Raw genomic sequence first — 71,822 nt, 5'->3', positions numbered from 1 at the left:
ATAATATTTTGTTTTAAAAAACAATCACTCGTCCAACTTCACTGTTATAAGTAGCAAGGTTAAGGAAACCATTTTAAACTCTAAAACGTGACTGGACCTTTATTTTAAAAATTCATTCTGTATAAACCAAACTGTTTCTAGATACTGCTGAATGAGGCGAAATTGTTTAAAGAACAAATTGTTCCAGAATTTTGTAAAGCTACAGAAGATCATATATTGCCAAAGTCTGGCTCAAATCGAAGACCCATTGTTCAATCCAATCAAAGTTAGTAAGAAAGAAAGTGATTGTCTTCCATAAAACAGTCTTTTTCAATCAGTGGATATTGTATTAACCAAACGTATTAATTAAAGATTACTGTATTAATTAGCTGCCAGTCAGTAACAGATGATTGATTAAGAGCCTTAATTCAGTTACAATTAATGAATCAAAAATGATTTAGTAGGTATAGTGAAAGACTGAGTTTTATTTGCTGTAAAAATGTAAAAGCTTAATTGCTGTGTATGGAAAGAATGTGCAATGAGGATAAATGTACTGGCAAGAGAGACCTTCAAACTCTGATTAGCCTCAACTTTTGAAGCTGTATGAATAAGGGATTGTTATAGAATCAGATAAAGGGATAGTATGAAACAGTTTTATTGTATTCACATCTAAGATAATGAGAGAAGGTGGTGTCAGTAATTGGGGATCCAATTAAATTAATCCAGTGACCAAATTGACCAATTGTCATGTTACAACAGACCCAACTCTGACGTGAGGTAATGGTCACTTTGGGGATAAAAGCAGAACATCTGAAGGTCTTCCATGCTGGCCAAGTACTGAAGATTCCCGAGGCCGAGTTCCAAGGAAATTACTGTCAAAGGAGCCAGAGAGGGTAACGCTCCTGCAGACTGGTTACCCGCATGAAGTTGTAAAATTCAATGTCTAAAAAGTTTCTTTGAATAAACTTTTTAAATTTAATGTCAAGAGAATTCTGCCTTTGCCTTAATTGCCTTGTCTGAACCAAAGTGAATTTATTAAATGGTAAGTTGGAGGTGGCTGAAATCAATAAAGTTCCAGGTAACAAGTTCAGAAAACATAAATCTTCAATTTAAAAACTTGAATTTCTATAGCACATTTCACAACCACAGGATATCCCAAAGTGCTTTAAAGCAAATGAAGTACTTTTGAAGTGTAGTCACTGTTGGGCAGCACGGTAGCGCAAGTGGATAGCACTGTGGCTTTGCAGCGTCAGGGTCCCAGGTTCGATTACCCGCTGGGTCACTGTCTGTGCGGAGTCTGCACGTTCTCCCCGTGTCTGTGTGGGTTTCCTCCGGGTGCTCCGGTTTCCTCCCACAGTCCAAAGACGTGCAGGTTAGATGGATTGGCAATGATAAACTTCCCTTCGTGACCAAAAAGGTTAGGAGGGGTTACGGGAATAGGGTGGAGGTAAGGGCTTAAGTGGGTCAGTGTAGACTTGATGGGCCGAATGGGCACCTTCAGCTCTGTATGTTCTAATGTTGGAAAAGCAGCAACCAATTTACACACAGCAAGATCCCACACACAGCAATGTGATAATGAGCAGATGATGTGTTTTTAGTGATGTTGATTGAGGGATAAATATTGACCGGGACACCGGGGATAACTCCCCTGCTCTTCTTCAAAATAGTGGCTGTGGGAACTTTTACACCCACCTGAGAGGGGCAGACAGGGCCTCAGTTTCACATCTTATTTGAAAGAAGGCTGTTCTGACAGTGCAGCACTCCCTCAGTGCTGGGATGAGGAACAATGAAACTGAATTTAGCCCACACGTCCCTGGACTGGGATTTGAATCCACAACCATCTGACTCAGAGGTGAGAGAGCTGCCCACTGAGCCACAGCTGACACTAGAGACAATACAAAGTTAGAAATGGAAAGTTACCCACTAAAAACCCCACCCACCTTTTGCCTCCAGTGCCTAAATCTATTAATAAACACCCCAGCATAAATAACATGTTTGACTGACAAATGATGAAGTGTTGGTTTAGAGCCACTAGTTTCGAATTTCCATTTGAGCCTCGGGCACCTTTCTGTCTCTATAGCTCGTGTCAATGACAGCCAGGCGACGGAGCTGAGGCTGAATTTAGCTGAGAATAATTGGGGTCTGTGCCCAGTTGGGAAACTTCCATGCATGTCGCACTAATAGAAAGACAGGAAAGTGCTGGAGGTCTGACTGGGAAATGGGCCTCCAAACGATTATTAAATCGGTCACTCAGAGCTAAAGAGAAACCCGTCTCTTTAAATACATATACAGGAAAGAGGCTGCAATGAATCTGTCCCTTTTAGCCTGCACAAAAGCAGGAGGCTCAGATTCACAGGCTGCAGGAGGAGACCATTCAGCCCATCGTGCCCCTGCTATCTCATTGAAAGGATTCTCTGATTCATCCAACTGCTCTGCCCTTTCCCCACAGCCCTGCAAATTCTTCCCTTTCAAGCATTTACCCTTTGGAAAGATACAATTGAATCTGCTTTCAGGCAGATCAGAACAACTCGCTGTGTCAAAAAATAAAAAATAACATCTCCCCCTCTGGCTCCTTTGCCAATTACCTCAAAGGGACTCACTTTCTGTGAAAGAGCCTGTCAGCCCTCTCACCCACTTTTCCTAAAGTGCAGTAATCTAATCACGAAAAGTCCAGAAAAATCTAATATTTTTACTGATAAAAGTTTATTAATGAAACAAAACACGGTTAAAAAACACAAAATGACTTGAGGATCAAAGACAACCAGAGTAAAAGGATGTTCACAATGTTCTGGACCCAAATGGTTTCTCTTTAATTCATCTGTAGCCTGTTCCCTGCCCTCTTTCCAGGACATTTTTGTAATTTAATCTTACCCACCCTCTAACCAATCACTGACTTTCCCTTTTGTTCTACCTGACCTTCCCCCTCTTTCACCAGTGTGGTGAATGTATAATTACTGATAATTCACCAGTGCACTGTGTTATGTTATTCACCCTGTGGGCTCTACCTATGGGCCATTGTGTGGCTTCATCCACAGGAGATATGTTGGGGCACGTACGGGCTCCGCCCACTGCTCCACCCCCTTTACAGGAAGTATAAGAGCTGCTGACCTGCGGGGCCGCCTTCAGTGTTGTACCAGTCACAGGCAGGCTCAGTTCTAAGCTGATTAAAACCACAGTTTACTTCTCCACGTGTCTTCGAGTGAATTGATGGTCGCAACAAACCCAACACATTTCTCCCTCTCTTTAGTTCTGAAGTAGAGATACATTGGACGTGAAACTTCTGTTTCTCTCAGCACAGATGCTGCCAGACTTTTTTCCAATTCTGTCTGTATTTTAGATTTGCCTGAAATCAGGAAAATATTTATTGTGAAAGTTATAATAAATGTACTTTCAATTTTTGTGGATCGTTGCAGTGGAAATGTGCTCTCCCAGGCTCAAAGACCATCACCCACTGGAAGCAAAGTCATGAGACCGGTCAGTCCAGCAGAAAGAAACCCTCCAACCCTCCCATTTCACCAAGTGTCAGAATGAACATGATTCAGTCCTGGATGTGATTAACAGCAGCTAAAGGAGTAGAATCCAAACTCTGTCATCACTCGTGAACTCGCTGGTGTCTTAGCAGGTGGGATGACTGAGAGAAGCCCTTTCCACACACTGTGCAGGTGAATGGCCTCGTCCCCATGTGAACTCGCTGGTGTTCCCGCAGGTTGGAAGACCTTTTAAACTTTTTTGTGCACTGAGAGCAGCTGAACGGTCTCTCCTCGGTGTGAATGTGCTGGTGGTACATCAGTTCTCGAGAACTTTTGAAGCTGTTGCCACAGTCAGAGCATTTAAGGGGTCTTTCATTTGTGTGAGTGACTTTGTGTCTCCGCTGGCTGGATAAATGGGTGAATCCTTTCCCACACACGGTGCAGGTAAATGGTTTCTCTCCAGTGTGAACTCGCTGGTGTGCCAGCAGTTGGGAAGAATTACTGAATCCATTCCCACACGTGGAACAGGTAAATGGTCCTTCCCCGGTGTGAATTCGCTGGTGTGCCTGCAGATGGGGTAATTGAGTGAATCCCTTCCCACACTGAGAGCAGGTGAATGGCCTCTCCCCAGTGTGAACCCGCTGGTGTGTCCGCAGGTTGGATGAATCACTGAATCCTTTCCCACATACAGAGCAGGTAAATGGCCTCTCTCCAGTGTGACAGCGTCGATGAATTTCCAGCTCAGATGGTGACCTGAATCCCTTCCCACAGTCCCTACATTTCCACCGTTTCTCCATGGTGAGGGTGTGCTTGTGAGGCTCCAGTTTGACAAAAGTTGAAAGCTCGTCCACACACAGAACATATTTACGGTCGCTCTCCGCTGTGAGTGCTGCAATGTTGTTTTCAGGCTGTGAAACTGGTTAAAGTTCTTTCCACAGTCACTGCAGTGGAACACTCTCTTGGGTTTGTGTGTGTCTCTGTGCTTTTCCAGTCACGACGATGTTCAAAGTCTTTTCCCACAGGCTAAAAATTCTCTTTCCAGATTCACATCTCGATGATATTCAGGTCCTGATGAATGGAGAGACTCTGTTAAATCTTGATGTGAAGTCTGATTTGAGTTTCCCATCTGTAAATCCTCCCCTTGTAATATCCTGGAAAATGAGTTTACAAAAATCATCACTGTCAGTCGCAGATAGAAATTCAGACGAGACAATTCTCGTTTCTATGGAATATATTTTTCCTCCTTTTCCCTTAAAGTTGCAAATCTCCGTCTCGCACGCTCTCCCTCCTCCCTGGGCTGAAATCCAAACCCATCTCACCATCTGCACCATTTCTTCCCTCCACTCCCAGTTTTCACCTTCCCTCTCCCTGGATTCAGTTCTCCAGCTCCTGTCTGCAGACTGACAATAAAATCAATGAGTCTAATTGATAGGTTGGGGCCTCCAGCGGGTGTTTCTGAATCCTCCTCGCCCACCTCCCAGGGTTTCCTTCCTTCCCAGAGATCAGAATCCTCATTGATTTGAGCCCAAAGTGGAACCTCTGATTTATTGTACCCTTCCCCTCCCGGAACAATGGGAACAGGGGGCGGGTCTGGATGACTGAGACAGGCATCTGGTCCTCCAGCCAATCAGAGTAAATAGGGGCGGGGCCTATTCTCATTGTTTGATTCCCCCCCTGAATCCTCCACTCACTTAACCGAGATGGCGGCCGTTAACCTGGACCAAGTTCCGGGAGGGAGAAATTCCGAAGGAGCGAACCAGGTGAGCTGACAATTTTTAATAGGGCTTAGCCGACCACAAAGTGTTTCCAAACCTTTCCACCATCTCCTTAGTTTTCCTCGTCTTCTACAGGACGAACAGGGCCAACGCGCATCCTCCAAACAGTTCAACAGCTGCACTTGCTCGTCTCCCAGCCCAAAAGCCGTGATGCGCATATTCAAGTGACAGAGGAAACTGCGCATGTGCAGTGTCCCCCTCCCGCGCTTCATGCTAAGGGCTTGACCAATGGGAAAACTTGAGGGACCGGAAGGACTCGACCTTCAGGCAATCAGAGCCCGGGCTTGTGTGAATAAGGATTGAGCTTAACGCAGACTGAAACTTCCTCCTGTCTCCAACATCTGTGAGTAAAACATTTTATTTTCTCCCCCTTTCCATTTCTTTCTCATTCTGACCTACAATTGGTCACTTGCAGCAACTGAAGGGAAAGGAAGTGAATCCAGGGAGGGTGCAGACTCTGGAAAGCTTGGTCCAGGTCTCTCTCTCTCTCTCTTAAAGACATTGACATATTTTGCTCCCTCAGCTCGACACATTTATTTGTTTGGCTAAAAGGATGGTCTTTTTCCTAATGTTCACAATTAAAGGGCTGGTTTGAGATGGCTGACATTTAAGGGGACATTAAATTAATATTGAATGGAGAAATGTCTACTGTTATATGGTACAGATTAGATCTATAATTTATGGTTATGTAAAGTACATTTATTATTATTTCTAGTTGTATATTGTACGCAACTATGTTATATATTTCCAGTCATAGAGTCATGATGGCACAGAAGCCGTCCATGCCGACTCTCAAGCAATTCTGTAATTCTCAACGAGCCTTCCTGTAACACTGCAGTACCCATCCAATTTCCTTCACAAATTATTGATCATCTGTACTCGACTAACCTCATAGGCAACAAGTTCAATATTCTGATCGATCTACCCTGTCCACGTTTTAGTCCAGTAATACAGACATTCATCTGTGTGGCAGCCTGCATGCGTGTCCAGGACAGGAAGCAGTGAGCATGGATCTGTCAATCCGCCTGAATCAGCACCTTCAGGAGAATTGGGAGGGTGAATATTAGATACAGCAGAGTGAGAATGGAGGGAGAGTGTGTGGGACGGAGATTTACAGATTTGGGGGAATAAGAGAGGAAAGAATGTTCCAGAGAAACCAGAATTGTCTGTTCTGAATTTCTATCCTGTACTGACAGTGATGTCTTTTGTAAATTCCTTTTCCAGGATATTCGAAGAGGCGGAATTATAGACGGAAATCTCAAACCAAACATGATATCAAAATCTGATAGTCACTCGATTCCACGGGTCTGGAATATTACCTGTCTGTGAAACTAGAAGGAGAAATGTTTCTCTATTCTGTCTGTTTCAAAAGATTTTAATCATCAGTGTGACTGGAAAAGCACCGAGACACACACACACCCAAGTGAGAGTGTTCCAAAGCACTGACTGTGGAAAGAGCTTTAACCAGTTACAGCCTGAAAAAACATCACACCATTCACAGCGGGAGGAGGCTGTACACATGTTCTGTGTGAGAGTTCAACTGATTGTCTAACCTGGAGAGACACCAGAACATCCAGCACCTTAGAGAAACGGTGGAAATGAGGAGAGTGTGGGAAGGGATTCAGGTACCCATCTCATCTGGAAATTCGACACATTCACACTCGGAGTGAGACCATTCACCTGCTCTGTTGTGGGAAGGGCTTCAGTGGTTCACCCACCTGCAGAAACACCAGAGAGTCCACATCAGGGAGAGACCATTCACCTGCTCTGACTGTGGAATGGATTTAGTACTTCATTCCAAATGATGAAACACCAACAAGTTCACACCGTGGAGACACCGCTGAACTGCTCTGTCGGTGGTGGTATTGAAAATATGGAAAGATGTGTCATTTGAAACATGGAAGTCTGGCAATATCTGGTCTGAGAGAAACATGAGAGGATACAGGGAAAGATCCCATGAAGGGTTAACAGCAGCTGCAAAGAGCAGGATTATAAAATGCAGATTCCTTCTCCCAAACAGGCTTAGCAAACAAACAGGATTTTTGTATGAAGCTAAAAGCAATGGCTCACACCTTCATTGAAATTAATCATTTTAGTAAGCATCTGGAAAAGCATGGATGAGGGTTTCAATTGAGTTAGGTGATAAATGTAAACTTTTCAAGTTATAACCAAGTGGATTTTTAGCATTACGCTAAAAGCAATGATTCACACCTTCATTGAAGTAAAATCAACAGATAGAAAATAATGACTAGGGGGTCAAATATATAGGTGTGTAGCTCTGCTGAAATCAGGTAAATTAAAGAAAACTGGAGACAACATGTCTAAGAGAACACAAATTAGACCCAAATCAAAGTCAAAATTATGAGCTGGGGCCACAATTCAATAATAAAACTATAGCAATGACAGGAACCAAAATTCACACTCCTATTGAAATCAAAGCATTTTTGAATATCACAAAGGAACGTTGAACATCACAAAGGAAACAATATAATCAGGGATCTGTAGGCTGAGGCCATGCCCAAAATTAATACTTCGTCGTGTTAGAAAAATTCAGATTAAAGGTACCTTTTCCAATCCAAGAGAAATAAAAGTTACTTTACAATAAAGTCATAACTTAATAACTGTCAGAAAAATATATAAGCCTGAGAGAAGGGCAGAGAAGGAACGAGAGAAACAGAGAAGGAACAAGAGAAGCAAGCAGAGTCAGCTTACAGTCAGCTCGGTCATGGGAAAGGGACAAAGCAAAGTAGCCCAGCTAAAATAGCTAATACATCTAAGGAAGACCAGAATTTAAAGAGGAGGCAGAGTCAGCTCAGAGACAGCCAGCAGAGCCAGCTCTCATAGCTCAGTACATGGGAAAGATAGGACATAGCAACCGAGCAGAACAGTGAATACATCTAAAGAAGACCAGACTTTTAAAAAAGATCGATTGTCAAGTTGGGCCTGAAGGTCCCTTCAACCAACCAGAAGGATCCAGAAGCAAGATCTTTTTACCTTTCTGTAAAGACAGTGATTGCAGCTTTTAAAAGAAAAAATATAATAATAAAATAACTTAAAAGATTTAACCTGAAACAGTGGTTATTCCTAAGTCTACTTTACTTACTTAGCAATGCGGGACCCAGGATCGATGCTACTAAGTGATAAGTAGATGAAATCTTCTGTGAAGGGGTGGGTTATACCGGGGGATAACTTTAAAACATAGTTTCACCTGAAAAGCACCCACCGAAGCCTGCATAGGAGTCAGGGAGTGAGAATCTCTGTTCACCATTTAGAATGTTGGCCCTTTTTGGTATAGGAGGACTTCTAAGAATAGTGGTGAGTTTTCAACAACAGTGGGAAGGGATGTACTGAGTTACCCAACCTGCTGAGCCACGTCACAAACACTTAGGAGAGACCCTTTAAATGCTCTGACTGTGGGAGTGGCTTCAAATGGTTTTAGGTACTGATGGCCCACCAGCGCATTCACACTGGGGAGAGACTGTTCAGCTGCTCTCACTGCACAAAGACGTTTAGAACGTCATTCGCCCTGCAGAAACACCAGCGAGTTCACACTGGGGAGAGCCGCTCTCCTGCACTGTATTGGGAAGGGATTCAGTCAGTCAGGCCATCTGGGGAGACACCAGCGAGTTCACACCGGGGAGAGGCCATTTACCTGCTCTGACTGGGAAGCGATTCAGTGATTCATCCCAAATGATGAAACACCAACGGGTTCACACCGAGGAGAGACCATTAAACTGCTCGCACTGCAAAAAGAGGTTTAGAACAGTGATCTTCAAAGTCGGGGGTGCGACTCGCTAGGGGGTCGTGGGCGTGTGTTGGGAAGGTCGCGGAGCCGTCCGTCACGGCACTCCCGATTGCGCAAATTTGCGCGCAACAGCCGCATCAGCCAGCTTTTAACTATGCCAGCTGCGAGCGGCCTTTTTACCCTATAAAAAAGTGCGCCGCACTGTGCGATGATCAGGCACGCATGCGCAGTGCAGCAGCATTTCTTTTATATGGTAAAAGGGCCGCACACAGCTGTCATAGTTAAAAGCCGGCTGCTGCTCGCTCTGTCTGGTTCGGAAGTGCTTGGTTCTTCTGAATGAAGCTAAGGCCGAGTTTCCCCCCCGGCGACTAGCACCATCGGACCCACCAGCAGAGATCCAGCGCCATGGCCTCCACCTCGGAACTCGCCTGGATCTACAGCACCCTCATCCTGCACAACGACGAGGTCACCGTCACCGAAGACAAACTCAATGTCCTGATTAAAACAGCTGGTGTGACCATTGAGCCTTTCTGGCCTAGTCTGTTTGCCAAGGCATTGGCTAATATTGACGTCAATAGTTTGATCTGCAACGTTGGTGCTGGTAGCCGTGCCCCAGCTGCTGCAGCAGTTGATTCCACCGCTGCCCATGTTGCTGCTGAAGAGGAAAAGGACGAGAAGAAACAGGAAGAATCTGAAGAGTCTGACGATGACATGGGCTTTGGTCTCTTTGATTAAACGTGCCGTGCAACAACATTGTTACAATTTACAAAAAATAAATAAAAATTGAATATAAAAGCCGGCTGCTGCGGCTGAGGATCGAAAATTTGCACAATCGGAGACGCAGAAGATTTTTTTAAAAATTCTATATAATCTTCCTGCCTGAGGGAGGCAGAGAGCAGGTCACAGCCCCCGAACGTCGCCGTCATGTGCTTTGGGCGAGATTGTGATTCCTCCATTTTGTCAGCAGCAAACAATGTAAGAGAAAATGGTGGGTCGTGAAGGTCGGCTGACGTGGGTCGCGAAGGTCGGCCGGCGTGGGTCGCGAAGGTCGGCCGGCGTGGGTCGCGAAGGTCGGCCGGCGTGGGTCCCGAAGGTTGGCCAGTTAGTAAAAATGGGTCCCCGGAAAAAAAGTTTGAAAAACACTGGGCGGAAATCTCCGGAAACGGCGCGATGTCCGCCGACTGGCACCCAAAACGGCGCAAATCAGACGGGCATCGCGCCGCCGCAAAGGTGCGGAATGCTCCGCATCTTTGGGGGCCGAGCCCCAACATTGAGGGGCTAGGCCGGCGCCGGAGGAATTTCCGCCCCGCCAGCTGGCGGAAAAGGCCTTTGGTGCCCCACCAGCTGGTGCGGAAATGACATCTCCGGGCGGCGCATGCGCGGGAGCGTTAGCGGCCGCTGACAGCATTCCCGCGCATGCGCAGTGGAGGGAGTCTCTTCCGCCTCCGCCATGGTGGAGACCGTGGAGGAGGCGGAAGGGAAAGAGTGCCCCCACGGCACAGGCCCGCCCGCGGATCGGTGGGCCCCGATCGCGGGCCAGGCCACCGTGGGGGCACCCCCCGGTGCCAGATCGCCCCGCGCCCCCCCCAGGACCCCGGAGCCCACCCGCGCTGCCTTGTTCCGCCGGTAAGGTAGGTGATTTAATTTACGCCGGCGGGACAGGCATTTTAGCGGCGGGACTTTGGCCCATCCGGGCCGGAGAATCGAGCGGGGGGGGCCTGCCAACCGGCGCGGCGCTATTCCCGCCCCCGCCGAATCTCCGGTGCCTAAAATGGATTAAAAAATCCATTTTACATTTTGCAGCTCACCAAAGATGGAGATTTCTTTCTTTTTAAAAAAAAAATGTTTTATTCTCCTTTTTCACGTTTTCTCCCACATTTACACCCATCAACAATAAACAATAATCAACAAGATATGTCAATCCCCATAATAACAACGATCCCATCCGCCCACCAACCCCCAAACCTCAGCCCACATGTTTACATAAACAAATGACAAAAAGGAATCAGGGATTACCCGTAGTCACCCTTAATCTACACGGCTCTCCACCCCCCGCCCCCCCCCCCCCCCACCCAACGCCATCCAGCCTCTAAGAGAGTACCGTGCATGATACCCCACAGTTGTACCCCGCCCCCCCCAACGTCTCCAGCTCTTCCCATCCACTGGCTCTTGTAAAACTCCTCCTCCCAACCTCGGTTCCCTCCCCCAACCTCGGATCCCTCCCCCCAACTCTCCACCGCGGCGAGACCACTCGGACCCTGTTCTGCCAGGCTCCGATGGCCGCAGCCCCTCCCCCCACCTCACTCCCGTTCACTGGCCAGCGTGGAGGCCCCCGCCCGGGTCCCTTTCCCCCTTGCCCGGCCCTAGGAAAGCCGAAAGATCCCCTTTTAGCACACAAACCCCGCATATCCACCTACACCCCAAAGAGCCCTCCTTTCGAATGAAAGTCCCGTCCCTTCCCTTGTCCAAATCTATGCAACATTGGCTCCTTTAGCCTCTACCCCCGCGCGCAGTGATACAAAAAAACAAAAAAAAAGAAAATACAGTCATGAGATTACATCGGCACATGACCATTCCTCAATTTGTCAGTTCTGCCACAGTCCTTCTGCCCTCGCAAACTCCTCCGCTGCTTCCACCGTTCCAAAATAAAAGTCCCTGAGCTTGTAAGTCACTCTCAGCTTCGCTGGATATACAATACCACACTGCACCTTGCCAATGTACAGTGCCCTCTTCACCCGGTTGAAGGCAGCCCACCTCCTCGGCAGCTCCACCGTAAAGTCCTGGTATACACGTATACCAGCTCCAGCCCACTGCACCACCCGCTTCTGCTTGGCCCAGCTCAGGACCTTCTCCTTCACACTGTACCTACGGAAGCACAGAGTCACTGCCCTTGGCGGCTCACTCGCCTTTGGTACAGGCCTCCACGACTGATGAGCCCGATCCAGTTCATATTGGGAGGGGTCCTCCCCCTCCCCCAGTAGTTTTGCCAGCATCGTGGCAAAATACTCAGTCGGCTTCGGTCCTTCAACTCCTTCGGGCAGCCCCACGACCCTCAAATTCTGTCGCCTGGATCTGTTTTCCAGATCTTCCATTTTTCCTCGCAGATTCTTGTTCGTGTCCATCACCTTCCGCATCTCCTTCCCCATCGACGCAAGTTGATCACCGTGCTGCAATACCGTCTCCTCCACTTCCTTCAGCACCTCCCCTTGCTCTCGCACCTCCGCCACTGCGCTCGCCACCGCCGTCTTCACCGGGGAAACCGCCTCCTCCACCAGCACACTCAAAACCTCCTGCATCTCCTTCCTCACCATCTCCATACATTTCTCAATCTGCGCCAACTGCTTTTGGAATTCCGCAGCCATCACCTTAGTTAGTTCTTCAGCCGTAAGCACTGCGGCTTCCCCTGGTGCTCCAGCCTCCATCTTCTTTGTTGACCCCGCGGTGACCTTTCCCCTCTCAAAGATGGAAATTTCAGCACACATTTCTCCATCTTGTATTTTTTAATTTTTGTTTGCCCTTTAAATATCCTTGACCTCTGGACGTTTCATTACAGAACTCAGCTCGAAGACATCAAAACATGTATCCGGCCTTGCCTGTGTGCCCCATTCGTCAATTCAACTTTGCAGCAGCTCAGTCCCGGCTTTGGAAACATCTTCATCTTTCTGTGAGGCCCCGGCCCCATTGACTGTGACAGGGTTCATACTGTCTCCCTGAGATTGTTGATGTAAAGTCACATCAGACCCACACTGCCCGATTTCCAATCTAATTTATTTAAAGGTCCCAGAAGCCCAACTCCAAACCTTAAATGTTGTTCTGATCCTGTCAGTAACATTATTTTGGAACTCACTAGTATCACCACATAGGCAGTCATCAACATGCATCTTAAAGATGCCCAAGAGTTTCCTGCCTTCGTACCAATAAAGCACGGCAGCTTCTGCCTTCAGGTAGGGACAACCCGACTTGGACAAAACTGATCTAACTGAGAAGTGCCATACACCCTGAAACATCGTTCAAAACATGGACAAACGTATTAGAATCATAGAATCATAGAAGTTTACAGCATGGAAACAGGCCCTTCGGCCCAACCAGTCCATGCCGCCCAGTTTTTACCATTAAGCTAGTCCCAGTTGCCTGCACTTGGCCCATAACCCTCTATACCCATCTTACCCATGTAACCATCTAAATGCTTTTTGAAAGACACAATTGTACCCGCTTCTACTACTACCTCTGGCAGCCCATTCCAGACACTCACTACCCTCTGAGTGAAGAAATTGCCCCTCTGGGCCCTTCTGAATCTCTCCCCTCTCACCTTAAACCTATGCCCTCTAGTTTTAGACTCCCCTACCTTTGGGAAAAGATGTTGACTATCTACCTTATCTATGCCCCTCATTATTTTATAGACCTCTATAAGATCACCCCTAAGCCTCCTACGCTCCAGGGAAAAAAGTCCCAGTCTATCCAGCCTCTCCTTATAACTCAAACCATCAAGTCCCGGCAACATCCTAGTAAATCTTTTCTGCACTCTTTCTAGTTTAATAATATCCTTTCTATAATAGGGTGACCAGAACTGCACACAGTATTCCAAGTGTGGCTGTACCAATGTCTTGTACAACTTCAACAAGACGTCCCAACTCCTATATTCAATGTTCTGACCAATGAAACCAAGCATGCCAAATGCCTTCTTCACCACCCTGTCCACCTGCGACTCCACCTTCAAGGAGCTATGAACCTGTACTCCTAGATCTCTTTGTTCTATAACTCTCCCCAACGCCATACCATTAACTGAGTAGGTCCTGGCCTGATTCGATCTGCCAAAATGCATCACCTCACATTTATCTAAATTAAACTCCATCTGCCATTCGTCGGCCCACTGGCCTAATTGATCAAGATCCCGTTGCAATCCTAGATAACCTTCTTCACTATCCACTGTGCCACCAATCTTGGTGTCATCTGCAAACTTACTAACCATGCCTCCTAAATTCTCATCCAAATCATTAATATAAATCACAAATAACAGTGGACCCAGCACCGATCCCTGAGGCACACCACTGGTCACAGGCCTCCAGTTTGAAAAACAACCCTCTACAACCACCCTCTGCCTTCTGTCGTCCAGCCAATTTTGAATCCAATTGGCAACCTCACCCTGGATCCCGTGAGCTTTAACCTTCTGCAACAACCTACCATGCGGTACCTTGTCAAAGGTTTTGCTAAAGTCCATGTAGACAATGTCTACTGCACTGCCCTCATCTACCTTCTTGGTCACTCCCTCAAAAAACTCAATCAAATTTGTGAGACATGATTTTCCACGCACAAAGCCATGCTGACTGCCCCGAATCAGTCCTTGCCTCTCTAAATGCTTGTAGATCCTGTCTCTCAGAATACCTTCTAGCAACTTACCTACTACAGACGTTAGGCTCACCGGTCTGTAGTTCCCAGGCTTTTCCCTGCTGCCCTTCTTAAACAAGGGCACAACATTCGCCACTCTCCAATCTTCAGGCACCTCACCTGTGGCTGCCGATGATTCAAATATCTCGGTTAGGGGACCCGCAATTTCCTCCCTAGCCTCCCACAACATCCTGGGATACATTTCATCAGGTCCCGGGGATTTATCTACCTTGATGCGCTTTAAGACTTCCAGCACCTCCTCCTCTGTAATATGCACACTTCTCAAGACATCACTATTTATTTCCCTTAGTTTCCTAACATCCATGCCTTTCTCCACCGTGAATACCGATGAGAAATATTCATTCAGGATCTCACCCAACTCTTGTGGCTCTGCACATAGATGCCCTTGTTGATCCTTAAGAGGCCCTACTCTGTCCCTAGTTACTCTTTTCCCCTTTATGTATCTGTAGAATCTCTTTGGATTCTCCCTTGCATTATTTGCCAAAGCAATTTCATGTCCCCTTTTTGCCCTCCTGATTTCCCTCTTAACTCTATTTCGACAATCTCTATACTCTTCAAGGGATCTACTTGATCCCAGTTGCTTTTGTACGTCATATGCCTCCTTCTTCTTTTTGACCAGAGTCTCAATATCTCGAGTCATCCAGGGTTCCCTACTTCTACCAGCCTTGCCCTTCACTCTAAAGGGAATGTGCTTACCCTGCACCCTGGTTAACACATTTTTAAAAGCCTCCCATTTACCAGCCGTCCCTTTGTCTGCCAATAGTCTCCCCCAATCTACCTCTGCAAGTTCCTGTCTGATACCATCAAAATTGGCCTTGCCCCAATTAAGAATTTTAACTCTTGGGCCAGACCTATCATTCTCCATAGCTATCTTAAAACTAATGCAATTATGGTCACTTGTCCCAAAGTGATCCCTCACTAGCACTTCTATCACTTGCCCTTCCTTATTTCCCAAGACGAGGTCAAGTTTTGCCCCCTCTCTAGTCGGTCCATCCACATACTGAATGAGAAATTCCTCCTGAATACACTCAACAAATTTCCCTCCATCCAAGCCCCTAATGCTATGGCTGTCCCAGTCAATGTTGGGAAAGTTAAAGTCCCCTACTACTACCACCCTATTATTCCTGCAGCTATCTGTAATCTCCTTACATATTTGCTCCTCAATTTCCCGCTGACTATTTGGGGGCCTGTAGTACAGTCCTACCAAGGTGATCTCTCCCTTCTTATTTTTCAGTTCCACCCATATAGACTCAGTGGGCGAACCCTCGGATGTATCCCCTCTAAGTACTGCCGTGATGTTCTCCCTAATCAAAAACGCCACTCCCCCTCCTCTCTTACCTCCTGTTCTATCCTTTCTATAGCATCTGTACCCCGGAACATTGAGCTGCCAGTCCTGCCCCTCCCTTAGCCATGTTTCAGTCATAGCTATAATATCCCAGTCCCATGTGCCCGTCCATGCCCTGAGTTCATCCGCTTTGCCCGTCAGGCCCCTTGCATTGAAATAAATGCAGTTTAATGTAGACCTTCCTTGCTCTCTGCCCTGCTTTCTCTGGTCATGCTTTACACACTCTCCCTTCCTGCCTTTTGTTTCTGTCCCCACTGACTTCCTACATCGGTTCCCATCCCCCTGGCACATTAGTTTAAACCCTCCCCAACTGCACTAGCAAACACCCCCCCGAGAACATTGGTTCCGGTCCCACCCAGATGCAGACCGTCCGATTTGTACAGGTCCCACCTCCCCCAGAATCGGTCCCAATGTCCCAGGAATTTGAAACCCTCCCTCTTGCACCATCTCTCAAGCCACGTATTCATCCTAGCTATCCTGTCATTCCTACTCTGACTATCACGTGGCACTGGTAGCAATCCTGAGATTACTACCTTTGAGGTCCTACTTTTTAGTTTAACTCCTAACTCCCTAAATTCAGCTTGTAGGACCTCATCCCGTTTTTTACCTATATCGTTGGTGCCTAAATGCACCACGACAGCTGGCTGTTCACCCTCCCCCTCCAGAATGCCCTGCAGCCGCTCCGAGACATCCTTGACCCTTGCACCAGGGAGGCAACATACCAACCTGGATTCTCGTTTGCGTCCGCAGAAACGACTGTCTATTCCCCTTACAATTGAATCCCCTATCACTATAGCTCTGCCACTCTTTTTCCCGCCCTTCTGTGCAGCAGAGCCAGCCACGGTGCCATGAACCTGGCTGCTGCCACCTTCCCCTGGTGAGCCATCTCCCCCAACAGTTTCCAAAACGGTAAATCTGTTTTGGAGGGAGATGACCGCAGGGGATCCCTGCACTGCCTTCCTACTCTTCCTCTGTCTGTTGGTCACCCTTTCCCTATCTGCCTCAGTAATTTTAATCTGCGGTGTGACCAACTCACTGAATGTGCTTTCCACAACTTCCTCAGCATCGCGGATGCTCCAAAGTGAGTCCATCCGCAGCTCCAGAGCCGTCAAGCGGTCTAACAGGAGCTGCAGTTGGACACACTTCTTGCAGATGAAGGAGTCAGGGACACCAGAAGGGTCCCTGACTTGCCACATCTCACAAGAGGAGCATGACACGGGTCTGAGCTCTCCTGCCATGACTTAAACCTGAAGTTAAATTTGAACTACACTACACAGCTAAGAGAAAGTCAAAGAGAGAGAAATCACTTACCAGTTACAAGCCAATCACTTACCTGCTGGCTGTGATGCAATTGCTCCAGAGACTCCCTCACAGGTCTGCTTCTCTGCACCTCCTTCAGGTGAGCACCAAATTCCCTTAACTAGTTAATTAATTTACTTAATTAACTTGATTTTTTTTTTTTTTTTTTTTGTCACTCCCCTCTTACCCGAACTCAGCCTTACCCAAACTCAGATACACTCTGTTTGCCTTCAGCACTCCGTTTCTATAGGCACTTCAGCCACACCCTTTGTATCCTTCCTGATTTACAGTCAGCCAATAGGCCTGCTCCCAAAACTGAACTCTCTCCCAAACAGCTGACCTGCAAGGTAAGGAAGTGGTTAATCAGTACTTACCTCACCCACAGCGCGCCCTTTTAAACTGTCCCCTCTGCCTCGCAGCTCCCGCGCTTTTTGAAACTCCCGCGCTGTTTCCAAGGTCCTGGCTCCCTCTCTCCCCCGAACAGCTGACCTGCAAGGTAAGGAAGTGGTTAAGCAGTACTTACCTCACCCACAGCGCGCCCTTTTAAACTGTCCCCTCTGCCTCGCAGCTCCCGCGCTTTTTGAAACTCCCGCGCTGTTTCCAAGGTCCTGGCTCCCTCTCTCCCCCGAACAGCTGACCTGCAAGGTAAGGAAGTGGTTAAGCAGTACTTACCTCACCCACAGCGCGCCCTTTTAAACTGTCCCCTCTGCCTCGCAGCTCCCGCGCTTTTTGAACTTCCAAAGTCTTCCATCTACATCTGGCACCTTAGGAGGTTGTAGAAACACTGCCCTCTGGAGGTGATCCCCCAGCGCAAATGCAGCATTTATGTTTCTTGACTGAACGTTCCGAGAAAATGTCACGAAAAGGGCCAAAGAAATTTCAAAATTACCTTTCCTGCTGTGGGTGAGTCCACTCTGACCTCTTTATCTCCCAAAGCTTCTTCAAATCCCCGCGCCACTAACTTCACCTTGGGCCTTATAAGTTCCATCTGGTTGGACCTTTTCTGTGCAGATCCATCGATGTGATGATGCTGGCTGACCCCTATCTGGGACCTCTGAACACACGCCAAACTCTGTCCAACTGCCTAACTCTTTCTGTTTCACCTCCCGTACGGCTTTATCCCCTCATTTGTCAGCAGCTACAAAACCCTCTCAGTCACGGGGACTTCAGCATCGCCCCCAAACATATCCTTGGTGTAAAACCGATAATTCCCTGCCTGAAATGTTCCAGTTATTGAAATTACATTGAATGGATGTCAAAGAAACAGACCAGAAACAGATCCCTGAGGTTCTGAGGAGTCCCCAGTGGTCAGTCAGACTGAACTAAACACGGGTGGTATAAAACAAACAATACTCACCCCGGTATCTGCTGTCCACGGGGACTTTCCTTTAATTAGGGCCGTCAGTGGATCCTGTTCCTGACACCAGACTGTTGTGGGACAAATGTCACTCGGAGTCTAGAGTTGGTTAAAGTTTAGGAATCTTTATTACAAACATGTAGGGAATGCTTCAGCGAATCGAATCATCTCAAGGAGTAGTTACAATAACACACGTTTATACACAGTACAGTTGCAGCTGTTTTGTCTGCAGGTTAGTGGGAAAGTACAGGACGTAAAAGAAACAACTCGAAAACGGCTACAGTGACTTCATCTCTCACAAAACACATCTCGGAAAACAATAGCCAGATCAGTAATCCAGAGACCCAGGGTAATGCGATAGGGATCCAGGTTCGGCAGATGGTGAAATTTAAATTAATACAAAATCTGGAATTAAAAGTCATCGATGACCATGAGAGCATTGTCGATAGTTGTAAAAACCCATCTGGTTTATTTTAGATCCACCTGTGGTGGGGGAATAACAGTATTTACTATCCAGGATAAAATAAATGTACTTCAGCCTTTGTGGATCATTCCAGTGGAAATGTGTTCTCCCCCAGGCTCAAAGATCATAATCCACTGGAAGCAAAGCCATTAGACCAGCCAATCTAGCAGAAAGAAACCCTCCGACCCTCCCACTTCACCAAGTGTCAGAATGAACAAAGTTTGATTTGATTAAATTTATTCACGTGCACCGAGGTAAAGTGAAACGTATTGTTCTGTGTACAATACAGGCAGATCATTTTATACATGAGAAAACATAGGCCATATGATAAATACATAATATAAATACGTAGACATCGGGTGAAGCATACGGAGTGTCGTGCTACTCAGTAGAGAAGGTGTGTGGAGAGATCAGTTCAGTCCATAAGAGGGTCATTCCAGAATCTGGTAACAGCGGGGAAGAAGCTGTTTTGAATCTGTTATTGCAAGTTCTCAGACTTTTGTATCTCCTGCCCAATGGAAGAGATTGGAAAAGAGAATAACCTCGGTGGGAGGGTCTTTGATTTTGCTGCCCGCTTTCCCAAAGCAGCGGGAGGGGTAGACAGAGTCAATGAACGGGAGGCGGGTTCATGTGAGGGACTGGATTGTGTTCACAACTCTCTGTAGTTTCTTACAGTTTTGGGCTGGGCAGTTGCCATACCAAGTGTCATGGGAGTGTCCCTTTAAGAAATGTTTTTGTCTTATCACATGGCTTCTGTGATGTCATTGTGTGGGTGGAGCTGGGCTGTGGCTCTGGGAGTTGGTTTTACTTTCGCTTTGGTTTAGGGCTGTTTTGTGTCTCTGAGCTTTCTGCTTTCGTTCTCACATTTTTGGCTGCTGTACTCAGAAAGAGGAGTATTTTGGCCTCTCTCTCTATCTTTATTTTAAAAGCTGTTTCCAGGCGGCTTGATAACTTGAAAAGAAATAATTGCTTTCTGGAAGGAATTCAAACCTGCTGTTTTGGAAAGGAAACAAGAGCATCCATACCAGGTCTTGAGTGCTGTGTGCTGGACCACACCTTTGAAAAGGAGGTACTGGTTTATGGATCTTGTTATTAAATTGGAACAGTTAAAGGGGGGAATTTATTAAGGGTTATACATAGATTACTGTAGCTGTGTGGGGTATTTATGTTTGTAATTGAGAAAAATGCTTACTGTGTGTGTTTATAAAAATATTAACTAAATTCGGAGAATAATTCTTGTTTTGATTAAAAGTGGTTAAGGCCTCTGTTGAATAACACCTGAAAGGCAGCCCTTGTACTCATCGGAACCAAAATCAATAAACAATTGTAGGTCAGGTGAACTCCATGATATACTTTGGAGTTTTCTGAACACTGGCCCATAACACCTTGGGTGGGGTGCTCTTTCCAAGAGCCGGTGCAGACTCGATGGGCCAAATGGCTTCTTTCTGCACTGTAAATTCTATGAAACTATGAAACACAAGCTATGATGCAGCCAGATAAGATGTTTTTTATGGTGCTCCTGTAAAAGTTGGTGCACCTGTAATAATTGGTAAAAGTCAATGATAATCTTCATAATTGTCACAAGTAGGCTTACGTTAACGCTGCAATGAAGTTACTGTGAAAATCTCTTAGTCGTCACACTCTGGCGCCTGTTCGGGTTCACTGAGGGAGAATTCAGAATGTCCAATTCACCTGACAAGCATGTTTTTCGGGACTTGTGGGAGGAAACCGGAGCACCCGGAGGAAACCCACGCAGACACGGGGAGAACATGCATACTCTGCACAGACAATGACCCAAGTGGGAATCAAACCTGGGACGCTGGCGCTGTGAAGCAACAATGCTAACCATGTGTTACCGTGCCGCCCATGTGGCAATCGGTGTGGACATGCTGAATTTCCTTAGTTTCCTAAGTATATGTTTCTTGGTCGTAGCGTCGATGTGGGTGGACCAGGACAGAATGCTGGTGATGTGCACACCTCAGAATTTGAAGCTGCTAACCATCTCCACCTCAGCCCCATTAATGCAGACAGGGGTGTGTACGATACTTTGCTTCCTGAAGTCAATGACCAGCTCCTTAGTTTTGCTGACATTGAGGGAGAGATTGTTATTACACCATGCCACTAGGTTCTCTATATCTCTCCTGGACTCTGACTCATCGTTGTTTGATATCCGACCCATTACGTCGTGTCATCAGCAAACTTGTAGATGGAGCGGGAACAGATTTTGCCACACAGTCGTGTGTGTATAACGAGCGTAGTAGGGGGCTAAGTACGCAGCCTTGTGGGCCCCGGTATTGAGGACTATCATGGACATGTTCGTGATCCGAACCACTACAGTCGTGTCATCAGCAAACATGTGGATGGATTTGGAGCTAAATTTTGCCATGCAGTCGTATTTGTGTATAGGCAGTGCAGCCTTGCGGGGCTCCTGAATTGAGAACTATCATGGAGGAGGTGTTGTTGTTTATCTTTGCTGATTGTGGTCTGTGGGTCAGAAAGTCGAGGATCCAGTGCAGAGGGAGGAGCCTAGTCCGAAGTTTTGGAGTTTTGATATGAGCTTGGCTGGGATTATGGCGTTGAAGGCGGAGCTGTAGTCAATGAATAGGAGTCTGACGTAGGAATCCTTGTTGTCGAGATGCTTCGGGGGCGAGTATAGGGCCAGGGAGATGGCATCTGCCGGTTGTGGCGGTATGCGAATTGCAGTGGATCAAGGAATGCTGCGAGTATGGAGTTGATGTGTCCAACATCTCGAAGCAATTCATAATGATTGATGTCAAGGCCACCGGATGGTAGCCATTAAGGCACGTTGCCTGGTTCTTCTTTGGCACCGGTATGATGGTGGTCTTCTTGAAGCCGATGGGAACCTTGGAACGGAGGAGGGAGAGATTGAGGATGTCCGCAAACACACCTGCCAGTGGGTCAGTGCAGGATCTGGGTGCATGACCTGGCACAACCAATGAGAGTCCCTGTCGTTAGTCTGCGACTCAAGATTAGTTTGGTATTGTCACTTGGAGTTCCTGATGGCTTTGCGGAGGTCATATATAGATTTCTTGAATATGTCAGGGTTGCCTGCCTTGAACACCTTCAGTCGGGAGTGAACCTCCCAATGAAACCATGGATTCTGGTTGGGTAACGTACAGACTACCTTCTTTTGCACGCAATCTTCTACACATTTACTGATGAAGTCTGTGACGGTGCTGGCATACTCGTCTAGGTTGGCTGCTGAGTTAACATAGAACATACAGTGCAGAAGGAGGCCATTCGACCCATCGGGTCTACACCAACCCACTTAAGCCCTCACTTCCACCCTATCCCTGTAACCCGATAACCCCTCCTAACCTTTTTTGGTCACCAAGGGCAATTTATCATGGCCAATCCACCTAACCTGCAAGTCTTTGGGAGGAAACCGGAGCACCCGGAGGAAACCCACGCAGAAACAGGGAGAACGTGCGGACTCCGCACAGACAGTGACCCAGCAAGGAATCGAACCTGGGACCCTGGTGCTGTGAAGCCACAGTGCTATCCACTTGTGCTACCATGCTGCCCTTGTTCTTGAATATGGACCAGTCCACTGACACTAAGCAGTCGCGTAGGAGCTCTTCCGTTGCATCAACCTTCTTAAACGGATTCTCCTGCTTAAGTTTCTGCTTGTATGCTGGGAGAAGGAGCACCATATCGTGGTCCAATTTTACGAAATGCGGTCAGGGGATGGATCATCAGGCGCCCTTGATGTTTGTGTGGCAGTGGTCAAGGATGTTGGGGCCCCTGTCGGGACAGGAGATGTGTTGGTGGAATTTTGGCAGTACACTTGAGGTTGGCCTGGTTAAAGTCCCCGGCCACGATGAACAAGGCCGCCAGGTATTCTGCTTCATTGTTATTTATAGCGGTTACAATTCATCAAGGGCCTTCTTCACTTACGCCTGGGGTGGGATGTAGACCGCCGTGATGATGGCAGAAGTGAACTCCGTGGAAGGCAGTATGGACTGTACTTCACAGTCGGGTATTCCAGGTCCGGGGAGCAGTAGTTCACCAGGGTCGCCACATCCGAGCATCAGGAGGAGTTGACGAGGAGGCAAACACCTTCACCCACTCCAGGTTCAGTCCTGGATGTGATTAACAGCAGGAATAATAGCAGAATCGAACCCGTCATCACTTGTGAACCCTTTGGTGTCTCCGCATGTTGGACGACTGACTGAATCCCTCCCCACAGTGAGAGGTGAATGGCTTCTTTCCAGTGTGAACTCGCTGGTGTCTCCGCAATGTGGATGATGTTTGAAATCTCTTTGTGCAGTGAGAGCAGCTGAGCGGTCTCTCCTCAGTGTGAATGCGCTGGTGTTCCCTCAGTACCCGAGAGCTTTTAAATCCACTCCCACAGTCGGAGCATTTAAAGGGTCTCTCATTGCTGTGAGTGACATTGTGGTTCAGCAAGTGATGACCGAGTGAAGCTTTTTCCAGTCGGAGAAGTGAACGGTCTCTCCTCAGAGTGAACGCGCTGGTGGGACATCAGTAGCTGTGAGCTTTTGAAACCCCTCCTGCATTCAGAGCATTTAAAGGGCCTGCTCTTGGTGTGAGTGACATTGTGTTTCAGCAGGCTGGATAATTGAGTGAATCCCATATCACACACATTGCAGATGAACGGCTTCTCCCCGGTGTGAACTCGCTGGTGGTTCTGCAGGTGGGGTAAGCGAGTGAATCCCTTATCACACACAGTGCAGGTGAATGGCCTCTCCCCAGTGTGAGCGCTCTGGTGTCTCTGCAGGTGGGATAACCGAGTGAATCCCTTATCACACACAGTGCAGATGAACGGCCTCTCCCCGGTGTGAACTCTCTGGTGTCTCTGCAGGTTGGGTAACTGAGTGAATTCCTTCCCACAGTCAGAGCAGGTGAAAGGCCTCTCTCCAGTGTGATCTTGTTCGTGTCTCCGCAGGCTACCAATGTCAGTGAATCCCTTTTCACACTGAGAGCAGGTGAAAGGCCTCTCTCCAGTGTGAACTCTTTCGTGTCTCCGCAGGTTGCCAATGTCAGTGAATCCCTTTTCACACTGAGAGCAGGTGAAAGGCCTTTCTCCAGTGTGACTGCGTTGATGCCTTTCCAGCTGGCACGGGGCTGTGAATCCCGTCTCACACACAGAGCAGGTGAACGGCCTCGCTCCAGTGTGACTGCGTTGATGCCTTTCCAGTCCATACGGACCTTTGAACCCCTTTCCACAATCCTCACATTTCCATGGTTTCTCCATGGTCCGGATGATCTTGCGTCTCACCACGTTGGACGATCAGTTGAAGCCTGGTCCACACACAGAACACCTATATAGTCTCTCCCTGCTGTGAATGGCGTAGTATTTTTTCAGGCTGTGTCAGTGGTTAAAGCTCTTTCCACAGTCAGTGCTCTGTAACAGTCTCACACGGGTGTGTGTGTCTGTCTCAGTGCTTTTCCAGACGCACTGATGTTTAAAATCTCTTGAAGCAGACAGAATAGACAAACATTTCTCCTTCTAGACTCAAAGGCCGATGATCTTCAGTTCCCAAGAATTGAGTGACTCAGTCAGTTCTTGACGTGATATTTAGTTTGAGGTATCGGCCTCAAACTCCTCTCGTTCGAACTTCCTGCAAACAGATTTTACAATGGTAATCATTGTCAGTACAGGATAGAAACTTAGAACAGACAATTCTAGTTTATATCAAACATTCTTTCCTCTCTCTTTCGCTGAAATGCTCTAAATCTCAATCCCACACACTCTCCCTCCATTCTCACTCTGCTGTATCTGATATTCACCCTCCCAATTCTCCTGAAGGTGCTGATTCAGGCTGATTGACAGATCCAAGCTCTCTGCTTCCTGTCCTGGACACAGAGACATGAAAATCTTCATGCAGGCTGCCAGACAGATATATATCTATATCACTGGATGAAAAATGTGTGTAATATACAGACTGTATTCACTTACTTTCCCTCCCAATTTTCCTGAAGGTGCTGATCAACAAATCTAAACTCACTAAAACCTGTACAAGAGTAGAGAATCTCCATATAAGTACATTTACTGATTAGAGATAGGGAAATTCTGAGGAAGAATTTTATTTAGTCATGGAGTGGTCATGACAGGGAACTCACTGCCCACAAGGGTTGTGGAAGTCCAGATGATCAATAATTTAAAATAAAATAGGATAGTCACTTGAAGAAAATAAACTTGCAGGGGAACAGGGATGTCGATTGGGAATGGGACTAACTGGATTGCTGTACAGAGAGTCAGCATTGACTCGAGTTCATAAATGGATTCCGTCAGTGCTGCAATGATTGTATGACTGGAAATATGTAACGTAGGTACAGTACTATATTACAAAACTAGAAATAATAATACATGTATTTTGTTACAGAACCATCAATAATATATCTAATACATTCCATGTAACACTAGATATATCTCTGTCCGATATTTAAAAAATTCAAATTCATTTACGGGATGTGAGAGTCGCTGGTTCAGCCAGCATTTATTGCCCATCCATTCAGAAGGTGGTGATGAGTTGCCTTCTTGAATCGTTGCAGTCCTTGAGTTGTAGGTACATCCCCTGTGCTGACAGGGAAGGAGTTCCAGGATGTTGCCCCAGCAACAATGAAGGAAGGGTGATATATTTCCAAGTCCATCTGGTGAGTGAACCTCCAGGTAGTGGGGTTCCCAGGTATCTGCTGCTCTTGTCCTTCTAGATAGTAGTAGTCGTGGGTTTGGAAGGTGCTGACGGAGGAACCTTGGTGAGTTACTGCAGTGCACATTGTAGATGGTATACACGGCTGCTACTGGTTATCGGTGGTGGAGTGTTTGAATATTCATGAAATGGGGAGCAGTCAAGCAGGCTGTTTTGTTCTGGATGGTGTAGAGCAGCATCTTGAGTGTTGTTGGAGCTGCACTCAACCAGGCAAGTAGCGATCATTCTATTATATGCCTGACTTGTGCCTTGTGGACAGGCTTTGGGGGTCAGGAGGTGCGTTACTCGCTGTAGTCTTTGGCCTGCCCTGGTGGCCACCATATTAATATGGCTAGTCCAGTTCAGTTTCTGATCAATGATAACCCTCAGGATGTTGGTTGTGGAGGATTCAGCAATGCTAATGCCACTGAATGTCAAGGGGCGGTGGTTAGATACTCCTTTGTCGGAGATGGTCATTGCCTGGCACTTGTAGCACAAATGTAACTTGCCACTTATCAGTCAACATCTGGATGCTGTGCAGGGCATGCTGCACTTGGACATGGACTGCTTCATTATCTGAGGAGTCACGAATGGTGCTGAACATTGTGCAGTCATCCACAAACATCCCCACTTCTCACCTTATGATGAAAGGGAGGTCATTGATGAGGTAGCTAAAGATGGTTGGGCCTAGGAGTGTGCCCTGAGGAACTCCTGGAGCTGAGATGATTGACCTCCAACCACCACAACCATCTTCCTTTGTGCCAGGTATGACTCCAACCAGCGGAGAGTTTTCTCCGATTCCCATTGACTCCAGTTTAGCTGGGGCTCCTTGATGCCACAGTCGGTCAAATGCTGCCTTGATACCAAGGGCAGTCACTCTCACCTCACCTCTGGCATTCAGCTCTTTTGTTCATGTTTGAACCAAGGCTGTAATGAGGTCAGGAGCTGAGTGACCCTGGTTGGACCCAAACTGAGCGTCTGTGAGCAGGTTTTGCTGAGCAAGTACCACTTGATAGTGCTATTAATAACTCCTTCCATCACTTTGCTGATGGTGGAGTGTATTCCGACAGGGAAGTAATTGGTTGGGTTTGATTTGTCCTGTTTACTGTTCCCTTTATTGTCAGCCATCTTCTGGGGAAACCAGCCCTTTAATTGTGAACATTAGGAAAGAGACCATCATTTTAGCCAGACAAATAAATGTGTCAAGCTGAGGGAGCAAAGGATGTCAATGTCTTTCAGAGAGAGAGACCTGGGCCAAGCTCTCCAGAGTCTGCACCCTCCCTGGATTCACTTCCTTTCCCTTCAGTTGCTGCAAGTGACCAATTGAAGGTCAGAATGAGACAATAAATGGAATGAGGGAGAAAAGAAAGTGTTTTACTCAGATGTTGAAGACAGGAGGAAGGTTCAGTCTGTCTGAAGCTCAAGCTCATTCAGGGTTGGAGGAACTTGCTCGGGAGAAACCTCCATGTCCAGCTTCCGCATTGAGACAATGGGGGAGCTCTGATTGGTAGAGGAGCAGAATCTTTCCGGCCCTCCAATCTTCCTACTGGGCAACACGTTCGCAGTCAGGTCAGCGGAAGTGAGCGCCGCCTTCCCTCAGTCATGCGCAGTCCTGGGTCAGGGGAGGGGTAGAGAACCGACGGCCGGAACTGTCAGCCGGTTGCCTGGAAACCTTGTCTCGAGGATATGTGGGGGAGGGGAACAATGGGTAGGGGCGAGACTCCCGCGTCTGCGCGCTGGGCAGTGACGTCACCGCGGAGCGGATTTATTCCTATTGGCTGATTTAGAGGACGAGTTTCTTTGTGATGTCACAATGTGGAGGTTGTACAATAAGTTTCAGACTAAAACTTCCTCCTCTGGGCAACATCTGGGAGCAAATCAATGTCTCCCCCTTTCATAAGGTCATAAAATATAGGAGCAGAATGAGGCCATTTGGCCCATCGAGTATAATCCTTCAACCATGAAAAATCTGTCTAACTCCTCCCTAAATTTACTCACTGTCCCAGCTCCACCGCACTCTGGAGTAGTGAATTCCACAGATTCACAGCGCTTTGGGAGAAGGAGCTTCTCCTCAACTCTTTAGAATTTGTTACCTCTTTTTTAAAATAATCTTTATTGTCACAAGTAGGCTTACATTAACACTGCAAAGAAGTTACTCTGAAAAGCCCAACTCTCCACATTTTGGCTCCTGTTCGGGCACACAGAGGGAGAATTCAGACGTTCAAATTATTGAACAACACGTCTTTCGGGGCTTGTGGGAGGAAACCGAAGCACCCGGTGGAATCATAGAATTTACAGTGCAGAAGGAGGGCATTCAGCCCATCGAATCGGCACCAGCCCTGTAAAGAGCACCCCATCCCCGTAACTCAGTAAACCCACCTAATCTTTTTGGACACAAAGAACATAGAACATTACAGCACAGTACAGGCCCTTCGGCCCTCGATGTTGCGCCTACCTGTGAAACCACTCTAAAGCCCATCTACACTATTCCCTTATCGTCCATATATCTATCCAATGACCATTTGAATGCCCTTAGTGTTGGCGAGTCCACTACTGTTGCAGGCAGGGCATTCCACGCCCTTACTACTCTGAGTAAAGAACCTACCTCTGACATCTGTCTTATGTCTTTCTCCCCTCAATTTAAAGCTACGTCCCCTTGTGCTAGACATCACCATCCGAGGACAAAGGCTCTCACTGTCCACCCTATCCAATCCTCTGATCATCTTGTATGCCTCAATTAAGTCACCTCTCAACCTTCTTCTCTCTAACGAAAACAGCCACAAGTCCCTCAGCCTTTCCTCATACGGGCTTCCCTCCATACCAGGCAACATTCTGGTGAATCTCCTCTGCACCCTTTCCAATGCTTCCACATCCTTCCTATAATGCGGCGACCAGAATTGCACGCAATACTCCAAATGCGGCTGCACCAGAGTTTTGTACAGCTGCAACATGACCTCATGGCTCCGAAACTCAATCCCTCTATCAATAAAAGCTAACACACCGTACGCCTTCTTAACAACCCTCTCAACCTGGGTGGCAACTTTCAGGGATCTATGTACATGGACACCGAGATCTCTCTGCTCATCCACACTGCCCAGAATCTTACCATTAGCCCAGTGCTCTGTCTCCGTTATTCCTTCAAAAATGAATCACCTCACACTTTTCTGCATTAAACTCCATTTGTCACTTCTCAGCCCAGCGCGGCAGCTTATCTATGTCCCTCTGTAACTTGTAACATCCTTCCGCACTGTCCGCAACTCACCGACTTTAGTGTCATCTGCAAATTTACTCACCATCCTTCTACGCTCTCCTCCAGGTCATTTATAAAAATAACAAACAGCCGTGGCCCTAAAACAGATCCTTGGTGTACACCACTAGTAACTGGACTCCAGTCTGAACATTTCCCATCAACCACCACCCTTTGTCTTCTTCCAGCTAGCCAATTTCTGATCCAAATTGCTAAATCACCCCGAATCCCATGCCTCCGTATTTTCTGCAGTAGCCTACCGTGGGGAACCTTATCAAACACTTTACTGAAATCCATATACACCACTGCGTTACCCTCATCCACCTGTTTGGTCACCTTCTCAAAGAACTCAATAAGGTTTGTGAGGCACAACCTACCCTTCACAAAACCGTGTTGACTATGTCTAATCAAATTATTCCTTTCCAGATGATTTTACATCCTATCTCTTATAAACCTTTCCAAGATTTTGCCCACAACAGAAGTAAGGCTCACTGGTCTAATAGTTACCGGGGTTGTCTCTACTCCCCTTTTTGAACACGGGGACAACATTTGCTATCCTCCAGTCTTCTGGCACTATTCCTGTAGACAAAGATGACTTAAAGATCAAAGCCAAAGGCTCAGCAATCACCTCCCTAGCTTCCCAGAGAATCCTAGGATAAATCCCATCCGGCCCAGGGGACTTATCTATTTTCACACTTTCCAGAATTGCTAACACCTCCTCCTTATGAACCTCAAGCCCTACTAGTCTAGTAGCCTGAATCTTAGTATTCTCCTCGACAACGTTGTCTTTTTTTTGTGTGAATACTGATGAAAAATATTCATTTAGCGCCTCTCCTATCTCATCGGACTCCACGCACAACTTCCCACTACTGTCCTTGACTGGCCCTACTCTTACCCTAGTCATTCTTTTATTCCTGACATATCTATAGAAAGCCTGAGGGTTATCCTTGATCCTACCTGCCAAAGACTTTTCATGTCCCCTCCTGTCTCTTCTTAGCTCTCTCTTTAGGTCCTTCCTTGCTAACTTGTAACTCTCGAGCGCCCTAACTGAACCTTCATGTCTCATCTTTACATAAGCCTCTTTCTTCCTCTTGACAAGTGTTTCGACTGCTTTAGTAAACCACGGTTCCCTTGCTCGACCACCTCCTCCCTGCCTGACAGGTACATACTTATCAAGGACACGCAGTAGCTGTTCCTTGAACAAGCTCCATATTTCCATTGTGCCCATCCCCTGCAGTTTTCCTCTCCATCTGATGCATCCTAAGTCTTGCCTCATCGCATCATAATTGCCTTTCCCCCAGATATAACTCATGCCCTGCGGTATATACTTATCCCTTTCCATCACTAAAGTAAACGTAATCAAATTGTGGTCACTATCACCAAAGTGCTCACCGACTTCCAAATCTAACACCTGTCCTGGTTCATTACCCAGTAGCAAATCCAATATGGCCTCACCTCTCGTTGGCCTATCTACACACTGTGTCAGGAAACCCTCCTGCACACATTGGACAAAAACGGACCCATCTAAAGTACTCAAACTATACCGTTTCCAGTCAATATTTGGAAAGTTAAAGTCCCCCATAACAACTACCCTGTTGCTTTCGCCCCTACCCAGAATCATCTTTGCAAACCTTTCCTCTACATCTCTGGAACTTTTCGGATGCCTATAGAAAACCCCTAACAGGGTGACCTCTCCTTTCCTGTTTCTAACCTCAGCCCATACTACCTCAGTAGACGAGTCCTCATCAAACGTCCTTTCTGCCACCGTAATACTGTCCTTGACTAACAATGCCACCCTGCACCCTCTTTTACCACCTTCCCTGAGCTTACTCAAATATCTCTTGATCTTTACAGCGGCTGGTTTTTTTTTGGTTAGAGGAGGAGGTAGGGAGGGAAACACTGAAGAACTGCTTCGGGTTTAAGTGTCACTTGACAACAGCTCCTCCACAAACCACCTTCAAGTTAGGGTGATCACACGGACATATGCAAATTTCCACAGCAACAGCCAATCAGCAGCTCCGCTCTACTGCCCTCTGCTGGATGCTTGTCTTCACTTGAACAGCTAGGGTCTCTTGCACATGTACACCTTCAAGTTAGGGTGACCACACGGACGTATGCAAATTTCCCCAGCAACAGCCAATCAGCAGCTCCACTCTACTGCCCTCTGCTGGAGGCAATTGCTAAAGGCAATTTATCATGGTCAATCCACCTAACCTGCACATCTTTGGACTGTGGGAGGAAACCGGAGCACCCGTACAAAACCTACGAAGACCCTGGAGATGTGAAGCAACGTGCTAACCACTGTACTACCATGCTGGCCATCTTATCTCTCGTTCTAGAATGCCTGAAAGACGTGCTGTTCGGTGAATTGAACATTCTGAATTCTCCTTCTGTGTACCCTAACAGGCGCCAGAATGTGGCAACTTGGGGAGTTTCACAGTAACTTCATTGCCGTGTTTTGAAAAAAAGTTTAAAGTACCCAATTCATTTTTTCCAATTAAGGGGCAATTTAGCGTGGCCAATCCACCTACCCTGCACATCTTTGGGTTGTGGGGGTGAAACCCATGTAAACACGGGGAGAATGTGCAAACTCCGCATGGACAGTGACCTAGATCCGGGATCGAACCTGGTACCTCGGTGCCATGAGGCGGCAGTGCTAACCACTGCACCACCATGCTGCCCCATTGCGGTGTTAATGTAAGCCTTGTGACAAAAATAAAGATTATTATTCTTATTATTAAGTGGGAGTAGCCTCTCCAAGGCAGCCTTCAGGATGCACGACAATGCAGAATCGCCGAGCACAAACTTGTAGCCAAGTTCCGCACACAAGTACAGCCTTGACCGGGACCTTGGATTCATGACACATTACATTCACCCCCCCCCCCCCCCCCCCAACCATCTGGCCTGGGCTTGCAAAATTCTACCAACTGTCCTGGCTTGAGACAATTCATACCTCTGTAACCTGGGATTATCCCTCTCTCCAGTCACTCCGTCTGGACCTGTAAAGACTTAATTACCTGCAAAGATTCGCATTCAAAAGTATCATCTTGCATCATTGACTTTGTCTATGTATGTTTCTGGAACCCATCTCTTCATTCACCGGAGGAAGGAGCTGTGCTCCGAAAGCTAGTGATTCGAAACAAACCTGTTGAACTTTAACCTGGTGTTGTAAGACTTCTTACTGTGCTCACCCCAGTCCAACGCCAGTATTACCATATTAAAGTAAAGGGGCAAAGTGGCACCACGGTGGCACAGTGGTTAGTGCTGCTGCCTCACGGCGTTGAGGTCCCAGGTTCGATCCTGGCTCTGGGTCACTGTCCGTATGGAGTTTGCACATTCTCCCCGTGTTTGCGTGGGTTTCACCCCCACAACCCAAAGATGTGCAGGGTAGGTGAACTGGTAATGCGAAATTGCCCCTTAATTGGAAAAAATAAATTGGGTACTCTAAAAAAAATTTAAAAGTAAAAGGGCAAAGTCTATTTATAGTTTAAGAGATACATTCCTAATAAAAATAGTGTTTAGGCATTGTTGCTTCTAGTTTTTTGCAGTAAAAGTTATAAAACCTGAAGTCTTTGCCTTATGACTCTTTAATTTGTTCACTGGGTTTAGAATTTATCATTTAAAGTTACTGATCTGTTCAGAAATCTTACACAGTTGATTTAGAGCTACAAGTTTCAACTTCCCATTAAGCCTCAGGCAACTTCTGTCTCTCTATTGCTCATGTCAATGACAGCCCAGCAACAGAGCTGAGTGCTGGAGATGCCGTCACTCCTTGTAGGAGCTGGAATCAGTAGAAAGAAGAACCATAGTTTCTGGTTGAGCTTTGTGTGAGCTGTCTGACCATGGTGACCATATATAAATAGCTAACCAGGTAATATGTTGTGATGAGGGTTTAGAAACAGACCCTGGGTAGACGAGTTCACTGAAGCTGTGGGCTTGTCAGCTGTACAATGAAACCAGGCATCCAACAGCCACAGAGACTTCTAATATTGGACACTGGGTTTAACCCTGTTCTGTATTAAACAGACCTATCTGATACTGGGGGTGATAATCTGACCCTTAATTCATTCAATTCCAAAAGTGAATAACATTGTTTCAAGTACAGTGATTACTCTGTTAATCTGTGAATAAAGTGGTGTCAGTTCATGCAGATCTCTGTCTGAACTCAATTTCATTACTTATTTTTGTTACTGACTAGGGTCTCTCTCTCTCTCTTCTCTCCTGTCTCTCTCCTGCCTCTCTCAGTATCTGGTGCGCCTTTCTCCCTCTGCTGCCTCTGTCACTCTCAGCTGCCTCTCACTCTCTGTTATCAGTGCTTAGGAAGGCTGGTGGGATAGTTTCCTTTGGTAGCCGAGGGCCAAGAATATAAGAACAGGGAGATTATGCTGGAACTGGATCAAACACCAGTTAGACAACAGCCGGAGCACTGTGGACAGTTCTGGTCACCACATTACAGGAAGGATGTGATCACACGAGAGAGGCTGCAGAGGGGATTTATGATGATGTTACCCAGGATGGAGAATTTTAACGCTGAGGAAAGATTGGAGAGGCTGGGGTTGTTCTCATTGGAACAGAGGAGGCTGAGGGGAGATTGAATTGAGTTGTGTGTAATTCTGAGGGGCTCAGACAGAGTGAATATTTCCCTCAGCAGAGTCCAACCCCTGCAGTCAAACATGAAGTCACTGGTGTGTCAGGAAGTGGGATGAGTGAGTGACTCTCTATCCGCACAGAGAACATGGAAACAGCAGCTCCCCAGTTTGAACTCGCTGGTGTGTCAACAGGCTGGAGGATTGGCTGAATTCCATCCCACTCCTGGAACATTTTCCAATGTCCTCTCCCCAGTGCCAGCAGGCTGCCTGACTGAGAGAAGCTCTGTCCACAGACAGAGCAGATGAATGGCCTGTCGTTAATATGTTGATGCTGGTGTCATATTGATATTGTTCATTCTGGGGACTTCCGGTGACAACATGTCGGTGGATGTCGCACGTTAGGTGGCTCCTGCGAGAATCTCGGATTTTGGGACGTTTATCCCCAGTTTCGGGGTAGTTTTTAAATGAATTGTGGTGGGACGTCATAAGGAGGCTGACAAAGTCCCAGAGGAAAGGTGCTGGAAAGAAGGGGGCGAGCGAAGGGCCGCCAGCGAGTGCTGCTGTGAGTCCTGCAGGAAGGAAGATGGCGGGGACTGGGTCGTCGGGTGGGGCCGCTCCCCTCACCGGGGAAACTCTGACCGAGGTGATGTCAGAGCTTCAGACATAAGTAGATATTACCCCTTTGTACTGAATTGGCCACATTCCTCTCAGAGGCCTGTTCTATTCTCTGAGCCTCACCCATTTGTCCCGGTTGATCCTCGGTCGTCGCTGAAACGGAATCTTCGAGGCTTGGTTCTTATTCTCCTTCTGACCCGTGTCCCAGACAGGCCAAATTTACTCGACTTCAAACTGTCGAATGACATCTTTCTTCTAACCACAGATCCATTCTTCAGACATTGTGGTTCAAGGTGTCAACTCAGATTCTGCTCAGCATTTCATCGGTGGTTTGGGAGGCTCTGAAAGCGGTCATGGGGGGGTGGGGGTATCCTGTTTAAGGCCAAGGTCGTTAGGAAGATTGTGATCCAGGCGAGCGGGCAGGAGAGGAGACTGGGGGAACTGCCGTTTAAAATGGTGGGAGTTTCTGTTACTTGGGAATTCAGGTGGCACGGGGATGGGAGCAGTGACATCAATTAAATTTGACCCCGTTAGTCGAACAAAGAAAGAGGACGTTCGGAGGTGGGACAGGCTCCCGTTGTCACTGGCGGGGAGGGTACAGACCGTAAAAATGACAGTCCTCCCGAGATTTCTGTTTGTTTTCCAGTGTCTCCCTATTTTTATACCAAAGGCCTTTTTTAAGCGGGTGAACAGGGTGATTTCTGGTTGTGTGTGGGCGGGTAAAACCCCGCAAGTAAAGAAGGTGCTGTTAGAGCGGAGCCGGGCGGGGGCGGGGGTGGGGGTGCTGCCAAACCTTTGTAACTACTACTGGGCGGCAAATATAGCCATGATCAGGAGGTGGGTCGCGGGTGAAGGGTCAGTGTGGGAGCGGGTAGAGGCGGAATCATGTAAGGGCACAAGTTTGGGGCATTGGTAACGGCTCCTCTGCCGTTCTCCCCAGCCCCGTACTTCACAAACCCAGTGGCAGTGGCGGCTCTGAGAGTTTGGGGGCAGTGGCGGAAGCATACGGGAGTGGGGGGAGCATCGGTGTGGGCTCCAATTTGTGGCAACCATTGGTTTGTCCCGGGGATGCTGGATGGAGGGTTTCGGAGGTGGCAGAGAGCAGGGATTGAGAGGCTAGGGGATCTATTTATTGAAGGAAGCTTTCCATGTTTAGAGGATTTGGAGGAGTTTGAATTGCCGGGAGGGAATGGGTTTTGATATCTGCAGATGAGGGATTTTGCGCGAAGGCAGGTTTCGACCTTTCCGCTTCTACCGCCACAGGGGATACAGGACAAGGTGGTTTCTGGAACGGGGGTGGGGGAGGGGGAGGTTTCAGAAATGTACAGAGAACGTATGGAGTGGGGGAAACCCAGTTAGGTGAGCTAAAGCATAAATGGGAAGATGAGTTGGGAGGGGAGGTAGAGGCGGGTCTGTGGGAGGATGCTCTGAACAGAGTCAACACGTCCTCATCATGTGCCAGGCTCAGCCTGACACAATTCAAGGTGGTTCATCGGACACACATGACGGTGTCCCGGATGAGCAAATTTTTTGGGATAGAGGACAGGTGTGTGAAGTGCGCGGGAGGGCCCGCATACCATGTCCACATGCTTTGGGCATGCCCGAAGCTTAGGGGACACTGGCAGGGATTTGCGGATGTCATGTCCATTATGCTAAAAACAAGGGTGGCGCCAAGTCCAGAGGTGGCGATTTTTGGAGTTTCGGAAGATCCGGGAGTTCAGGGGGCGAGAGAGGCTGACGTCTTGGCCTTTGTCTCCTTGATAGCCCGGAGACGGATATTGTTATCATGGAGGGACTCAAAGCCCCCGAAATCAGGTTTGGGTTCGCGACATGGCCGGGTTTCTTAGACTTGAGAAAATTAAGTTCACCCTGAGAGGATCAACGTTAGGGTTCGTTCGGAGGTGGCAGCCGTTTATCGATTCCTTCAGAGAAAACTAAACTGTCAGCAGAGGCAATAAAGTGTGTGTGTGTGTGGGGGGGGGGGGGGGGGGGGGGGGCGGAGTTCGGCTATGTTGTGTCTAGAGTAGGCGGGAGCAGTGGGAGATGGAGGGATGTTTACGCACTGAACTATGTTTACATTTGTATCGCTTATTGTTATAAAAGCATAAATGCCTCAATAAAATGTTTTTAAAAACGTTGCCCCTCGCACCTTAAACCTATGTCACGTGGTAATTGACTTTTCCAACCTGGGAAAAGCTTCTGACTATCCACTCTGTCCATGCCACTCATAATTTTGTAAACTTTTATCAGGTCGTCCCTCAACCTCCGTCGCTCGAGTTTCGAATCCGAATTTATCCAACCTCTCCTGACAGCTAATGCCCTCCAGGCCAGGCAACATCCTGGTAAACCTCCTCTGTACTCTCTCCAAAGCCTCCATATCCTTTTGGTAATATGGTGACCAGAATTGTAGGCAATATTCCACGTGTAGCCTAACTAAGGTTCTGTACAGCTGCAGCATGACTTGTCAATTTTTATACTCAATGCCCCGACCAATGAAGACAAGCATAGAATCATAGAATTTACAGTGCAGAAGGAGGCCATTTGGCCCATCGATTCTACACCGGCTCTTGGAAAGAGCACCCTACTTAAGGTGACACCTCCACCCTATCCCCATAACCCAGTAACCCCACCCAACACGAAGTGCAATTTTGGTCACTAAGGGCAATTTAGCATGGCCAATCCACCGAACCTGCACATGTTTGGACTGCGGGAGGAAACCGGGGCACTCGGGGGAAACCCACGCACACACGGGGAGAATGTGCAGATTCCGCACAGACAGTGACCCACGCTGGGAATCGAACCTGGGACCCTGGAGCTGTGAAACAATTGTGCTAACCACTATGCTACCGTGCTGAACAAGCAGGCCGTATGCCTTCTTGGCTAACTTATCCACTTGCGTTGCCACTTTCCGTGGTACGTTTATTGTAATTTCCCAATCAACCAGACAACTTGCCCCTCATACCATGACAGTTTCCTTCTGCGGGAAACACCCAGATAAATTAGGCAAAAGAACCCTGTAACCACCATAGCCCATCTTCATGGCAACATGGCTGCTTTGGGAACTAAATATCTTCCAACATGCAGACACGTTTTCATTCTGTGCTCCTCGTCAAACTTGGAACCAGGTAATCGCAACTAGCCTCAAAAATGGTCAGCCCACCGGAGGCAGAGGTGTTAGACCGGCCAGTCCAGCAGAAAGAAACCCTCCAATCATCACCATTCACCAGATGTCAGAATGAACAAAATGCAGTCCTGGATGTCAGTGAGAGCAGAAACAATAACAACGGAGCCAACATCTGTAATTTATTGTGAACTTGTTGGGAGTCACAACAGATGCGATGAATCACAAAACCCCTCCCCACATTGAGGGCAGATGAATGGTCTCCCCCCCAGAATTAACTCGCTAGTGTCTCCGGATCATTGAATGTTTCCCCTGCTAAGAGCAGGTGAATGGCCTCTTCCAGGTGTGAACTTGCTACTGTTCCTGCAGGGTGTATGGATATCTGAATCTCTTCTCTCACTAAGAGCAGGTTAACGCCTTCTCCCCTGTGTGAACCCGCTGGTGTCTCTGCAGGTGGGATAACTGAGTGAATCCCTTCTCACACTGAGAGCAGGTGAACGGCTTCTCCCCAGTGTGAACTCGCTGATGCGTCTGCAGGTTGGATAGCTGAGCGAATCTCTTCTCACACTGAGAGCAGGTGAACGGCCTCTCCCCAGTGTGAACTCGCTGATGTATCTGCAGGTTGGATAACCGAGCGAATCCCTTCTCACACTGAAAGCAGGTGAACGTCCTCTCCCCAGTGTGAACTCGCTGGTGTTTCTGCAGGTCGGATGATTGAGTGAATCTCTTCTCACACTGAGAGCAGGTGAACGGCCTCTCCTCAGTGTGAACTCCCTGATGTATCCGCAGGCTGTCTAACCGAGTGAATCCCTTCCCACACTGAGAGCAGATGAATGGCCTCTCCCCAGTGTGAACTCGCTGGTGAGACAGCAGACTCGAGGAAGTAGTGAATCCCTTCTCGCACTGAGAGCAGGTGAACGGCCTCTCTCCACTGTGAACTCGCTGGTGTTTCAGCAGGCTCGATGAAGCAGTGAATCCCTTCTCACACTGAGAGCAGGTGAACGGCCTCTCCCCAGTGTGAACTCGCTGATGTATCCGCAGGTTGTCTAACCGAGTGAATCCCTTCCCACATGGAGAGCAGATGATTGGCCTCTCCCCAGTGTGAACTCGCTGATGCATCTGCAGGTTGCCTAACCGAGTGAATCCCTTCCCACACTGAGAACAGGTGAACGGCCTCTCCCCAGTGTGAACTCGCTGGTGTGTCCGCAGGGCGGATAACTGAATGAATCCCTTCCCACAAACAGAGCAGATGAACAGCCTCTCCCCAGTGTGACTGCGCCGATGAGTTTCCAGTAGAGATGGAGCCCTGAATCTCTTCCCACAGTCCCCGCATTTCCACCGTTTCTCCAGGGTGCGTGTTTCCTCGTGTCTCTCCAGGTTTGTCGATCAGTTGAAACCTCGTCCACACACACAACACGTGTACGGTCTCTCCCCACTGTGAATGGTATGATGTTTTTTCAGGCTGTGTTACTGGTTAAAGCTCTTTCCGCAGTCAGTGCTCTGGAACACTCTCACTCGGGTGTGTGTGTCTCGGTGCTTTTCCAGTCACACTGATGTTTAAAATCTTTTGAAGCCGACAGAAAAGACAAACATTTCTCCTTCTAGATTCAATGTCCGGTGATTTTCAGTTCCAAGGAATTGAGAGACTGTCAGATCGAGAGGTTACGGTTGAGATTTCTGTCTGTAATTCCTCCTCTTCTAATATCCTGTAAAAACAATTTACAAAAGACATCATTGTCAGCACTGGATAGAAATTCAGAACAGACAATTCTAGTTCCTGGAGAACATTCTTTCCTCTCTCATTCCCCAAAGCTGTAAATCTCCATCCCACACACTCTCACTGCATTCTCACTCTGCTGTATCTAATATTCACCCTCCCAATTCTCCTGAAGGTGCTGATTCAGGCTGATTGACAGATCCATGCTCACTGCTTCCTGTCCTGGACACAGAGATCATAACAAATACGAGCTGCAGTTGGCCATTCGGCCCATCGAGCCTGCTCGTCTATTCTGTGGGATCATTGGCCGATCTATGTCAGCGACATTCTCCGTGTTATTGACCAGAGGCTGAGTGAGCTGACTCAATATCTGTGAGCTCATGAAGCCGAGCTGTAAAACACCATGAAGAGGCTCAATGATCCGGAAGAGAGAATCCTGAATGTTGAGCAAGATGCCTCCTCGGTAGAATTTAATCCTTGGAAAACCGGCTGAGTGGTGTGGTGGACTCCTGGAGAACTTGGAGAACCGAGGGTCAGAGAAAGAACTGCCAGAAGATGTGGAGAGTCAGGTTCCCGTTAGGTTCTTCGAGGACTGGCTGCCACGTTTTCTCAAGCTGGATGTGAAGCCTCGGTGTTTCCAATTAGAATGGGCATCGGATCCTGTCTTTGAGGCTGAGGGACAGTTTTCATCCCAGGCCTGTGGACATTCACTTCCACAACTTGAAAGATCAGCAGACGGTCCTGGAGACGGGCAAGGTGAGGTGGGACCTGGCTCCCACCTCACCTTACAGTGAATTATGTCACTTTATCCTGTGACCCTGAAAATTGTATCCGACAACTCCGTCAAGTCTTTCAATAATCAGACTACTGCCTTGGTCTTCGGTAAATCCTTGAAGAGCTAGGATTGGAGCGATGATTTGCTGCTCAGACTAACTTAGGCTCTAATCCGGACTCTTTCCCTATCATGGTGTTGTTGTCTGAAATTGTTATCTTTTATCCTGTTGAAGGGAGTTGTTATTCTGTGAGCGCCAATTGAATGTCTTCTTCTCGAGTGTTCCAGGGACTCGGATTATCTTATCTTAGTTACGGTAGATGTGCCGTGTGCTTATTATCCATCATCTTTCTTCTATTATCCGAGCGTTAATCATGGCAGAACCGAGTGGTGCCATTGCCAAAAGGGTGGTTCCACTGTGCTAAAGTGGATTGGTCACACTAAATTGCCCCTTAGTGTCCAAGACGTGTAGGTTAGGTGGATTGACCATGATCAATGCACCGGGTTACGAGGATAGAATGGGGAGTGGGCTTCAGTGAAGTGTTCTTTCTGAGGCTCACTGCAGACTTGAGGGGTGAATTGCCTTCTGCACTGTAGGAGTTCTATGTCATCTATGTTGTGTTATTCATTTTAATTTGTATATGCTGTTAGTCTGTTTGTAATATTTTACAAACTGAATTGTTCTCTGTTTTTATATAATCTTACCCTCTTTCCCCACTCACTATTTTAACCTGTTAACTGGTTATTCAATTGATCTGGCATTTCATTTTGAGGCTCTGGTCCCTCAAATATCCTGTTCCAAATTAATTCTGCAATGTGTTTTCCAAAGCTGGCACCGAGCGGGAATTAAAAGGATGGGGGATTTATTAATCGATGTGACTTTTGCCAGTCTGAGGGCACTGGAGGAGAAATTTGGGTCACCTCCGGGAAAATCCTTTCGGTATATGCAGGTTCGGGCGTTCGTGAGAAAGCAGGTAGGGGAATTCCCGCTGCTGCCTGCCCGAAGGATACAGGACAGGGTGGTTTCGGGCGTGTGGGTCGGGGAGGGTAAGATATCGGAGATATACCAGGAGCTGCAGGAGGCGGAGGCAGCCTCGGTGGAGGAGCTGAAGGGCAAGTGGGAGGAGGAGCTGGATGAGGGCCTGTGGGCTGATGCCCTGGGCAGGGTCAATTCCTCCTCATGTTGCGCCAGGCTCAGCCTGATCCAGTTTAAAGTGATGCACAGGGCACATATGACAGGGGGCGAGGATGTGTAAGTTTTTTTGGGGTAGAGGACAGGTGTGTGACGTGTTTGGGGAGCCCAGCAAACCATGCCCATATGTTTTGAACATGCCCAGCGCTTACGGAATTTTGGAAGGGCTTCGCAAAGGCTATGTCCAAGGTCTTGGATACTCGGGTAAAACCGAGCTAGAAGATAGCGATATTTGGGGTATCGGACGATCCAGGAGTGCAGGAGTCGAAAGAGGCCGGAGTTCTGGCCTTTGCCTCCTTGGTAGCCTGGAGAAGGCTCTTGTTAATTTGGAGGGACGCGAAGCCCCCAAGCGTAGAGGCTTGGGTCAATGACATGGCGGTGTTTCTTAGGTTGGAGAAGATAAAGTTTGCCTTGCAAGGGTCCTTGCAGCGGTTCTCCGGGCGGTCGCAACCGTTCCTTGACTTTCTCGCGGAACGTTAGGTGGAAGTCAGCAGCAGCTGCAACCCAGGGAGAGGGTGGGGGGAGGGGGGGAGGAGGAGGGAGGGGGGGGACGGGACAGGCTGACTTATTTTGCTTTTTGTAAGGGGCGCATGCCCCATTTTGCTTTGAGATGTGTGTTAAATTGTTAATCGTTTAGAGGGTTAAGTTGTTTTGTTTCGTTGGCATATTGCCCTGTTTTCATTGTATTATTTTCCTTTTTGGAGTGTTTTGTAAAAATTATTGAAAAACCTGGAATGAAAACATTTTTAAATTAAAAAAATAAAATTCTGCAGTGTGTTGCTTGTATTTATGTTGGCAATATCTCTTGTTCTGCTCTGTGCCCATTTCCCACCATTTTTACTGTTACTCTGTTGCACTCATTGTTTAAAGAATGATTTGCAAAAATAACTTATTACAAATCAGTCCACCTCATCCATGAATATATTCAATGACCCCCACACCCCACTGGTCCCTGTGGAAGAGAAATCTAGAGACTAATAACCCTCTGAGGGAAGAGATGACTGGAAATATATAACGTAGCCACAGTACAATATTACAAGACTAGAAATAATAATAAATGTACTTTATTACAGAACCATCAATAATATATCTAATCGGTACCATATAACAACACAAAACATGTCTGTCTGATATTAATTTACTGTCCCCTTAAATATCAGCCATTGCCTGGAGAAACCAGCCCTTTAATTGTGAACATTAGGAAAGAGACCATCCTTTTAGGCAGACAACTAAATGTGTCAAGCTGAGGGAGCAAAGGATGTCAATGTTTTTACGAGAGAGAGAGACCTGGGCCAAGCTTTGCAGAGTCTGCACCCTCCCTGGATTCACTTCCTTTCCCTTCAGAATGAGAAAAAAATGTAAAGGGGGAGAAAAGAAAGTGTTTTACTCACAAATGTGGGAGACAGGAGGACGTTTCAGTCTGTGTGAAGCCCAATCTCCTTTCACATAAAGCCCGCGCTGATTGGAGGACCAGCGTCCTTCCGGTCCTAACTCTTTCCATTAGCCAACACCTCACAGGAAGGTCAGGGGCTGGGCTTGCCTCCACACATGCGCAGCTTCCCCTCACCCTTGGACATGCACAGTACCTGATCACCCGCCCGTGCGGCGGATAGAGCGGGTTCCCCAGCGTGGGGGATTGTGGGAGCTACGGCCGACACTGTCCAAACTCCTGGGGTGAAAAGTGGAGGAGGCTTGGGCGGTTGTGTGCGAGCTTGGTGTCCGCCCCCGGGCCGATTCGAAAGGCAGGCCGCCTCTGGGAGCTTCCTGGATGGGGTGAAACAGCAACTCGGCGCCCATTGCTCCTGGTCCCCGAGGGAAGGGGAGACCAGTTTCGGAGTACTGCGACCAGTTGTGTTTCAAGTCAGCGGTTAAGCTGCGGAGACGCTGCTTCGGACTGCGAGGTTTGCTGTCGGCGGTTTTGAGTTCGCCCAATGGAGGACGAAGGAATGGAGGAAGGATGGCAGCTGGATAGGCTGCTGGAAGCAGCGGGACGGAACCGGGGTGTCGATTGTCCGATGGGCGGGCCTGCAGCCCGGGGTGGGTTGCTGCCATTCCTGGGGTCTCCGGGGCCTCGCCCCCCCTGGACGCCCTGTGGGCGGATGGGACTGACTCCGGGACTTTCTTCCCCATTTTCGACTGTTGCCAACATTGGAGCGACTCAGGCCGCTGCCACTGGAGGACTTTGAGGACATGTTGTCTCTCGTGAAATTTCGGCAAGAGCGCTGGTACCACTTGCAAAATTAATAGACTTTTTCTATAGACTTTTCTATGTATGCTGGGGGATTTGTTTTCTTGTTTTCTTTGCCTTGTTGTATTTAGTAGCCTATTACATTTAACTCGTTTTGTTTTTTTCCGAAATGGTATCCTAGTATTAATAGTGGAACGCTGGTCAGTGTGGAGCTGCTCTCCCTCCGAATGGTCCCGTGCTTTTGGGCGGGGTCCAGGAGGGGGGAACCCTCTCTCCTCCGCCGCGCTCAGGTCTGGCGCCCCGGGGGTCTGTGCTCTCAGCCATGGGGGGGCCTTTCCCCTGGGGTGTCGGCTGTAGGGCGGGGTGAACGGGGGTGGGTGAGCAGGGATTAGTGTTCGGTGATGGATTGGATCTTGATAAAAATTTTCTGGGGTAAATTGAGGCTTGGTGACTGGTGATTGGGTTATTGATATGAAATTGTTAAAATGTGAAACTGCTCTCCCTCCGAATGGTCCCGTGCCCTCGGGCAGGGTCCAGTAGGGGGGAACCCTCTCTCCTCCGCCGCGCTCAGGTCTGGCGCCCCGGGGGTCTGTGCTTTTCAGCCAGGCCTTTCCTCCGTGGTGTCGGCTGCAGGACTGGGTGAACGGGGGCGGGTGAGCAGGGATTAGTGTTCGATGATGGATTGGATCTTGATAAATCTTTTCTGGGGTGAATTGAGGCCTGGTGATTGGGTTATTGATATGAAATTGTTAAAATGTGAAACTGCTCTCCCTCCGAATGGTCCCGAGCCCTTGGGCGGGGTCCAGAAGGGGGGAACCCTCTCTCCTCCGCCGCGCCCGGGCCTGGCTCACCGGTGGTCTGTGCTCTTACAAGGAGGGGGCCTTTCCTCCGTGGTGTCGGCTGCAGGGCGGGGTGAACGGGGGCGGGTGAGCAGGGATTAATGTTCGATGACGGATTTTATCCTGGTAAATTTTTTCTGGGGTGAATTAAGGCCTGGTCCCCGGTGACTGGGTTTTTGATATGATAACTGTTGAGATAAATTGAGGCCCTGAGGTTCATATTTGTACTGGAGTGGCCGTATTGTATCGGGGCCTTGTGCCTCGCGACTGCTTGTCTCATGTGTGTAGAGTCGTTACTTCGAAACCTGTCTGTGTTGTGTGTTGTACTTTTGGGTTTCGTTTTTTTCTTTTTCTTTATTTCTTTTGGAGTGGTCGTATGGTTTCGGGGCCTTGCGCCTCGCGACTGCTTGTGTATGTGTTTAGAGGTGGTTGCCTCGATGTGGTTGTGTCTTGTGTTTTTATTTCCTTATGCTTTTGGAACAGTCGTTTGGTTAGCCTTGTGCCTTACGACTGTTCGAGTTACGAATCTGTGTGATTGTTATCTGAACTATACGTGGGGCCTGTGCCTTGCGGCTGGTTGTGATAAATAACTGGCTGATTGGTATTCGGGAACGTATCTCGACCCTGCGCTTTGCAGCTGTTTGTGTTCAATGACTGTTGCAACGTTATCGTAAAATGTAATTGGGCCTTGCGCCTCGCAGCTGTTTTATGCTCAATGATCGTTTAATCGTTAATGTGAAGTGTAACTAGGCGTTGTAGCTGTTTCGTGTTCAGTGACTGGTTAACCGTTAATGTGAAGTGTAATCGGGCCTTGTGCCTTGTAGCTGTTTCGTGTTCGGTGACTGTTGATTCGTTTAATGTGAAGTGTAATCGGGCCTTGTGCCCTGTAAATGAGTCTATGTTGAAAATTGTGACGACAATAAAAGAGATACTCACAGATGTTGGAGACAGGAGACGTTTTCAGTCTGTGTGAGGCCCCAGTTTTGCTCTGTGTCCAGCTTCCGCATTCAGACAATGGCGGAGCTGATTGGATGGGGAAGAGAGTCCTTCCGGTTCACCAACTCTTCCCATTGGTCAACAACTTTCTGACGCACGCAGAGAAATCCGCGGTGACGTCTCAGGGTCCAGTGCGCAGGTCCGGCAGTCACAGCAGCTCCGACCCACTCATTGTTCCCCCTCCTCGAGACAAGGTTTCCAGGCAACCGGCTGACAGCTCCGGCCAGAGCGAGCAGCCTCTCGGTGATTTTTTTCTCCCCCGGCCCTGGACTGCGCATGTCCAAGAGAGAGGCGAGGGAAAGGCCACCCCCTGACCTTCCTGCTGAGGCGTTGACCAATGCGAAGAGTTAGGACCGGAAGGACTCTCCTCCTCCAGCCAATCAGCGCGAGCTTTGTGTGTGAATGGAGATTGAACATCACACTGTCTGATACCTCCTCCTGTCTCTAACATTTGTGAGCAAAACACTTTCTTTTCTCATTCTGGCCTTCAGTTGGTCCCTTGCTGCAACTGAACGGAAAGGAAGTGAATCCAGGGAGGGTGCAGACTCTGCAAAGCTTGGCCCAGGTCTCTCTCTCTTTCTCTTAAAGACAGTGATGTGGAGATGCCGGCGTTGGTCTGCGGTGAGCACAGTACGAAGTCTTACAACACCAGGTTAAAGTCCAACAGGTTTGTTTCAAATCACTAGCTTTTGGAGCGCTGCTCCTTTCTCAGGTGAATGAAGAGGTAGGTTCCAGAAACATATATAGACACAGTCAAAGATGCAAGACAATGCTTTGAATGCGGGCATTTGCAGGTAATTAAGTCTACAGATCCAGAGAGGGGTAATCCCAGGTTAAAGAGATATGAATTATCTCAGGCCAGGACAGTTGGTAGGATTTCGCAAACCCTGGCCAGATGGTGGGGGTGGGTGGGGGTCAATGTACTGCGACATGAATCCAAGGTCCCGGTTGAGGCCATACTCATATGTGCGGAACTTGGCAATAAGTTTCTGTTCGGCGATTCTGCATCGTCGCGCATCCTGAAGGCCACCTTGGAAAACGCTTACCCGGAGATCAGAGGCTGAATGCCCTTGACTGCTGAAGTGTTCCTCGACTGGAAGGGAACATTCCTGCCTGGTGATTGTTGCGCGATGTCGCTTCATCCATTGTCGCAGGGTCTGCTTGGTCTTGCCAATGTACCATGCTTCGGGACATCCTTTCCTGCAGCGTATGAGGTGGATAACATTAGCCGAGTCGCACGAGTATGTACTCGCGTGTAATGGTGGTACCCATGTCGATGATCTGGCACATCTTGCAGAGATTGCCATGGCAGGGTTGTGTGGTGTCGTGGTCACTGTTCTGAAGGTTGGTAGTTTGCTGCAAACAATGGTTTGTTTGAAGTTGCACGGTTGTTTGAAGGCAAGTAGTGGGGGTGTGGGGATGACCTTGGCAAGATGTTCGTCTTCATCGATGATATGTTGAAGGTTGTGAAGAAGATGTTGTAGTTTCTCCGCTCCGGGGAAATACTGGATGACGAAGGGTACTCTGTCTGTTGTGTCCCATGTTTGTCTTCTGAGGAGGTTGGTGCGTTTTTTTGCTATGTCGCGTTGGAACTGTCGATCGATGAGTCGAGCGCCATGTCCCATTCGTACGAGAGCATCTTTCTGCATCTGTAGATGTCAGTTACGCTCCTCCTCGTCTGAGTAGATCCTGTGTATAGGAGGGCTTGTCCATAGGGAATAGCTTCTTTAATATGTTTAGGTTGGAAGCTGGAGAAGTGGAGCATTGTGAGGTTATCCGTGGGATTGCGGTAAAACAAAGTGCTGAGGTGACCATCCTTGATGGAGATGAGTGTGTCCAAGAATGCAACCGATTTTGGAGAGTAGTCCATGGTGAGTCTGATGGTGGGATGGAACTTATTGATGTCATCATGTAGACGTTTCAGTGATTGTTCGCTGTGGATCCAAAGGAACAAAATGTCAATGTATCTGGTGTATAACGTTGGTTGATGGTCCTGTGCGGTGAGGAGGTCTTGTTCAAACTTGTGCATGAAGATGTTGGCATATTGAGGTGCGAATCTGGTCCCCGTGGCTGTTCCGTGTGTTTGGATGAAGAACTTGTTGACTAAGGTGAAGCTGTTGTGATCCAGAATGAAGCGGATGAGTTGCGGAATTGCATCTGGAGATTGGCAGTTAATGGTGTTGAGTACTGAGGCTGTTGCAGCAATGCCGTCGTCATGGGGGATGCTGGTGTAGAGTGCCGAGACGTCCATTGTGACGAGGAATGTTCCTGGTTCGATTGGCCCATGGGTGCAGAGTTTCTGTAAGAAGTCCGCCATATCGCGACAGAAGCTGGACGTTCCTTGTACGATGGGTTTCAAAGATGCCCTCGATGTAGCCAGAGAGGTTCTCACACAGGGTCCCATTGCCTGACACGATAGGCATGCCTGGTGTGTTGGACTTGTGTATTTTCGGGAGGCAGTAGAGATCTCCAACGCGGGGAGTATGTGGGAAGAGAGGACGTAGGGTGCTCTGAAGGTCTGGATCCAAGGTCTTGATCAGTCTATTGAGTTGGCGGGTGTGTTCCTTGGTCGGATCTGCAGGTAATGTCTGACGTGTTCCTGGTTGTTGAGTTGTCGGTACACTTCTTTGCAGTAGTCCGTTCTGTTCAGTATGATGGTGGCCCCTCCTTTGTCTGCTGGTTTGATGACTATGTTGCGGTTGGTCTTCGAACGTGGATGGCATTGCGTTGTGCTTGGGTGATGTTCGGGGCTGTCTTGTGAATGCGACTGATGAATCTGGCATTGACGCAACTCCTGACGACTTGAGCATACATGTCGAGTCTAGGGCAGCGACCTTCCGGAGGGTCCAATTCAACCCTTTCCTCTTCGGTTGCCGCACCGCAGTCTTTCACCGAATGAAGATTGAGCTTTACACAGACTGAAACTTCCCCGAATGAAGATTGAGCTTTACACAGACTGAAACTTCCCCTGTCTCCAACATCTGTGAGTAAAACACTTTCTTTTCTCCCCCTTTCCATTTCTTTTCTCATTTTGACCTTCAATTAGTGACATGCAGCAACTGAAGGGAAAGGAAGTGAATCCAGGGAAGGTGCAGACTCTGGAAAGCTTGATCCACGTCGCTCTCTTAAAAACATTGACATCCTTTACTCCCTCAGCTTCATAGAATCATAGAATTTACAGTGCAGAAGGAGCCCATCGAGTCTGCACCGGCCCTTAGAAAGAGCACCCCAGTTAAGCCCACGCCTCCACCCTATCCCTGTAACCCAGTGAACCGACCTAACCTTTTGGACACTAAGGGGAAATTTAGCATGGCCAATCCACCTAACCTGCACATCTTTGGACTGTGGGAGGAAACCACAGCACCCGGAGGAAACCCACACAGACACGGGGAGAAAGCGCAAACTCCACACAGACAGTCATCCGAGGCCACAATTGAACCTGGGTCCCTGAACTGTGAGGTAGCAGTGCTAACCACTGTGCCACCCGTGCCGCCCTTGATACATTTGTTTGTCTGGCTAAAAGGATGGTCAGTTTTCTAATGTTCATGATTAAATGGCTGGTTTCCCCAGGAGATGGTTGACATTTAAGGGGGACAATAAATTACTATCAGACGGAGATGTCCAGTGTTGTTAGATGGTGCAGATTAGATATATTATTTATGGTTCAGTAATAAAGTACTTTTATTATTATTTCTAGCCTTGTAATATTGTGCTGTAGCTACATTATATATTTCCAGTCATCTCTTCCCTCAGGGTTGTTAGTCTCTGGATTTCTCTTCCACGGGGACCAGTGGAGGCTTGGGGGTAGTTAAATATATTCATGGATGAGTGGATGAGTTAGACAGATTTTTAATATATATATTTTTTTAAACCATTTTTTAAACAATGAATGCAGCAGCGTAACAGAAAAACTGGTGGAAAATGGTCACAGAGCAGAACAAGAGCTATTGCCGCATAAATACAACACATTGCAGAATTAATTTGGAACAGGATATTTGAGGGACCTTTAGATGAAATGCCAGATCAGTGAACAACCAGTTAACAGGTTAACATAGTGAGTGGGGAAAGAGGGTAAGATTATATAAAAACGGAGGATAACGATGCAGGTCGCACACCCCAATATATTATAAAACAGACTATAGTCAAATTCAAATGAATAACAGAACAGAGATGACATAGAATTTATATAGTGCAGAAGGAGGCCATTTGCCCCTTCAAATCTGCACTGACCCGCGGAAAGAACACTTCAATAAGATCCACTCTCTGCCCTATCCCTGTAACCTTGTGCATTAATTATGGTCAACCCACCTAACCCTCCTGGTGATTGGAGCTGAACAAACTTGAGGCGAGGTTACTTTTTGTTCCAGATCAATGTGCTAATTGTTGCAGTAATTTCTTTAACACCTCTTTGGACACTAAGGAGAAATTCAGCATGATCAATCCACTTTAACTGCACATCTTTGGACTGTGGGAGGAAAACGGAGCACTCAGAGGAAACACACGCAGACACGGAGAATGTCTATCTTCACACAGACAGCCACTCAAGGAATCAAACCTGGGTCCCTGGTGCTGTGAGGCAGCAGTGCTACCCACTGTGCCCCACTCCTGGCCAAAGTTAAATTGAATTCACGCATGGAAAGCCCAGGAGGAACAAGTCAGTCAAATTGGAGCGTATGTATTTAAGATAGGAGTCCCATACTTTACCCAATGCATCAGACTCGGAATGAAGTACAGACATTAAAAATTGCATGGAGATGCATTCCATAATCAACCTATCCCAGTTTTGGATAGAGGGAGACCTGACTGGTCTGCTTCTGTATTGAGCCAGATGGATGTTGGGTCCATCCTAACCCAATCTCTTATGAACCGAAGACGAGAGGCCAATTAATAAAACTTGATATTCAGGAGACCCAACCTTCCCTTAGCTCCTGGTGATTGGAGCTGAACAAACTTGAGGCGAGGTTTATTTTTGTTCCGGATAAATGTGCTAATTGTTCCATTAATTTCTTTAACAACAGCAGTACAGGCAGCATCTGCAGAGGGTACAGCAGTCTGGGCAACACATTCATTTTAATGAAGACAATCCTCCCTCACCATGAAATCGGAAGAGCCGACCACTGGGCAAGGTCCCACCTAATAGTCACCATCAGCTGTGGAAAGTTGGCCCCATATAGCTGTCTGAAAGAGGGGGGTAATTGACATGCCCAGATATTTAAATCCCATGGGGAACCATCTGAAGGGTAACTTAGCAAGAAAAGAGGGCTTACCCTTGAAGCCCCCCCGCCCCCCCCCCCCCCCCCCCCCCTTCAAACAAGCCAAGTATTTGGTTGGCTTATCCCCAAACTCGTACAACGTCTGCCTCACAAACTCTCAACTTTTCTCAACCTGCTGAGTCAACAGGGAGTCCAAAGGCACTCTTGCTGCGTTAACCTCCTTCAGCAATAGTTTACTAGGAGCCTTCTTATAATTCTCTTCCGCCTTCGCGAAACAAACCTCCAGACGCCACTGGTTCTCCAGAATGCTGCACTTTTTATTAGCAGTGAGTTTTACACGTCTCCCACAAAATGGAGTGGTAAATACCAGGGGTCGAATTAACCGAAAGGAAGAACTTAAACTCTTCCGTAAAGTGCGTCGTAAATGATGTAGCTCCTTTCAGGGAGGCTCCAAACCTCCATATTCTCGACCTGGGGGTGAGCCCTCGAGCAGAAACTGCAGACAAACGGGGGAAGGTCTGCGATTACGATGCTCCCTGTGATGCAAGTGGACACCAGGTGTAGGATCGTCCTCGGCACAAACAAATTGTCGTTTCTAGTATGACATTGATGTGGGGCTGGAAAGAAGGTAAAATCTCTGCTCCTTGGGTACAAAGTTCTCTAAACATCCACATAACCCACCTCCTCACTGTTATGATCCCGGACCAGGCCCGAACAGTGGCTCGGATACTGGACACAAACCCCAATATTTTATTTGTGTTTTGTCAGACTGTGAGAAAAGGATATCTCACTCCAGGAGTGATTTCACACAAAATAGGGCTGTGCTACAGGAAAACAAACTTTATTACTGACACAATATTAAAATATGTTTAACATCACACCAGAAAACAGCTGACAATTAGCCCTTAAACAATGCTAATCAATACAGTGAATACAGTAACCCTTAACTGCTACCTTTATTCCCACTCAAACAACAAAAACACCATCTCAGCTCTCAATCCACCATTAAACACAGTTAGACCTCAGCAAAACCTGCTTTACAGGTTCTTTGAGAAAGAGAGATCTTGTGTCACCACTTTAAAGAAAAGATCTGAATCCTGTCAGAACCATGAAGAAACTTGGGAAGCTGTTTCAGCTTGTTTCAGCTCGCCTTCTAATGACACTCTTCTGAACTGCTTGGAAAGAAACTGCAAATCTAGCTACAGACATATATTTTCAACTGAACTGAGATGCTTGACCTCTGCTCACATCTTGAACTAATCCTCAACTAAAACACTGCTTTGCTGCAAAAAGCCTGAAACCGTTGTTCCTCCCAGTAATGACATCATTTTACAAGCTGAAATCTAATTAACTCCACAAGGAATCCCCTCGATCTCCATTAGCCCACGTTTTTTACGATGCTTTAACTGCACCTCTGGCTCCAAAATTTAGTTGTCTTTCAAACTAGGATTTCTTTAAGAAACATGACTGCAGAAGTCACACACACTAACTCCGGCTTTTAATCCTTACTGCACCAAATACCGAGAATACAATATCTCCAAAATTCTCAGTCTTCAAATCACAAGCAGAGGCCAACGGGTTTGATCCTGACCCCGGGTCACTATCTGTGTGGAGTTTCCACATTTTCCCCATGTTTCCATGGGTCTCACCCCCACAACCCAAAAAGATGTGCAGGGTAGGTGAATTGGCCACGCTAAATTGCCTCTTAATTGGTAAAAAAAGCATTGGATACTCTCAATATATTTTTTTTAAATGATGGGGAACGAGTCCGGATGAGAGCCTGAGTTAGTCTGAGCTGCAAACCATCCCTCCAAATCCTTGCCCTTCGTGGATTTAACGAAGGCCAGGGCTGCAGTCAGATTATCAAAAGACTTGACGGAGTTGCCAGATACAATTTTCAGGGTCTCCGGATAAAGCGACATAATTCACTCCCACAGCCTTGAGTTCCCTTCAAACTTCACCGAAGCCTTGATGCTCCGTTTGCGTTGCTGCCGAAAAGTCCCGGAAGAAGGAAAAACTTACTCCCTCATGGAGCCAGGTCCCACCTCACATTACCCGTCTCCAGGAACTTCTGGTGATCTTTCAAGTTGTGGAAGTGAATGATTACAGGCCTGGGATGAAAACTATCCCTCAGGCTCAAAGACAGGATACGATGCCCGTTCTAATTTGAAACACCCAGGCTTCACATCCAGCTTGGGAAAACGTGGCAGCCGGTCCTCGAAGAACCTAATGGGAGCCTTACCCTCCACACCTTCTGGCAGGCCGACGACGCGAATGTTCTTTCTCTGACCCTCAGTACTCCAAGTCCTCCAGGACCTCTGCCACGTCACTAAGACAGTTTGCCAAGGATTGAAGTTTTGCCTCAGCCGAGGAGGCATCTTGCTCAAAAGTTCAAGATTCTCTCCTCCGGATCATCGAGCCTCTTCATGGTATTTTACAGCTCGGCCACATAAGCTCACAGATATTGAGTCAGCACAGGCAGCCTCTAGTCAATCATCATTTTCACCACCTCCGAGAGCGCGGGGTCAAGAAACCTCCTGAAGGTCAGGCCGCCATGTTGAAAAGGCGGCTCTGCCCCTGCTGAATCCTGCGCTCTTTTATCGACTGATTTCATAAGGTTCTTCGGCATAATCTCACCAAACCTTACCCCTCAAGTCTTTCAGGGATATGAGAACAAATATTAATTCAAGGATGAGGTAGATGAGTGCTGGCCAATCAGGATAAATGATGGATTCTAGGCGAGTGGCACCAGAACCTGCGGAAAAGCAGCTACTCCCACATCCGCCTCGTGTGGACCCCCCAGACAGATTTCTGATTGACGAGACAGTCAAGGGTTCTAGGGAACAGGCAGAAAAATGGAGATGGGGATGTGGTGAAGCTTTGGAATTCTCTACCCCAGAGAACTGTGGAGCCTCAGTTATCGAGTATTTTCAAGACAGAGATTGATAGGTTTCTAGATATTGAAGATAGCGAGGGATATGGGGATAGTATGGGAAAATGGTGCTGAGGTAGATCAGCCAATGATCTCATTGAATGGTTGAGCAGGCTTGATGGGTCGAATGGCCAAATACAGCTCTTATTTATTCTGATCTCTGTGTCCAGTTCAGGAAGCGGTGAACATGAATCTGTCAATCGGCCTGAATCAGCACCTTCAGGAGAATTGGGAGGGATAATATTAGATACAGCAGAGTGAGACTGGAGGGAGAGTGTGTGGGATGGAGATTTACAGTTACGGGGGAACAAGAGAGAAAAGAAAAATTGTCTGTTTTGAATTTCTATCCTGTCTTAAAGTGCTGACTTCTGTAAATTGTTTTTCCAGGATATTAGAAGAGGAGGAGATACAGACAGAAATCTAAAAGGTCACGTGGCGATTTGACAGAGTTACTCAATTCATCGTCCTGAATATCACGGCCTTTGAATCTAGAAGGAGAAATGTTTGCCCGATCTGTCAACTTTAAAAGATTTTAAACATCAGTGTGACTGGAAAAGCACCGAGACACACACACCCAAGTGAGAGTGTTCCAGAGCACTGACTGTGGAAAGAGCTTTAACCAGTTACACAGCCTGAAAAAACATCACACCATTCACCGCGGGGAGAAACCGTACACTTGTTCTGTGTGTGGACAAGGCTTTGGCTGATTGTCCAACCTGGAGAGACATGAGGAGACCCAAAACATGGGGAAACCATGGAAATGTTGGGACTGTGGGAAGGGATTCAGAGTCCCATCTAAACTGGAGATCCATCGACGCATTCACACTGGGGAGAGGCCATTCACCTGCTTTGTGTGTGGGAAGGGATTCACTGAATTATCCAGCCTGAAGCCACACCAGCGAGCCCACACTGGGGAAAAGCCTTTCACTTGCTCCCAGTGTGAGAAGGGATTTGCTCGTCTATCCAACCTGAAGAGTCACCAGTGTGTTCACTCTGGGGAGAGGCCGTTCACCTGCTCTCACTGTGGGAATGCATTCACCCGGTTATCCAACCTGCAGAGACACCAGCGAGTTCACACTGGGGAGAGGCCGTTCACCTGCCCTCAATGTGGGGAGGGATTCTCTGAGTTATCCAGCTTGAAGTCACACCAGCGAATTCACACTGGGGAGAAGCCATTCACCTGCTCTCTGTGTGGGAAGGGATTCAGACATTCGTCCACCCTGCCGAAACATCACCGAGTTCACACTGGGGAGAGGCCATTCACCTGCTCTCAGTGTGGCAAGAGATTCAGTGATTCATCCAACCTGCAGAGACATCAGCGAATTCACACAGTGGAGAGGCCGTTCACCTGCTCTGATTAGGGAGGAATTCAGCGATCCATCCCAGCTGCCTCGACGGTGGCGAGTTCATCTGCACCCAATGTGGGAACTGATTTTGTGATTCATCACACCTGCTGAGACACCAACAAGTTCAAAGTGATTACAGGGTTGGATTCTGCTGTTATTGTTTCTGTTCTCAGTTCAATGCAGCATGGCATTTCATTCATTCTGTCAGTTGGTCAATGGGGAGGGTCGGAGGGTTTCTTTCTGCTGGGCTGGCCGGTCTCACGACTTTGCCTCCAGTGGGCTGATGCTCTTTGAGCCTTGTGGCAAATACTTGGTTTCAGTTTTCACGAGGATCACAGAGTGAAAGGGTGTTTGGAAGTTAAAGGTTTATTAATTTTGCATTTCTGTTTGGAAGTACCCCAATGCGGCCATGTTGCCATGAAGATGGGCTAAGGTGGGTATACGGTTACTCTGTTTAATTCATCTGGGTGTTTCTCACAGAAGGAAACTGCCAAGGTCTGAGGAATAAGTTGTATGTGGTAGATTGGGTACTTACAATAAACGTTAGACAGGCAAGCACAGCATTTCAGGATGTGTTACATAGTTACATAAAATATCGATTCTTTTAAGAAGCCTGAGGACTGGGAACTTGTTTCAGAATTTAGCAAAGGAGGACCAAGAAACTGATAAAGAGAAAATAGAATATGAGAGCAAACTGGTGAGAAACATAAAAACCGACTGGAAAAGCTCCTATATATAGGAATGTGAAAAGAAAAAGATTAGCAAAGACCAATGTGGGTCCATTCCAGGCAGAGACAGGAGAGTTTATGATGGGGAATAAGGAAATGGCAGAGAAACTAAACAATGTGAGTCTGTTTCACAGAGGAAGATACAGAAATTGTCCCCAAAACACTAGAGAACCAAGGAACTAGTGAGCACAAGGAACTGAAAGAGATTCGTATTAGTGAAACAGCAGTACTGGAGAAATTAATGTGATTGAAAGCTAATAAATCTCCAAAAGCTGCTGCTCTACATCCCAGAGCGTTGAAAGTGGCGGCTGTAGAGATAGTGGATACATTTGTGATCATCTTTCAAAATTCTGTAGATTCTGGAATGGCTCCTGCAGATTGGAAGGTGGTAAATGTAACCCCACTATTTAAGGAGGGAGAGAGAAAACAGGGAACCACAGACCCATTAGCCTGACATCAGTAGGAGGGAAAATGCTACAATCTATTATAAAGGATGTGATAACATACGAATTAGGAGCTGGAGTAGACCACTTGGCCCCTCGAGCCTGCTCCACCATTCAATAAGTTCCCGGCTGATCTGATTGTAACCTCAACTCCACAGAGGCCCCTTAGAAAATAAATCTGGGTAGATAGTTATGGGGTACAAGGAAATGGCAAAGGAGTTAAACAGATATTTTGCATCAGTGTCGAATATTCCATTAATGCTAAATAAATATGGGTAAGGAATTAAATACCATCACTAGAGATGTAGTAAAAACAAAGAAAAGTACATCACAGGAACAGGCCTTTCGGCCATCCAAGCCTGTGCCGATCATGATGTGCTAACTAATAAAAAAACTTTCTACCCTTACTCGGTCCGTATCCCTCTACTTCCTCCCGATTCATGTACCCATCCAGTTGCCTCTTAAATGTTGCTAATGTGCCTGCTTCCACCACAACCTCTGGCAGCCGTTCCAGGCACCCACCAGTCTCTGTGTGAGAAACCTACCTCGCACATCTCTCTTAAACTTTCCCCCTTTCACCTTGATCCTGTAACCCCTGGTGATTGACACTTCACCATTGGAAATAGCCTCTGACTATCCACCCTGTCTATGCCTCTCACTATTTTGTAGACCTCTATCAGGTCTCCCCTCAGTCTCCGTCTTTCCAGTGAAAACTATCCTGGTTTATTCAACCTCTACTCATAGCCAAGAACCTGGAGACCAGGCAACATCCTGGTGAACCTTCTTTGCACTCTCTCCAAAGCTTCCACATCCTGAAAATGTGGTGACCAGAACTGCATGCAATACTCCAAATGCAACGTAACCAAGGTTTTATATAGCTGCAACATGATTTTCCAGCTCTTGTACTCGCTGCCCCGGCTGATGAAGACAAGCATTCCATATGCCTTCTCAATCACCTTGGCCACCTGTGTTGCCACTTCTAGGGAACTGTGGACCTGCACGCCCAAATCCCTCTGTATGTTAATGTTGCTAAGGGTTCTGCCATTTACAGTATAATTCATACCTAGATTTGATAGTCCAAAATGCATCACCTCGCATTTGTCCGGATTAAATGCCACCTGCCATTTCTGTGCCCAAGTCTCCAATCTATCTACATCCTGTTGTATCCTCTGACAATCCTCAGCACCATCAGCAAATCTGCCAATCTTAGTGTCATCCACAAACTTACTGATCAGACTACCCACATTTTCCTCCAGACCATTTATATATGCTACAAACAACAGAGATCCCAGCACTGATCCATGCGGAACACCACTAGCTACAGATCTCCATTCTGAAAACACCCTTCCACCGCGACTCTCTGTTTCTATAACCAAGCCAGTTCTATATCCATCTAGCCAGCCCATCCCGAATCTCATGTGATTTTAGTTTTTTTTCCAGTCTGCCATGTGGGACTTGTCAAATGCCTTGTCCATACTAATGTCCATATGAACTTCACCCACCGCCCTTCCCTCATCAATTTTCTTTGTCAGCTCTTCAAACAACTCGATCACGTTGGTGAGACATGACCTTCCCCATACAAAACCATGCTGCCTGTCAATAATTAGTCCATTTTCCTCCAAATCTGCATACATCCTGTCCCTCATCTTTTCCAAAAGCTTCCCCACCACTGATGTCAGGCTCACCAGCCAATAATTTGCTGGATTATCCCTGCTTCCTTTCTTAAACAAGGAACAACATTGGCTATTCCCAAGTCCTCTGGAACCTCACCTGTGGTCAAAGAGGATGTGAAGATATCTGTTAAGGCCCCAGCTATTTCTCTCCTTGTCTCCCGCAGTAACCTGGGATAGATCCTATCCGGCCCTGGGGACTTGTCTACCTTAATGCAATTTAGGATACTCAACACTTCCCCCATTGATATATTGACGTTCTCAAGAGCTTTCACACACCTATCTCTGACCTCAACATCCGTCATGTGCTTCTCCCTAATGAACACTGAATACAAAGTACTCCTTACCATTTCACCCACTTCCTGCGGGTCCACGCAGAACTTCCCTCCATTGCCCTTGAGTGGGCCTACTCTTTCTCTTGCTACCCTCTTGCTCCTAATATGTGCATAAAAAGCCTTGGGATTCTCCTTGACCATGTTTGCTTGAGACATTTCATGGCCCCTTTTGGCTGGCCGAATTCCCCGTTTCAGTTCCTTCCTACTTTCACTGTACTCCTCAAGGGCTTTATACTCCTCAAGGGCGTGATCAGTTTTTAGATGCTGAGACCTATCATATGCTTCCTTTTTCCTTTTGACTAAGCTTACAATTTGTCATCCATGGTTCCCGAATCCTGCCATTTCTATCCTTCATTTTTACGGGGACATGCCTGCCCTGCACTTCAATCAACTGGTCTTTAAAAGCCTCCCACATGTTAGACGTGGATTTGCTCTTAAATAGCCGCTCCCAATCCACATTCCCCTGTTCCTGTCTAATTTGGATGTAATTGGCCCTCTCCAATTAAGCACCCTCACCCGCGGGCCACTCTTATCCTTATCCATGACTACTCAAAATTTTATGGAATTATGGTCACTAAGCCCAGAATGCTCTCCCACTGAAACATTAATCATCTGGCCTGGCTCATTCCGCAATGCCAAGTCTAGTATGGCCCCCTCCCTGGTTGGATTGTCAACATACTGTATGAAAAAGACCTCATGGACACATCTAACAAATTGCTCTCCATCCGAGCCCTGGCTGTAAGTGATTCCCAGTCAATATGGGGGAAGTTAAAGTCACCCATCACAACGACCCTACTTTTTTCACGTTTTCAGTATCTGACTACACAATTGCTCCTCTGTCTCCTGCGGGCTATTGGGAGGTCTATAGTACACTCCCAACATTGTGATTTCACCCTTCCTATTCCTGAGCTCCACCCATAATGCCTCATTGAAAGATCCCTCCAATGTGTCCTCCCTCAACACAGCTGTGATCTGCTCCCTATTCAGCAATGCAACTCCCCCACCTCTTTAGTTTCCCCTTCTGTCCCGTCTAAAACAACGATATCCGGAATGTTAAGCTGCCAGTCCTGTCCCTCCTTTAGCTATTTCTCCCTAATTGCAATTACATCAGAGTTCCATGCAGTAATCCAGGCTCTCAGTTCATCTCTCTCACCTGATATACTTCTTGCATTGAAGCAAATGCACTCCAGACCTACAGTCCCGCTGAGCCCTGCGGCTTCCCTCTGCCTGCTCTAACTCTGCGCTACGTTTATCTCAGTCTCACTTTCCCCCCCAGTCTCTACACTTACTGGCCTGCTGTTCCCGTTCCCACCACCCTGCCAAACTAGTTTTAGAGGCAAATAATGAGGCAAACGGCAGACAAGTCCCCTGGTCCTAATGGCTTGCATCCTAGGATCGGAAAAGAAATGGCTACAGAGATAGTGGATGCATGGTTGTCATTTTCCAAAAATCCCTGGATTCTGGAGAAGTACTGGAGGATTGGAGAACTGTCAATGTGACCCCACTATTCAAAAAGGGATTGAGGCAAAAATCAGTCCTGGGATCGCAACTGTGTACAATTTATATTAATGACTTGGAGGAAGGAAGCGAACGTACAGTGCCCAAATTTGAAGACAACATAAAAATAGGTGGACAGGTAAGTTGCGAGGGGGATACAAACAGTTTGCAAAGAGATATTGAGAGGTTAAGTAAGTGGACAAAAAGTTGAAAATGGAGTATAATGTGGGAAAATGTGAAGTTGTTCATTTTGGAAGGGAGAACAAAAGAACAGTATTTAAATGGAGAAAAACTGCAGAAAGCTGCAACACAAAGGGACTTGGGGGGTCCTGTGCACGAAACACAAAGCTAGCAGACAGGTGCAGCAGGTAATCAGGGAGGCTAATTGAATGTTGGCCCTGATTCCAAGGGGGTTGAGTATAAGAGTCGCAAAGTCTTGCTGCAGCTGTACAAGGTGCTGGTGAGACCACATCTGGAGAACTGTGAGCAGTTTTGGTCCCCTTATTTAAGGAAAGATATTATTTCATTGGAGGCTGTTTGGAGCAAGTTCAGTTGGATGATTCCCGATAAGGAGGGATTGTCTTAGAGCAAAGATTAAACAATTTGGAAGAATCAGAGGTGATCTCATTGAAACATATAGAATTCTTAAGGGGCTTAATTGGGTAAATGCTGAGAGGATGTTTCCTCTAATGGGAGAGTCGAGGACCAGAGGGCATCGTCTCAGAATAAAGAGATGTCAACTTAACACCAAGATGAGGAGACATTTCTTCACTGGGGGTTGTGCGTTTTTGGAACTGTGAGAGCTGTGGGGACAGAGTCCTTGTGAATATTTAAAGCTGCAATAGATTCTTGATCAGTGAGGGAATGAAGGCTGACAGGAAAGGGCAGGAAAGTGGACAAGAGAAATGTTGGAGCAGCCATTGAATGACGGGGAGGCTTGATGGGCCGAATAACCTACTCCTGTTCCTATTTCTTATGGTATTATGGTCTAACTCATCTTTCGCCCCCTTGCTTAACAAGAATCTATCCAGCACTGCCTTTAAAATATTCACAGACTCTGCTTCCACTGCCCTTTGAGGAAGAGAGTTCCAAAGACTCCCAACCCTCAGAGAGAAAAAAGTTCTCCTCTGCCTTAAATGGACAAGTTATTACTTTTAAAGTGACTCCAATTTCTGTATTGTCCCACAAGAGGAAATATCCTTTCCACATCCATCCTGTCAAGGCCCCTCGGGATCTTATACGGTTCAATCAAGTCACCTAAACTCCATCGGACACAAGCCCAGCCTGTCCAATCATTCCTCATAAGACCAGCCTCCAATTCCAGGTATGAGTCCGGTAAACCTTCTCTGAACTGTTTCCAACACATTTACATCATTCCTTAAATGAGAGCAATACTGTACACAGTGCTCCAGATGTGGTCTCACCAATGTCCTGTATAACTGAAGCATAACCTCCCTACTTTTGTATTCAATTCCCCTCACAATAAACAATAACATTCTATTAGCTTTCCTAATTACTTGCTGTACCTGTATACTCGCCTTTTGTGATTCATGCTCTTGGACACCCAGATCCCTCTGAGTCTCCGAGCTCTGCAATCTCTCACTAGTTCGAAGAGAAGCTTCTTTTTCTTCCAGACAAAATGTACAATTTCACATTTTCCCACATTATACTCAATTTGCCAGATTTGATCCCACTCATGTAAAATATATCTTTCTAACCTCCTTATGTTCTCTTCACAACTTACTTTCCTCCCTATCTTTGTATCATTGGGACATAGGAGCAGGAGTTGGCCATTCAATCGAGTCTGCACTGACACTCAATACGATAATGGCTGATCATCCACTTCAGTGCCTTTTTCCCCATATCAAATCATTTCCCCATTCTATCCCCGTCGCTTTATTTCCCTCAAGTGCCCATCAAATTTCCTTTGGGAAACATTCCTTCATCTCTGCTTCTACCTCCCCCCCCCCCCCTCATAGGAAGTGAGTTCCAAGTAATTCCTACTTTCCTCAAATGTAAACGAGGCTCATAAAGCACAGAAAGAGGCCATTCTGCCCATCATTCCCATGCTAGCTCTTTGGATCAATTATCTAAGTAATTCCACCGCCCTGCAAGTTTATTTTCCTAGTTTATTTTGAATCCCAACTCACAACAACTCGTTCTGGTTTATATCTAATAATTTCATATACTGTGTTTGGATTTTCAGGAGGTATTTGAAATGGAGAGAAAGGCACAAATTCAAGACTCCGATTTTATTGCTGATCGTCGCAAGTGGGCTGAGTTTCGGGACTAATTCTAGAAATAATTTACATTTCTATAGCATCTTTCATGGCCCACAGATTCTCCTAAAACTTTTTACAGTTAATTAAGTGCTTTTGAGATGTCAGAAATTGTAGATATGACTCAGTAGTAATATTTCATTTTTTAAAAACAATCACTCGTCCATCTTCATTGTTTTAGGTAACAAGGACAAAGAAACCATGTTAAACTCTAACATGTGACTGGACCTTAATTTTAAAAATTAATACTGTTTCAACCAAAACTTTTTCAGAAACTGCTGAACTAGTGGAAATTGTTTAAACAATTGTTCCAGAATTTTATAAAGCTACAGAACATCATATCATGCTCAGTCTAAGACTCATTGTTCAATCCAGTCAAGGTTAGTAAGAAAGATATTGCCTTCCACAAAACTGTCTCTTTGAACCAATGTACCTTATATTATCCAACAGTATTAATGAAAGATTACTGTATTAGCTACCAGTCAGTAACTGTTGACTGAATAAGTAATGAGCCTTAATTGTGTTACAATTAATGAATCAGTGGTTATAGTGAAAGACTGAGTTTTATTTGCTTTCAAAATGTAAAATGTTCATTGCTGTGCATGTAAATAATGTGCAATGAGGATAAATGTACTGGCGAGAGAGACCTTCAAGCTCTGATTAGCCTCAACATTTGAAACTGTATGAATAAGGGATTGTATAGAATCAGATAAACGGATAGTATGAAACAGTTGTAATGTATTCATAGGATCATAGAATCCCTACAGTGTAGAAGGCCATTCATCCCATCGAGTCTGCGCTGACCCGCTGAATGAGCATCCCACCTAGGCCCACTCCCCCACCCTATCTCCATTACCCCTTAATCCCACATAACTGGCACATCTTTGGACTCTAAAGGACAATTTAGCATGGCTGGTCCACCTAACCTGCACATCTTTGGACTGCGGGAGCATCTGGAGGAAACCCATGGGGTGATACAAACTCCACACTGATAGTGACCCAAGGCCGAAATTGAACCCGGGTCCCTGACACTGAGGCAGCAGTGCTAACCACTGTGCCACCCCTGTCAAAGAGAGAAACTGGTGCAAGTAGTTGGGGATCCAATTAAATTGACCCAGTGACCAAATTGACCAATTGTCATGTTGCAACAGGCCCAACTCTGACGTGAGGTAATGGTCACTTTGGGGATAAAAGTAGAGGTTCCGAAGGTCTTCCTTGTTGGCCAAGTACTGAAGATTCCCGAGGCCGAGTTCCAAGGAAATTACTGTCAAAGAAGGAGCCAGACTCCCGAGGCTGAACTCCACAAGAATTACTGTCAAAGAAGGAGCCAGAGAGGGTTACGCTTCTGCAGACTGATCACCCAGTCAATGTCTTAAAGTTATTCAGTAAACCTTGTTCATTTAATAAGCTTCTTTTTAAATTTACCATCCAGAGAATTCTGCCTCTGCATTAATTGGTTAAAGTCTTGTCTGAACCAAAGTGAATTTATTAAATGGTAGGTTGGGTGTGGCTGAAAACAATTAAGTTCCAGATAACAAGATCAGATAACATAAATCTTCAATTTAAAAACTTGCATTTCCAAAGCACCTTTCACACCCACAGGACGTCCCAAAGTGCTTTACAACCAATGAAGTACTTTTAAAGTGTAGTCACGTTTGTAATGTCGGAAACGCAGCTGCCAATTTACACACAGCAAGATCCCACACACAGCAACGTGATAATGATCAGATGATGTGTTTTTAGTGATGTTGATTGAGAGATAAATATTGACCAAGAAATAGTGGCTGTGGGAACTTTTACACCCACCTGAGAGGGGCAGATAGGTCCTCAGTTTAACATCTTATTTGAAAGAAGGCTGTTCTGACAGTGCAGCATTCCCTCAGTGCTGGGACAAGGAACGTTGGATGTGATTTTTGTCTTCAAGTCCCTGGACTGGGATTTGACCCCACAACCTTCTGACTCAGAGGTGAGAGAGCTGCCCACTGAGCCACGGCTAACATTCTAACAAGTTAGAAAGGGATAGTTACCCTTTAAAACCCCCACCCTTTGCCTCCAGTGCCTAAACCTAATAATAAATAACATGGATCTGACTGACAAATGTTGGTTTTGAGCCACAAGTTTTGTCTTCCCATTTGAGCCTCGGGCACCTTCCTGTCTCTCTATTGCTTGTGTCAAAATGAAAGCGTTTACTTTGGCATGAGGAATCGGGAAGCAACACCCCCCCCCCCCCCCCACCCCCCCTGAAGAAGCCAATAAACGGCTTCCACCTCCGGTAAATCCACCTCCGGGTAAACCCACCCACTGACCTTCTCAAGGCGAACTTAATTTTTTCCAGTCTAAGGAACTCTGCCAGGTTGCTGACACACACACACCCTCCTTCAGCGCCCCGAGTCCCTCCACTCCAACAAAATCTGTCTCCAGGCTACCAGGGAGGCAAAGGCCAAGACGTCGGCCTCTTTCGCCCCCTGGGCTCCCGGGTCTTCCGACGTCCAAATATCGTCACCTCCAGACCCTGGGCCACCTTCACCTTCAGCACCTCAGACATTACGTCCACGAACCCCTGCCAGAACCCCCTTCAGCTTCGGTCATGCCCAAAACATGAGATTGCAATACTCAGTGTCACAGATGAATGTGTGCTGCAGGAATCACTAAACGTTAGTGTGCTGCTCCAGCATTTAATTAGAAAAGCAACTGGAATATTGGTGTTTCTCACAAGGGGAAAGGAATCTCCAGAGGTGCAGGGCCTCTGTGAGACCACATTGGAATATTGTGCACTGTTCCTTCACCTTGTTTGTAAAACAAAGATAGAATTGTGTTGGCTGCAGTTCAGAGAAGGTTCACTTAATACATTCTTGGGATGAAAGGCTTCTCATGAAGAAAGGTTGAACATGTTGGGTCTGTACCCACTGGAATTTAGAGGTGATCTTATTGAAACATGTACAATCTTGTCTGTCTTGTCTTGTGTGTGAAGTCTGCGCGTTCTCCCCGTGTCTGCGTGGGTTTCCTCCGGGTGCTCCGGTTTCCTCCCACAGTCCAAAGATGTGCAGCTTAGGTGGATTAGCCATGTACATTGTCCCCTTGTTGTCCACAAAAAGGTTAGGTGGGGTTACTGGGTTATGGAGATAGATTGGGGGAGTGGTCCTAGGTAGGGTGCTCTTTCAGAGGGTTGGCGCAGACTCGATGGGCCGAATTAACTCTTTCTCCACCGTAGGGATTCTATCATCCTGAGGTGATTGATAAGTTAAAAATCAGGAGGATGTGTCCAATTGTGGGAGAGATTAGAACCAGGGGACACAGGTTATCAATATGCAGTCCACAGTTAAGACCGAGATTGAGGAGAATGTTTTCCTCTCAGATGGTGTTTAGTCTGTGGAATTCTGTAACCCAGAGAGCAGTGGGGGCTGGATCATTGAATATATTCAGGGCAGGGTTGACAGAGTTTTGATAGTGGAGTGGAGGGTTATGGGGGCCAGACAAGAAAGTGGAGTTGAGATCACAACCAGATCATCCATGATCTTAAAGAATGGAGCAGAAGGCTCGATGGGCTGAATGGCCTACTCCTGCTCCTCTATTCCTTTCTGCAAATTTCACAGGATGTTCAATTCAAACCTGGTTCAGTTGATCCAAACCCAGAATTTATTCCAGCCCAGTTACAGAGGGCTCCAACATCAGCAGAATTAAACTCCAAGGGTCAAAATCAATATAGGCGGCAAGGTTTTGCAGTGCTTAGCATTGCTGCCTCACGGCGCTGACGATCCAGGTTAGTTCCCGGCCCTGGGTCACTGTCCATGTGGAGATTGCACATTCTCCCCATGTCTGCTTGGGTCTCCCGCTCACATCCCAATCTTGTGCAGTAAGTGGATTGGCCATGCTAAATTGCCCCTTAATTGGAAAAAAAATAAATGGGTACTCAAATTATATTTTTAAAACCTCAATATGGTTTGGTCCTACACAGGAGCAACATCAGAATCATTCTCTCTCTCAAACTATAAATCTCTGTTATAGAATCCCTACAGTGCAGAAGGGAGCCATTCAGCCCACTGAGTCTGCACTGACCCTCTGAAAGAGCATCCACCCAAGCCCACACTCAAACCACATCCCAATAACCCCTTAACCTCACCTGCACATCTTTGAATAATAAGCGGCAATTTAGAATGGCCAATCCACCTAACCTGCATGTCTTTGGATTGTGGGAGGAAACCAGAGCACCCGGAGGAAACCCACGCAGACACGGGGAGAAAGTGCAAACTCCACAGTCAGAATTGAACCTGGGTCCCTGGCACTGAGGCAGCAGTGCTAACTACTGCAACGTGCTGCCTCATACACACTCCCTCCTACCTCCTTATTTTTTTTTTTTTGAAAATATATTTATTAAAGTTTTTTAACAAAACAATTTTTTCCCCTTACAAACAATGAACCCCCCCCTCCCCCTGTAACAAAATAACGCAAAATCGCCCTGAGCAAGATATATACATGGTAAGGTGAAATATTTACAAAGCTTTATACACTGGCTCTTGCCCGTTCGTGCCAGTTTCTCCCACCCTCCATGTTATCCCACGCTCGCTCGTCCGTCCCCTCAAACAATCTCAAACGAACTCCCTGACCTGTCGCCTCACAAAAGCCCTCACCTGCATATATCTGAATGCATTTCCCGGGGGTAGCTCAAACTTCTCCTCCAGTGCCCCTAGGCTCGCAAATGTCCCGTCGATGAACAGGTCCCCCATTCTTCTAATCCCCGCCCGGTGCCAGCCCTGGAACCCCCCCGTCCATCTTCCCCGGGACAAACCGGTGGTTACCCCTGATCAGGGACCACACCAAGGCTCCCACTGCACCCCTATGCTGTCTCCACTGGCCCCAGATCCTTAACGTTGCCGCCACCACTGGGCTCGTGGTGTACTTTGATGGCGAGAGCGGCAACGGCGCTGTCACCAGCGCCCCCAAGCTCGTTCCTTTGCAGGACGCCATCTCCATCCTCTTCCATGCCGCCCCTCCCCCTCCATAACCCACTTACGGATCATCGCCATGTTTGCTGCCCAGTAGTAGCTCCCTAGTTTTGGCAGTGCCAGCCCTCCTCGGTCCCTACTGCGCTCCAAGTACCCTCTCCTTACCCTTGGGGTTTTGTTAGCCCACACAAACCCCATAATACTCCTACCTGCTCTCTTGAAAAAGCCTTTTTGGGGAGGCACTGGAACACAAACAAAAACCTCGGAAGGACCACCATTTTTACCGACTGCACTCTACCCGCCAACGAGAGCGGCAACATGTCCCATCTTTTGAAGTCCACCTCCATTTGGTCCACCAACCTCGTCAGATTCAGTTTGTGTAGGGCCCCCCAGGTCCTGGCTATCTGGATCCCTAGATACCGAAAACTCCCCTCCACCCTCCTCAGCGGTAGGTCCCCTATCCCTCTTGCTTGGTCCCCTGCCTGTAGTACAAAAAGCTCGCTCTTCCCTACATTGAGCTTATAGCCCGAGAACTCCCCAAACTCCCTCAAAGTCTGCATGACCTCCACCATCCCCTCCATTGGGTCTGCCACATACAGCAGCAGGTCGTCCGCGTATAGCGACACCCGATGCTCTTCCCCCCCCGCGGACCACCCCCCTCCATTTATTAGACTCCCTCAGTGATATGGCCAAGGGTTTGATCGCCAATGCAAACAACAGGGGGGACAAAGGGCACCCCTGCCTCGTTCCTCGGTACAGCCGAAAGTACTCCGACCTCCGCCGGTTCGTCACCACATTCGCCACTGGGGCGCTGTAGAGGAGCTTAACCCAGCTAATAAACCCTCCCCCGAACCCAAACCTACGCAACACCTCCCAGAGGTACTCCCACTCAACTCGGTCAAAGGCCTATTCTGCGTCCATGGCTGCCACTATCTCCGCCTCTCCCTCCTCCAATGGCATCATTATCACGTTTAAGAGCCACCGCACATTCGTATTTAATTGCCTGCCCTTTACAAATCTCGTCTGGTCCTCATGTATCACCCCCGGGACACAGTCCTCAATCCTCGTGGCCAGCACATTTGCCAATAGCTTAGCGTCCACATTTAGGAGCGAAATCGGCCTGTACGATCCACATTGCAGTGGGTCCTTGTCTCGCTTCAGGATCAAGGAAATTGTCGCCTCCAACATTGTCGGGGACAGGGACCCCTCCTCTCTTGCCTCGTTAAAGGTCCTCACTAGTAACGGGGCCAACAGGTCCGCATACTTTCTATAAAACTCCACCGGGAACCCGTCCGGCCCCGGGGCCTTCCCCGCCTGCATGCTCCCCAAACCCTTACTCAGCTCCTCCAACCCGATTGGTGCTCCCAAAGCAGCCATCTCTTGGTCCTCCACCCTCGGGAACCGCAGTTGGTCCAGGAATCTTCCCATCCCCTCTTCTCCCCCTGGGGGCTGGGATCTGTACAGCTCTTCGTAGAAGACCTTAAATACCTTATTTATTTCCGTTGCACTCTGGACCATAGCTCCCCCACCACCTTTGACTCCCCCTTTTTCCCTCTCTGCCGCCCTCTTACGGAGCTGGTGTGCCAGCATCCGACTGGCCTTTTCCCCATACTCGTAGGTCGCCCCCTGCGCCTTCCTCCACTGTGCCTCCGCCTTCCCCGTGGTCAACAGGTCAAACTCCGTCTGGAGCCGTCGCCTTTCCCCAAGTAATCTTTCCTCCGGGGCCTCTGCGTATCTCCTGTCCACTCTCAAAATCTCCCCCACTAACCTCTCCCTTTCCATGCCCTCTGTCTTCTCCCTATGAGCCCTGATGGAGATTAGCTCTCCCCTGATCACCGCCTTTAACGTCTCCCATACCACCCCCACTTGCACCTCCCCGTTGTCGTTGGCCTCCAAGTACCTTTCAATACACCCCCTTACCTTACCACACACCACCTCATCTGCCAACAGTCCCACATCCATCCGCCACAGCGGGCGTTGGTCCCTCTCCTCTCCGAGCCCCACTTCCACCCAGTGTGGGGCATGGTCCGAAACGGCTATGGCCGAATACTCCGTCCCCTCCACCCTCGGGATGAGCGCCCAGCCCAGCACAAAGAAGTCTATCCGGGAGTATGCCTTGTGCACGTGGGAGAAGAAAGAAAATTCCCTGGCCCGCGGTCTTGCGAACCTCCATGGGTCTACTCCCCATCTGATCCATAAATCCCCTGAGCACCCTGGCCGCCGCCGGCCTCTTTCCCGTCCTTGATCTGGAGCTGTCTAGTGCTGGGTCCAGCACTGTGTTGAAGTCCCCTCCCATTACCAGTCCTCCTACCTCCAGGTCCGGGATGCGCCCCAACATGCGCTTCATAAATCCAGCATCATTCCAGTTGGGGCGTATACATTTACCAACACCACCCACGTCCCTTGCAACCTACCACTCACCATCACGTATCTCCCTCCATTGTCCGCTACGATAGTCTTGGCCTCAAATGACATGTTTTCCCACCAGAATTGCCACCCTCTGTTTTTCGCGTCCAGTCCCGAGTGAAATACCTGTCCTACCCATCCCCTTCTTAACCTAACCTGGTCCGCCACCTTCAGGTGTGTCTCTTGGAGCATGGCCACGTCTACCTTCAGTCCCTTCAAGTGCGCGAACACTCGAGCCCTCTTCACCGGTCTGTTCAGGCCCCTCACGTTCCATGTTATCAGCCGGATTGGAGGCCCCCCCCACCGACTAGCTATCTCCTTTTCTGGGCCAGTCCCATGTCTGCATCTCCCTCACCTCCGTCTCGGCTACCTCTTCTGTGTCCCATTCCCTTTCGGCCAGTGCAGCAGCAACCCTGTTTTCCCCCCCTCCCCCCCCCTTCCCTCCCCCCCCCCCCCCCCCCCCCCCCCCCCCCCCCACTAGACCCGTCTAGCTTTTTTGCTCCCCCATGTCACTCCCGTAAGTCTACTGACGCCTGATGGCCCCGGCTTCCCCCGCCATCCCTTTAACCCCCCCCGTGTGGGAATCTACCCATCAGTAGATGTTCCTACGCTCCCCCTCCCACCTTTCTTCCTGCGCGCGGGAGAAAAACCCCACGCTTTCCAGAGCCTGCCCCGCACCCCCTGACGCAGCTTCTGTTGCGGCCTTGTCTCTCGTCCCCAGCCCATATAACCTTCCCTGCACGTTCTTACCCCACTATATACAACCGCCATCATACGTCAACCCTCAAATACCCCCCACCCTCGCAAACCCTCAATTAGATCCAACTTTTCAGTTAATATAAAGGTCCACGCCTCTTCAGGCATTTCGAAGTAGTGGTGTTGGCCGTTATATGTGACCCACAGTCGCGCTGGCTGCAACATTCCAAATTTCACTCCTTTCCGATGCAGCACCGCTTTGGCCCGGTTGAAACCCGCTCTCCGCTTAGCGACCTCTGTGCTCCAGTCCGGGTATATTCTAATCTCAGTGTTGTCCCACTTGCTGCTCCGCTCCTTCTTGGCCCATTTCAGGACCTTCTCTCTATCTGTGAACCGTTGAAATCTCACCACAATCGCCCTTGGCGGCTCGTTTCCTTTGGGCTTTCTCGCCAGCACCCGGTGCGCCCCTTCCAGCTCCAGCAACTCCGGGGGGGCCTCCGCGCCCATCAGCGCCCCAATCATCGTGCCCGCATATGCCACGGCGTCGGCCCCCTCCACTCCTTCTGGGAGACCCAGGATCCTCAAATTGTTTCTCCTCGACCTGTTCGCCAGGTCTTTGAGTCTTCCCGCCCACGTCTTGTGTAGCGCTTCGTGCCGCTCCACTTTCACCGCCAGGCCCAAGAGCTCGTCCTCATTCTCACTCACTTTGTCCTGGATCTTCACCTCGTGGGCTTTCTGGGTTGCACCAAGTCCTTCAATTAATGCCAGCATCGGCGCCACCATCTCCTTGCGCAGCTCCTCGAAGCAGCGCTTAATGAACTCTTGCCTCTCTTCTTTGTCCCCGGCCGCCGCCATTTTGTTTATTTTACCCTTCTTCTCCCGCTGCTCCAGTGCCGTTTTTTTGGCCGTTTCGCTGCGGGTCCGGTCCATACAGGTTAGTGGGGGACCTCTCTCCTCTCTTCCCCACGGGTTGGCTATGTACAAAATCCCATTGGGGCTCTTCTATCGAGCCCGAAAGTCCGTCTTCGCGGGAGCTGCCGATTCGTGCGGGTCCTACCTAGTTATTTTAACACTAATTCATCCCAGTATGCTGCTTTTCCCCAATGCTCCTCCCCTGAAGGTGTTGACTCTCGGGTTCAGTCTCACTCTCACCTATTGCCCTCCCCAATATGTCACCCAGGTGTCTAAACCTTTACACCTGAAGTTAACAAACTGTTTTGTTAAGTGGGACGTCACAATCCAATCCAGTGACCACCAAATGTACTTTGTGAGGTCACTCATCCCCATCCCCATCCCACCCATAATCCAACTCCCAGGAGTTTGGAGACTGGGCTCCTGACGAGTAATTGGGTTCACAACTCCCACAACTCCCCGCGGCAAGTGCAGGACTGCGCATGTCCACTGGAGAGGGTAAGCTGTGCATGAGGAGCAACGCGTTTCCTATTGGCCAAATAGCTGACGTTTCAGATGTCATGATGTGGAGATGCCGGCGTTGGACTGGGGTGAGCACAGTACGAAGTCTTACAACACCAGGTTAAAGTCCAACAGGTTTGTTTCGATGTCACTAGCTTTCGGAGCGCTGCTCCTTCCTCAGGTGAATGAAGAGGTATGTCCCAGAAACACATATATAGACAAATTCAGAGATGCCAAACAATGCTTAGAATGCGACCATTAGCAGGTGATTAAATCTTTACAGATCCAGAGATGGGGTAACCCCAGGTTAAAGAGGTGTAAATTGCATCAAGCCAGGACAGTTGGTAGGATTTCGCAGGCCAGATGGTGGGGGATGAATGTAATGTGACATGAATCCCAGGTCCCGGTTGAGGCTGCACTCATGTGTGCAGAACTTGGCTATAAGTTTCTGCTCGGCGATTCTGCGTTGTTGCGCGTCCTGAAGGCCGCCTTGGAGAACGCTTACCCGGAGATCAGAGGCTGAATGCCCTTGACTGCTGAAGTGTTCGCCGACTGGAAGGGAACATTCCTGCCTGGTGATTGTTGCGCGATGTCCGTTCATTCGTTGTCGCAGCGACTGCATGGTCTCGCCAATGTACCACGCTTCGGGACATCCTTTCCTGCAGCGTATGAGGTAGACAACGTTGGCCGAGTCGCACGAGTACGTACCGCGTACCTGGTGGGTGGTGTTCTCGCGTGTAATAGTGGTATCCATGTCAATAATCTGGCACGTCTTGCAGAGATTGCCATGGCAGGGTTGTGTGGTGTCGTGGTCACTGTTCTGAAGACTGGGTAGTTTGCTGCAAACAATGGTTCGTTTGAGGTTGCGCGGTTGTTTGAAGGCAAGTAGTGGTGGTGTGGGGATGACCTTGGCAAGATGTTCTTCATCATCAATGACGTGTTGAAGGCTGTGAATAAGATGACGTAGTTTCTCCGCTCCGGGGAAGTACTGGACGACGAAGGGTATTCTGTCGGTTGTGTCCCATGTTTGTCTTCTGAGGAGGTCGGTGCGGTTTTTCGCTGTGGCGCGTTGGAACTGTCGATCGATGAGTCGAGTGCCATATCCCATTCGTACGAGGGCATCTTTCAACGT

General features: G+C 47.8%; 1 protein-coding gene, 2 long non-coding RNA genes and 1 pseudogene across 3 annotated transcripts; 2 read left to right on the top strand and 2 right to left on the bottom strand.

The window, feature by feature from the left end:
* The first annotated feature begins 9,284 nt into the window (after positions 1 to 9,284).
* LOC140420603 (large ribosomal subunit protein P1 pseudogene) lies at positions 9,285 to 9,764 on the top strand (annotated as a pseudogene).
* Positions 9,765 to 18,481: 8,717 nt separating this feature from the next.
* Positions 18,482 to 26,560, bottom strand: LOC140420612 (uncharacterized). The gene is made up of 2 exons (XR_011946476.1): positions 25,291 to 26,560; positions 18,482 to 24,442 (listed from the first exon to the last, which is right to left on the bottom strand). It is a non-coding gene; the product is annotated as an uncharacterized lncRNA (long non-coding RNA).
* Positions 26,561 to 37,246: 10,686 nt separating this feature from the next.
* LOC140420601 (uncharacterized) lies at positions 37,247 to 44,872 on the bottom strand. Its single transcript, XM_072504602.1, has 2 exons — positions 44,730 to 44,872; positions 37,247 to 38,791 (listed from the first exon to the last, which is right to left on the bottom strand). The coding sequence occupies exon 2, from the start codon at positions 38,202 to 38,204 to the stop codon at positions 37,485 to 37,487; it is 720 nt and encodes a 239-aa protein (XP_072360703.1). The 5' UTR covers positions 38,205 to 38,791; positions 44,730 to 44,872; the 3' UTR covers positions 37,247 to 37,484.
* Positions 44,873 to 45,247: 375 nt separating this feature from the next.
* Positions 45,248 to 61,781, top strand: LOC140420607 (uncharacterized). Its single transcript, XR_011946471.1, has 2 exons — positions 45,248 to 45,456; positions 53,322 to 61,781. It is a non-coding gene; the product is annotated as an uncharacterized lncRNA (long non-coding RNA).
* Positions 61,782 to 71,822: the final 10,041 nt, after the last annotated feature.

The sequence above is a fragment of the Scyliorhinus torazame genome, chromosome 5, assembly GCF_047496885.1.
Source record: "Scyliorhinus torazame isolate Kashiwa2021f chromosome 5, sScyTor2.1, whole genome shotgun sequence".
Lineage (NCBI taxonomy): Eukaryota > Metazoa > Chordata > Chondrichthyes > Carcharhiniformes > Scyliorhinidae > Scyliorhinus > Scyliorhinus torazame.
The sequence above is the reverse complement of the archived record's forward strand: the minus strand, read 5'-3'. Positions and strand labels throughout refer to the sequence as shown.

What these genes read in the sequence shown, in the direction of transcription:
- LOC140420601 (XM_072504602.1), bottom strand. Translation starts at nt 38,204, where the DNA reads ATGCATCAGCGAGTTCACACTGGGGAGAGGCCAATCATCTGCTCTCCA.